Here is a 72,089-nt window from a genome sequence, read left to right on the forward strand (position 1 = left end):
TACAAGGATGACACAGGACAGTGGAATTAAGGTTGTCACATTGTGAAAACTTCAGATTCCGACTTCTATAATATAAATCAAACCTACCAGTGACTCTTACATGATGAAAGTTGATCAGATAGGTCCACAAATTGATGAACTCATGAAGTCTTTAATTCAATCTTTTATAGATATGCACAAAATATACAGTTGTCTTTATGGAACTAATTACATTTTAACAAAGGAGTTTTGAAGATAATTGTGTATTCAGTCAAATTAATAAAAATACTTGCTTTGTTGAGAAAGTATAAACAATTGGAAATACATGCACAACATATTAGTCAAAGAACTTGACATGTACAAGAAAAATTGAGGTTAAGAATGGATTTCCTTTATTCCTGCTTGAAAATTGCCATGAGTGCATTTATAGCTGACTGGTTGTTGCACCCACCACATAAGACCGGTACTCCAGTAGCAGTGAGACAAGCTACAAAGAATTCTGAAACCCAGCTCAAGAGCATCAATGTTTTGGGAGCATTGTCAGTCTTTAAGAATGTATTACTTGATTTGCCCAGGAAATAAATCATTGATTGTGTTTTTGTATGTCTGTACAAAGGACCATCCTGCCCCTTGCCAATCTCTGACACATCTTTTAGAAGGCATAATAAGTTTGAATTCTCATGCCATATCCTTTAAATATTTCAACAAAACTCAATATAGATAACAAAACAAAACAAAACAAAACAAAAAAAAACCAACCATGATTTTTTTAATGGTATTTTCAATGTAGCAGAAATAATGTTTAAGATTATCAGCCCAAGCTACAATAGCTTTCCATCAGAGGGGACAAAGATTTTTGATAGTTAGGAAGGAATTATGGAGAGAGGGAAAGTCAGAACAAAGCATTAATATTTTAGAGAATAAAAAATATTACAGGTTAGGAGCCAGGTCCTTAAGTATGACAAGACTGCAGTGGAGCCAGAATTACATTGAATAGTGCTCTCTATTAATGTTTCAAACTGCACTAGCACAAAGCCTGATGATCTTTGCATTTGCCATGGAAGCTGTGCATGTGTGAGCAGGAAATGCATCCACAAAGAAAAGGTCAATGCCTATATCCTGGAAATAACACTCCTAGCCTTGCCTTAAGGCACAAGCATGCTGAAAAAAGCCTTAAAGCACACTGCAACGAAGCCATTGCTGAGTGTACCGAGCAAAAAATCAAATGCTATTGAGAATTCAGTGGTATGGGGTGAAGTCAAGACTACTTAGCAATGTCATTTAGGTTTAGGAGTATAGAGCATGATTTTACTACAACACAGAAAGATCTGTGGAACAGGAGGCACAATCCATCACCATGAACAGCTCTACAGCTTTGACAGAAGGCTCCAGGAAATACAGAAATGCACTGACCAGTTTTATGAGTGCAACTAGAAGGGAAAGTCCTTGCTCTAGTTTTGCCAGGTCTCCAAACATGACAGTCAAAAAAGGTTTCCCCACATGCTAAACTAAAGATAAGCTGTGTATGACAGTTAGCTAGATTGTTTATATGGGATCAGACAGAAATCTCAGAAGCCTGGAGTGCTGCATTTGTCACATCTGCCTATAGAAGCAGGTCCATGGAGGGCACATGAGGATGAGTCAAGCTTGAACATAAAGTAATTCAGTACCTGCTCTGAGGCAGACAGTGGGGAGATTACACAAGAGCAAGAATTTAATATTTGACTCATGGCCTAGACCAAAAGAGAAAAATTTGCTGCTCCTTACAGTAGATTATGCTCTTACCCACAATTGATTACTTCTTCAGCTTCTGAAAGGTACACCATGGGAGAGAAGTTTAAAGCAGTTGAAGTAACGTGGGCAAGAATTTCTCTCTGTAAAATCAAAAGAGCAAAGTGGTAACAGAGCTGATGTCTAAACTAATTAAACTAATTAAATCAAACAGGAAGTTATTCTGGCCATGTTGGATCCCTTCAAAACATTTTTCCAGAAACACATCTGCCAAAGGGCAAAGAGACCTATATTTCTCTTTCCCATAAATCCCTGGCAGCCTAGTGGAGAAATGCCATTCTGAACAAGCAGGTTGTCACTGCTAACGTAGAGCTGCAACTAAATCTCCAAGTAGTTACACATGACTAAAAAAATGGTCACAGGTCACAAAAGATAACTGCAGGTGATTCTAAGTTGCAAAATGGAGTCAAAATTCTAGGAAGACATACTCCTTCATGCATTTTAAACTAATCTTGCTCAAAAATATGTGAATAAGAGAGGTAGAATGTGGCCGAGTTTCTCAGGTATCGTGGGCATGATATGCTCACAGATACCATTTGAGCTATTCCAGACTAGGCCAGACTAGGCCTCAGGCCTGGGCCTAGTAGGCCGCGGAACGTTCCGAGTACGTAGTAGCAGATAACCTTATCTCCTGCTACGTATGTGTTAAGGTATGGCCACTCGCAGCATGGAGGTAATGGCACTAGATCTCCGTAGCCACCTTAATCCTAGATTGCTTACATACTTCTGTATGCTCACTGCCTATCACAATGCACCTGCTACTGTAAACTATCTGCTCTGTACTTAACCGGCCATCTCGCGGAATAAAGCGGAGTTCGTGCTGGAAACCATACTGGTTTGGTCTCACGTTACTCTAGTCCCCAGTCTTTCCAGGGGTCAACAACAGTGGCGCCCGAAACTTAGAGACAGAGCCCTGGATTTTAATGAAATATAGAGCTTCGATGCTGTGTATTAATTAGCTTCAATGCTGTGGATTATTTAGCTTCAATGCTGTTAATTAATTAGCTTAAATGCTGGAAGCCCTCGCTTGATTTTGGACGTGTGTGTGTCGCTTGCGATCTACTGTCCGGAATTCCGAGGCAGGCTGGGGAGCGTCGGCTGATTGGATTGAATAGAAGGCGACAGTGACACCTGCTGTCAGTGGAAAGAAGGTAAGAGCAGCGGCGCGGATGGATTCACTCACGGAACGCGACTATATCGCTGCCACGCAGCTATTAGCGTCCATTGTCTCGAAACGGGGCGAAAAGATCAGAGATTCTGATATAAGTCAGCTGGCCCAATGGGCTAAAAAGAAAGGCAAGTTACAGCAGCCCTCGCTTTTGTTTAGCGAGACAGAATGGAAGGAGATCGGAGATTTACTGTGGGACTCGGTAGTTTCACAGGGAAAAGACGCAAAACTCTGTTCGGAGTTAGGCGTCACGTGGAAGAAAATTATAAATACGCTACAAACCTTTGCCGCGGAGCGCAGAGCAGCCCAAGCCGCCATTTCCGCATTGGAGAGAACGGCCCCTTGCTCTCCTGACCCGGAGACCGTTCCTTCCCAAGCGGAAGAGCGGAAAAAAGTATCCAGAGTTGCGAGATTTTTCGGAATTAATTCCACGCATCCGGTGAAAGGGAATGCGGCCCCCCTCTGTTCCTCCCTCCGTGATGTGGTAGACGTAGCCAGCCATGCGGTTGAGAGACCGAGCGAGAGGCCGGAAGTGTCCTTGCCGCGGTTCGGCGAGAAAGGCGTGGGGGAGGAGACGAGCCAGCCGCCAGACCCGAGGGGCGTGGCGAAAGAGGAGGCAGGCGGGACCGGCAGCGGCGCAGGGCGGGCACAAGTGACGCAGCAAGGAGGCGGACTCGGAGGCGGTGCCACCGGCGGAGCGGAGCCAAACCCCTCCCCACCGGAACAGGAGCTGACGTCAGCTGCCCACATGACAAAAACAAAAACAGAGAACATGGCGGCGCCCATGACCGGATCGGACAACGCGAGTTCGATTCAACCTGAGATCCCTGCGCCCCCACAGCCTGCATCAGTGGGACCCGCCACCCATCCACGAGCGTCTCACTGTCCTCTGCCAGAATCTGACTCGGAGGAGGAAGCTTTGGAATTGGATAACAGCTGTGCGACGCAAACGCCGGAAAAGCCGCAGAGGTCAACGGAGCTGCAGCAAATTATAGCAGAGCTTGCTAAGCTCTCTAACCGGCAAAGTCAGCTGGAACAAAGGACATTTGAATTATCCAAAACATTCCCGCAGAAACCATGTACCATACAACCTCTGTCATCACTACAGAGCCAGCAGGCATTGCCATCCAATGCCCAGCAGATGGCGCTGCCTGCCAACCAAACTGATCCGCTGCTGAACCGCTGGGCTGAAGTTAAAAAACATGCCATCCTCGATAAGGACTTTGACGCAGCCAATGTTATAGCGTGCCCTGTGGTGATTGAGCAGAACGTTGCCAGATGGCAACCGCATGAATGGAAAGTACTGCAATCTGCAAAGCAGACAGTTAGTCAGTATGGAATTCGTGCGGAAGCTTCCAAAAGTATTATACAATACATCTTCACTGCTGATCTCTTGTGCCCTGCTGACAGTTCTAACATTGCAGCACTTCTGCTCACGCCATCTCAGTTTCTCATTTTTGAAAGAGAGTGGAGACGCCTGGCAACCGAGGAAGCCAACAGGCATCAAATAGTGGGAGATCCATTTTATGGGATTCAGCCGGACATGCTGACGGGCCAAGGAGCCTATGCCACGACGAATGTACAGCTGACCTTTCCCATCGAAATCCATCAACTCTCCCAGTCACTAGCCTACAGAGCTTTGCTGTTGGTGCCAGACAAAAAGAAGCCTCCATCCTATGCCAACGTCAAACAGGGAGCCACCGAATCGTTTGCTCAATTTATAGATCGTCTTTCTACGGCATTGAGGGATGCCCCAGATTTGCCTGACGAGGTGCGAGACCATCTGTTTCGTTCTCTGGCATTTGAGAACGCCAGCGCACGCATGAAAACCATCCTGGCCTCCCTCCCTCAAGGCTGTGGCGTGGACGAAATGTTGGTGAGAGCAGCGAGAGCAGAACAGTCCAACCAAACAGCAGCTTTCACAGCGGCAATGCAAAATGCAATGCAGCAACAGGGACATGTTATCGCAGCTGCATTGACGGGAAAGCCCTTCAACCGTTTTAATAACAAAAAATCAGTGGCAAAGTCCCAGTGCATCCGCTGTGGTGAAATGGGTCATTTCAGGCGGACCTGCCAAAAGCCTGTTTGGTGTCAACACTGCAATGTGGACACTCATGCCACAGAGGTCTGCAGGAAACAGGGAAACTTCACGGTCAGCGCGCCGAGGCAGCGCGCCAAGACACAAATCAATGCCTCAGCCCACCAGACCCCAAAAAAGACTCATTGAGACAGACCAGACCTGCTGCGTGGAGAAGTGTTGGTGTGGACATAACAGCAGCAGAAGAAGTCACCTTGCAAGATAAGGAAGTCACTCTGATCCCGACTGATGTCTCTGAACCCATCTATAATACAGTTTCCTCAGCTGGAGGTTTGATCTTGGGAGGAGCCTCCACGAGCAAACAGGGTATTATGGTGGTGCCAGGAGTCATCAATGCTAATTACACTGGACAGTTAAAAGTAATGGTTTATGCCCTGCAGCCTCCTGTGACAATCCCAAAGGGGAGCAAGATTGCTCAGATCATCCCCTTTGAGAACATCCTGTCACGTCGTCAGTCCCAAAAGCAGCCTGCGGAAGCCGAAGGCGGAGCTGAGAGCTTTGGCTCTATGGGACACAGTGTTTTCCTTACAGTGGATTTACACGAGCGGCCACGGATTGCAGTGAAACTGCAACGAGGCGATGAAATTATCGGCATCGAACCACTTCCAGACACCGGCGCAGACATATCTTTAATTAACAAATTACATTGGCCTTCTCATTGGCCTTTGACATCCCCCTATACCCGCGTTGTGGGTGTAGGAGGCCTGACTGTTCCCTCAATAAGTGCAGATCCTATTCGGATCATCTTTGAAGATGGACAGGTGGTTGTGGCTCATCTATATGTTGTGCCAATGCATCAAGAGATTCTAGGGCTCCTAGGTAGAGATGTGCTTTCCCAAATAGGGATGGTTTTGACCACTGACCGGCATTTTCCCTAGTGGCCACTGCAGAGCAGCCACCCATTTTAAAAATCACCTGGTTGACGGATGCCCCTGTGTGGGTTGAGCAGTGGCCAATGACAGAGAAGAGGCTGCGAATTACCAAGCAATTGGTGCAGGAACAATTAGAAGCAGGTCACATTCGACCCTCAGTGAGTCCATGGAACACACCGATTTTTGTCATCCCTAAAAAAATCAGGGAAATGGAGACTGCTACATGACCTTCGTAAGGTTAATGAGCAGATGCAAGCGATGGGTGCTCTGCAACCAGGCTTGCCAGCACCGACCATGATTCCGCAAGGGTGGGACATTGTGATCATCGATTTGAAGGATTGTTTTTTCACGATCCCACTCCACCCTCAAGATACTCAGCGCTTTGCCTTCACTGTGCCATCTGTTAACAGAGCAGCGCCAGCACAACGGTATGAATGGGTAACTCTTCCTCAGGGAAGTCGTACCTCGCCTACCATGTGCCAGATATTCGTCAATTGGGCTTTGCAGCCGATTCGTCAGCGTTTTTCCAATGCAATGATTTATCACTACGTCGATGACATCCTTGTTGCTACTAAGGAGCCTCTGCCCACAGAGGACTTGGACTGGTTGATCACGCAATTAAAACATCGTGGTCTGACTGTGGCCCCGGAAAAAATACAACGATCAGCCCCGTGGAAGTACTTAGGGTGGCTGATCACGAGTGCACAAGTCCGGCCACAGAAAATTACTTTACATACCAACATTTCAACGTTATATGATGCTCAGAGACTTTTTGGAGACCTGCAATGGGTTCGTCCCATTGTAGGAATCACCAATGAGGACTTGCAACCGTTTCTATCATGGCTACACGGTAATGATGCCAGTAGCCTTCGACAATGTACCCCTGAACAGCAACGAGCCTTAGTTAAGGTGTCAGAGAAGCTGCAACGGGGTTGGAGCATTCGCCGCATAGAACACCTGCCACTGTCACTGTTCCTCTCCAACGCAGATGCCTGTCCGTTTGCCATCATTTTTCAATGGCAAAAGAAAAAGGGGGAACACCAGTCTGGGTTAAAATCGACAGCTGGGGTGATTGAATGGGTGTTCTTGCCGGTGCAGCCAAAGAGTCGTGTTATGACAAGAACAGAAGCCCTTGCCGCGCTCATCAGGAAAGGGAGAGATAGGATCTTAGAGATCGATGGGGAAGAGCCGGCAGATATCAGTGTTCCGATCAGAAATGAAGATCTGGACTGGAAACTGAGACATTCTGTGGAGCTGCAAGAAGCATTGTTGGGTTTTACAGGTGTGGTTCACAATCGACAGCCAAAGGGTCCGATGTGGACTCTGATTGCACGCCATCAGTGGCTGGAGAAGCCTTTGTGTTCCATGACACCTGTGGACGGCAGAACAGTTTATACGGATGCCGGCCGAAAGACACAAAGAGCTGTGTGTGTGTGGAAACAGCAAGGAGAATGGAAGCAGCATTTAATCCACAGTGAAGCCGGAGACAGCTTGCAGACCATGGAGCTGGGAGCAGTGTGTTGGGCTTTGCAAACCTGGAACAAGGAACCTCTTAATGTGGTGTCAGATTCTTTGTATGTGGTTGGAGTGGTACAAAGAATTGAAGATGCACTCATTAAGACCACTCAGAATCAGCGCCTCGGAGAACTATTTCTGCGACTGAGGAGCATACTCAGACAGCGTCAGCATGCCTTTTGCGTGATGCACATTCGTAGTCATCAGTGCAACAATGGTTTGGGAGAAGGCAATGCACGGGCAGATGCTGCAGTCAGTTGCGTTGCCCATGTCCCTCCTGAAAGCAAATTTGTCAGAGCTCGCAACAGCCACGAGAACTTCCATCAGAATGCTAGAGCTTTGCGTCGTCAATTTCAAATATCTATGAACGATGCACAGGGGATTGTGCGTGCCTGCCCTCAATGCAGTCATCACGGGCCAGGTCTTGGCCTAGGCACGAATCCTCGAGGAATGAAAGCCCTGGAACTGTGGCAAATGGATGTAACACACATCCCAGAGTTTGGAAGGTTGAAATATGTTCATGTCACTATTGACACCTACTCCAAATTCATTTGGGCCACAGCACAAACTGGGGAAAGAGCTCTGCACGTTGAGAGACATTTGACTGTTTGCTTTTCGGTGATGGGAGTGCCTGCAGAAATCAAAACTGACAATGGTCCAGCTTATGCGGGACAACGAGTTGCTAGATTTCTGCAAAAGTGGGGAGTCAAACATACTACCGGGATTCCTCACTCTCCTACTGGCCAAGCCATTGTGGAACGGGCTCATCGGACGCTGAAAGAGTATCTCGCAAAGCAGAAGCAAGGCAATGACCTAGATGTGACCAATCGTTTATCTAAAGTGCTGTTCACTTTAAATTACTTATGCCTAGCAGAAGGGCGAGAAGAGCCTGCGGTTGTCATCCACCACCAGGCTGTGAAAGAAGGGAGACCACAAGCAATTCCAGGACTTTACGTATATCATAAGGACATGCGAACGGGTGAATGGCAGGGACCCAGTCCAGTCTTGTTTAATGGTCGCGGTTATATGTGTGTTTCTGCAGGAGAAGCAGGACCTGTCTGGGTGCCGAGTCGCTTTACCCGTGCGTGTCCACAGGAAAAGATACCAACCGGCGGTGACACTCACAGAGACAGCGACGACTTACCTGAAGCACCTCAAGAAGACGCGGAGAGTGCTGAAAATTGACTGTTTTAATACTATATCATTGCACTGTTGCTGTGTGACACTTAGAGGCACGATAAGTTATTGGTTAGGGTTTTAGGTTGATAGCCTGTGTGCTACACTGTGTGCTTGTCACAATGGGTGAAATGTTAAGCATGAGGGTGTTGGTTTTAATCAGTGTGGTAGTAAAAATAAGAGCAGGGATGTTTGACATTGACACAAGGGAGAACATGTGGGTTACTTGGGCCAAACAAACTAAACAGGATTCCTTTTGTTTATCTCTAGCGACGCCATCCAATCCTTTTAGAACCTGCTTGATTGGAGTTCCACTGACCTCCATGGCAGAGTTCAAGTCTTTAACTCCTGTCAGGATTGACCCAAAAGGTGATTTAGGGCCACAAGCTGCTGCCATAGCGCGAAACCTTCGAGCGGCTGGTCCAGAACCTCAGGAGCTTGATCTTTTAGGTTCTGTGCCAGGAAACTATTGTCTTGTTTTTGGGCGCTTTGCAGTGAATTCTAGTCTATTAATCATAGATGAGCAGCAATTGAAAGGCCACGCTACGTGGCTGTCCCCTCATTCACTTTTGTATTACAATTACTCTGAGTATTGTAATAGTTGGGTCAGATCTGTCACGCAATTGACAACAGCTGCTAAGAGATTGCCACCAGGAATCTTTTTAGTTTGCGGAGATAGAGCGTGGTCCACAGTACCTCAAAACAGTGTCGGAGGACCGTGTTATTTTGGCAAACTAACTCTGTTCGCACCTAGCATTCACCAGGTTCTAGGCTTGCCAAGGAAGGCTCAACGAGTCAAGCGCAGTATGTCTCAGCTAGGTCCCAACTGCAAAGATCACGTTACCCTATGGCAGCCTCCAGCCGTGATCTCAGCATCCATTTTTGCCCCAGGAGTTGCTTCAGCACAAGCCCTCACACAACTGAAACATTTAGCCTGCTGGACAGGAAAACAGATTAACATAACGACGAAGTTGTTGAGTGAGCTTGCTGAAGATGTTAGTGGCATTCGCCATTCAGTGCTCCAGAACCGAGCCGCGATTGACTTCCTTCTTTTGGCTCAGGGGCATGGATGCGAAGAGTTTGAAGGCATGTGCTGCATGAATTTATCAGACCACTCACGGTCGATACATCAACAGTTAGCGCAGTTGAGGGACAACATGAAACACCTTGTAGTTGAGAACACTCCGTTTGACACTTGGCTGAAGTCTTGGAATCTCACTGGGTGGATTGTGGATTTAATTCGTTTTGGTATAATGATCTTTATTGCTGTCATAGTAGTTTTGACAATAGTGCCTTGCTTGATACAATGCATGCGCAAATTAGCTGACCGTGCCTTAACGTCAGTTTGGATAGCCCAAAAAGAAAAAGGGGGAACTGTGGCCGAGTTTCTCAGGTATCGTGGGCATGATATGCTCACAGATACCATTTGAGCTATTCCAGACTAGGCCAGACTAGGCCTCAGGCCTGGGCCTAGTAGGCCGCGGAACGTTCCGAGTACGTAGTAGCAGATAACCTTATCTCCTGCTACGTATGTGTTAAGGTATGGCCACTCGCAGCATGGAGGTAATGGCACTAGATCTCCGTAGCCACCTTAATCCTAGATTGCTTACATACTTCTGTATGCTCACTGCCTATCACAATGCACCTGCTACTGTAAACTATCTGCTCTGTACTTAACCGGCCATCTCGCGGAATAAAGCGGAGTTCGTGCTGGAAACCATACTGGTTTGGTCTCACGTTACTCTAGTCCCCAGTCTTTCCAGGGGTCAACAACAGTAGAAGGCAGATGGAAAACCAGGTGATTCTCTAAATTGAAAAATTGGAAGACATTAAATATAAGGAAAAGAAATTAAAGTCAAATGAAATGTGCAGCTACATCTGGATTTATTACTTATCATTGCAGTTAGAGATAAATCAAAATTATTTCAGTTCACTGTCCGGGATTGATAGAGCCACAATTAAAAGCCATAGCAATAATAAACAATTTGCTCTAACTTCTGTGTTTTATTGTTGTGCATAAGCAAGAATATGTTTCTTTTGACTCATATTTTGTAGGTAAGCACTGTTTCTGGGATCAAAGGACGTCATTTTTTAACAAAATTAATGTTAGCCAAATGACTGTATGAATTTCAATATTTAATTTTTCTGTTATTCTTTTAAATAACATTTTAAAATTCATATGCTCCAATTTTTACATTCTCTTCCCTGAGTTATAAATAGAGGAACAGGGCATTAAAACTACATTTCTTTTGGGAAAAACCAAAAGAAATTATAGAATTTTAGAGTTTTCTCTTTGCTGTTGTGATTGAAAGAAAAATAATAACTGTCATGACCCCAGACAACAAGAAAAAGTATAGTCTCTTTATTAAGCCAAATATGTGGAATTCTATGAGTTGAAATCAATAAATTCATTCAGTAGATCTTTGGTAGTTCCTTGCCACGAATCAGAAACCAAGCTGCCAGGGATTATATGTTTTTGTAATGCTTCAACTTTATGTCTTAATAAAGTCCTATTTCAGTCTTTTAGGCAGTCAGTATTTGTGGTGGGATCGTGCTGAAAGGATTTCTGAATATTAGTCATTCAAAGAGAGCTTTAGGCCTCTTTCCTATGTAGCAGTAGCTACAAGTAGGAGCTGAGGCATGTAGCCATGTCTCAGCAAGATTACCAAGTCCTGCAACTTATGCTGAGTGCCTGTAAGCCTGTGACAAAAGAAATAGGCTCTTTTATCAAAATATCCTTCTTTCTATGGTAGTTTCATGGCAACCACAGACATTGCTATGCCTTATGATAGGAGAACTTCCTGTAACAAGGATCCAGCAAAAAATAATTTTCAATGAAAAAGATGGATTTCTCAGCATCCACATATTAAATTTCTATATTTGAAATACTTAAAATTTCAGGTTATTCATAGTTAGTATTTTTACTTTCTGCTTTAGAGATGATTATATTTTGCTTTGCATATTCTTATTATTTTATAATTAATTTTAGAAACCTGATCTTCAAAACTGTTTTATGTTTTCAGTATTTTTATAATACTTTACTTACTTTTATCAGTTTTACAATTTCCTTGGAACCTTCAATTATTTTGTTTTCATCCTTAACCATCATGAACAACTTTATTTTTAAAGGTAAGAGCTTACAGTGAGCAGAGTCAATCTTTTTTGTCCATCAGTAATTTGTTCTGTCATTTCCCTGTTAGCCACTGCAGTTTTTCAAAGAGAAATTTAACAGGATTGCCTGAGAAAGTGTCCATACTTAAAATATTGGTACGTGTCCTGATGCCTGTCATTATCCTTATTTGCCTTTGATCTTTAGCAGTTAGTTTTCTAAAGAGAAATTTTCCACCATGGTAATGGACAAGCAATTAAATGGAGTTTTAGACTTGCCTCTGTTTTAAGGTTGTGTTTTATGTATGTACAAAACAACATTACATTACCTAAAGTACTAAAAAATTATTCTGGATACTTTACAGAGCAGTTCCCTTGGAGATATTGTTTCATTCAAACATTTAGACCTCTACAGCTCATATTTCAAGATAATCAGAATTGATATTCATTCTATGCTAACTTTGCAGCAATATTTTTTTCTTAAAATTTTCATGGGATACAACAAAATTCTCTATCCCAAGACAGCCAGAAGTTTTAAAATATTCATGTAGTGGACACAAGAGCAAATCCCTGCCATGTCCATTTCAGAAGAAAAAATTGCACACTTTGTCATAATATCTGGCATTTTCTAAATCCATAACTGTTTGACTGTTTTGTACAATAGACTAGATCTAATGAGAACAGTTGCTAATAAAAACTATGCATCTGTACACAGAAAACCAAGATTCAAGACTCCTACACAGCCTAAGGGAAGAATTCAGCCAGCATTTTACTCGTAGACAGATAAAGACCCTTTTCTCACACTGCTGGCATCTATTTTTGATTTTGTTCTATAACTCCATCCTACAGTGAGGAATTCTTTTGCTACAGATTTTTTTTTGGTATTATGCATTTTCTTTGCTATTACATTCCTTCTGAAACAAAACATGAAAAGGAGAATAATAAGTAGAACAGTAAAAACCAAAAGAAACAGTAGTGTTTAGTGCACCTAAAGCCAAATTACTCAACATATGGAGGTCATCTAGTTTACGCTGCAGTTAATCAGGCTTTCATTATTTAGCAACAGAAATTCATAGCAAAATGCTTCATTTATGATTGCCAGGCTATAAAATATTCACTGCTTTAATTTTATTTTATGAAAATAAAATCTATTTTGAATAATTGATTTAGTTATGTAAAATGGATATTGTTTGTATACAATATGCCATATTAAGTCAACAAAATTAGAAAAAAATTTACTCATACAACAACAAGGAAATTATGATCCTCAACATTTCATATGCCTTTAAGCGGGAGCGGAAATATCACAAACATTTATGACTGAATTTTTGTGACTGCATAAACCAGAAGGAACAAAAGAAGTGGAATACAGATTTGAATAAAGATGTAATTATTTGAAATTTCCTTGTAATGAAAATTGATTGTTCTTCACTGACATAAGCAGCACCACTTGAAACACAGTAAAACTACTTTTGTCTTCAGAACATTTTAGAATTTCCATGGGACTGAAAAGAACTCAGACAAGGAGGTTTCTGGGTCACTGACTTCAATTCTAGTTGTTGTAAGTACCTTTAGATTATAATAATCTTTCTAAAGATGAAGGCTTCATCTAAAAATGTGTTACTTCTTTTATTACATCAGATCCTCCTTAATTGAACCATGCCCTCTATAGTTTAATGACTTTCTTTTAATTTCCAATCTATATCTATTAAGGGAATTTATATCTATTTCTCTGTTTTATTACAATTTTTATCTAAAAAGATATTCTCTCTGTATGGTGCTTATCTTTCTGGTGTATCTAGTAAACACTGGGAAGAGAGAGTCAGTGCATTTAGAATATTCAGTTCTTCACCTATGAGATTGAATGCCATATACAGTAAACCAATATATGGAGATCTTGAGTGTTTCTAAATCACTTGGTTGTAGAAAGTTCTAAGTAATCTTAACTCCTATTAAAAAGAATCAGAATGAGAAAATGCCTGTCCTCCTGCATAATCAAACCCTCTGAGTGTACTAAACATGGAGCTGAACTGCAATATTACATCCAGGAGAGAATTACACTGAAAAGCTTCCAAGTTAATAAAATATTTGCATACGATATTCCAACAGTACTCTATTCTCATTTGTATTTAAAAAGCATTTACAATTCTGAAGGAAACATAATTTGTCTTGAAAACTGTTTTTAGAATTAAATCACAGATGTTTATGTGGTTTTCATGGATATTTTCAGCTCACCACAGAACCTTCTTCTGTGGTTTCACAGTTACACACTGAAGGGCACATCAGCCCTCGTACAGGAACTGCATTGCACAGGTTGTAATTGCCAGTGCAGAAGAGTTGCTGCCTGATGTTCCTTCCCTCCCTACATCCTCCCAGTTCTGGCTACACTCAGTTCTTCTCTGGGGTGAATGATGACTTTGGCCTACTGCAGTTGTTTGGAGGGACCTACGGTGTTCTTCCAGGAGTCCAGTCATAAAACCTAGCACAAGGCACTCAGACTTGCAGCAGTTCAAGGAGGATGTGGAGAAGGGCAGATTGTTTTCTCATCAATATAGTAGAGAGATGCCCTGCTCTCCAAATGTAATACTTCCTGCCAACCTTTGCAAGTACTGCACTTTTGTAAAAACAGCAACACGTTGCAATGTGTCAATGCAGGGCATGGGTTTAGAATATACGAGAAGGAAAATTGCTTTTCCAGTAGGTAGGAAACACTCAGGAAACCGGAAATACATCAACAAATAATGTTTTTAACCCCAAAGAGAGCATTACCATCTTCAAAAAAATAATGCTGTTACTGTGAAAACAGATCTTTATACAAAGCAGGCTGTCCATCTCAATGCTTTTTGTCACTGTAAATTCAGATCCAAATTAACATCTCTTTGCAATACTGTCTTTTTTTGCAAAGCTCTGACATACCAGTCCCAGTGCCTTCAGGATGTTTCCTAGTTCCAGCTCCTTTTCTGGCAGTCTCCAAAGGAATCATTCAAACACTCTGCTTGCAGAGACATCCTTTCCACACAAGTCAATTCTATGTACTGAAACAGCAGTTTATCCCTATGCTTTTGCATATTTTGTGCAACATAAGTAGGTAAGAAATTATGGGCAAAGTGCAGAGCAGTATCTTCATAAAAAACTCTCCAGTTAAATATTATGATATGAAATTTCCACTGACAATTACCATTCTCCTGAGAATCCAAATGTGTCTCTGTGTTTTCATTTGCAAGGTTATAAACTGAAGAGGTACTGTCTCTTCTGTTTAATTTCTAATTTTTTTCTAGAGATGTTTTCTAGGTAATTATTTTGTCTTTCCTCGTAAGTGGATTACAGCTCCAAAAAAAAGTTTTGTTCTGCAGTGTTGTTTGCTTTTGGCTTTTTACAAATTAAGAAGGTAAAAAAATCCTTCAAAGTGTAGAGGATGCACTAAGCCTGAATTCATCTTATGACATTGCATGGAGCATGCAAAGCAGAAAAATTACCTAGGAGTGTCCATCAGTTTTGGAAATGCCCTGTGCTTTTTTTTGTGTATTCAAAATCTATCAGAAACTTAATAAATTTTCAAAAGCAAATGAAAACCCAAAAAAATTCTGGCAAAAAACACCCATTAAATTAGAAACAAGCCAGTCAGAATTCAAGGGGGTTCAAAGGACATAAACAACAGAGGTGTCTTGATTCTGGAGAGGATCAGAAAACAGACAAAAATATGTCTGTGATAAGAAGAGGATCTGCTTAAATCATATACTCTCCTCTGAGCTCAATACTAGTTAATGGAAAGGCTACAAATTAAAAATAGCTTGTCCACCATAATGTGTTCTGGGGAGAGTTTCAGGCAAGTCTGAGGGAGTGTCTCACATGCACAGGATGTACAGTCTAAAACATGTACATACACACCAGGAGACTTAACTGGGAAACAAATCCCCTTAGAAAGAGTAAGGCAGAACGGAGTGACTATGCCACCTCGACTGATACTTTGAAGGTATTTGCCTAAAAGTGCCCCTTTTAGGAGTGGCAGGCAAGGCTATACCCATGGTTTGCATCAGGCATCTCACTAACTATTCAGGAAAGAATTGAAGTTCTGTGGTATGCCCCAGTCTTTGACAACCACTGCAATAAAAACAATATCATGTAGCAAAGCTACATAATTTCAGAAATAAAGTCAGAAAACATTATGTAACCTGAAGCATAGAAAGGTTGGTACTGCTGGTACAGAACACCTAATAGGAAGTGGAGGGAAAATGTTTAAGAAATATTTGTAAGTATTACAGATAGGACATTTGGTATGTGTAGTCAATCCTAGGATATAATGTAACTGTCTCTCTTTAATCTCAAATAAATATGGCTATTAAGAAATTCATTGTAGATTTATATACAATAAAAAGTATACCACATATATTACACATATGCAATATATTCTGCAAATATCAAGTTTTTTGTTCTGTTTCGTCAGAAAATCTACACCTATGCAGATTTCAAGGCCATAATGGGCCTGTGTTTCCCGTTACACCAGTTATGCAGGTGGCCTTGAAGATTTTCTCATAGATGTTCTAACCTTGAATTACCCCAGAGTATTTACTTCCAATGGCAAATCTAACTTTTGTATTTGTTCACTGAATCTGCCTAACTGCTGTATTTATTCATTAAATCTTTTTGTTGGTTTCCTTCAAGGCTGAAAAGTACCTCTCAGCTCTATCTTCTAACTGTGAGTATATATAATTATCAATCAAGTCATATCTCAGTTTCCTCTTTAATACTTTGTAAATAGAGTGCTAATAAATTGAGTTTTGTCTTTAAGACATTGAACTGTCTAACTTGGAAGTCTTGTCCTTTAGCCTTTGTTTTATTTTTGTGGCCCGACAAGAGTGTTGATGCAGATTTTAAACTGAAGCAAACCAAGGAAGATCTGCTAGAAATATTCTCCCACTAGAGAATGTTTAGCCACTTACTTTGTGAGGTCTCTCAGAGTAATTTTTCTGTTTGATATGTAGTTCATTCCTTATAATGCAAGGTCTCAAGTCAAAATACCATGTGATAAAGAACTGAAGTATGCACTGTGATCCTAGCAGCCTTTATTAAGTGGAGTTAACATTTTGTTTTAAAAAAAGGTAACACATTTATTTGAAAAGGCCTCTTTTCCATGAAACCATGGTGATTGGCATTAGCCGTATTTTTAGCAACAAAGTCTTTGGGAAGCTAAGGTGCATGGAAATAGAAGCTTAATAGAGCTGAACAGATGATTATTTCGACATCCTCCTCCTTTATACAAAAATAACCTTTCTATAATGCTTCAAACACTGTATAATTCACAGTGTTTCACAGGTCAATTTTCCCAATATTGAAAGTGTTCAACTTCATTAGAGATGAAAAACTTGTGATAGAAATGCATAGGGCCTGCACTGACTAAGGTCAAAGGTTATCTTGCCAGGAAAGTTCCTAAAGACATGTTGTTTGAAACTGTAGTGATATGTTCGTTCAGTAATTCCAGGGGGCCACAACTCAAATAACTCAGAAAGAAAGAACTCCTTCAAAAATTTCTGTGAAATTACTGAACCCACACACTGTATCAAAACTTTAGCCAATGTGAAAAACAATTGATTTTGCTCCCTGGAAGAAGCTATTTTTCTTACAAGTCTTTAGGCTGTTTTCCTTACAATTCCTCTAGGAATTTCAATAGAATAGATGCTCTCATCCAGTCTTTTAGATTAACTTGAGAGCATAATAAAAGACTGGCTACTTGGAAGAAGTAAAAGTAATCCAATTTATTTGGCTTGGGTTTTAAGGCATCAGAAAGTTATCACTTTCCAATCAGTCAGGAGCAGCTTAGTGAGTGATGTTATATAGTAACACAATAATCAAAATAATTCTGTTCCTCTATACTGCTCTGGTGATGTGAGATGTGTACCTGAAATGAGCCTACAAGAAAGATGAGATGAGACTATTTGCAAAGGCATGTAGTGCAAGGACAAGAGGGAATGGCTTGAGAAGGGGGGGTTGAAATAGAATAGGTTTAGATTAGAGATTTGGAAGAAATTCTTACTGTGAGGTTGGTGAAGCACTGGAACCTGTTGCCCAGAGAAGTTGTGGATGTCCCATCCCTGTAAGGGTTCAAAGCCAGATCAGATGTGGCTCTGAGCAACCTGGTCTAGTGACAGGTATCCCTGCCCACAGCAGAGGGGTTGGAACAAGTGATCTTCAAAGTTCCTTACAACTCAGGGCATTCTATGATTGTATGATTTGCAGGAAGAAATTAGGAGTAGCACTTTGTTTAGGAATCTCAACAGTGCTCATACATCAGCAGATTAGTTCCTCTGAATTGCTCACCATTCTGTGATGTCAATAGCTAAAATACCAACTGAACAGGTCACCTCAGGTCATTACTCTGGATTAACCAACTCAAAGAAGCCTTTCTCAGTTTAAGTGAATCTTTTTTACATTTTAAAGTCTGTTGATTAAACTATTTCTTACTCAGCATTATCTCATCATTAAATACTACTAGCAATATGGCAAGCATAACAGTGTAGTGTATGACATCCATCCACCAAAGCAAATTTTAAAAATCTTTAAGGCAGAGAAGGACAAAGATTAGTAGGGGAAAAGGGTAGAGAGGGGAGATCCTAATCCATCATTTATTTCTGGTAAGCCATTCTGTTACTTAACTAAAAGAAACATGTTGGGAAGAAATGTAAACAAAAGATGTATTAATAACAGAAAAACATGCTTAGTCTCGAATGGAATAATATGCTAGGAATAGTAAAGGCAAGTTTGAATGCAGTATCATGAATAGAAAATGAAATCTAAGGCTATGTTCTTGAATATTCTTTATAATGATATTCTTCATATTCTTGATGTGACAACTTGCAGTGAATCATTACAACATATGCTGAATTAACATTTTAAGAATTTCTTTTTCTGATAATCACATAAAAAGGTCTGGTTTTTCTGTTACATTTAAGTCAGCTCACTTCTAGTAACTAAGGACATAAATAAATTACAAGCCATATAACAATAAGACTAATATCAGAACTATGGTCAGGAATCTAAGTCAACAAATTTTTATTTGTGCAAGTTTTGACTAATAAATACCTCAATGTTGCTATTCCACAACAACCATTTACACTAAAACAGAAAGAAGTCTCCTTCAAAGATCAATGTTGTTGAAGAACAATACCCACATAACTAGAATAGTATAAACTAAACTAATGTTTACCAAATCACAGCCCACAAGGCTTTTTAAAAATTATTCTTTGGCTTTCTGGACTGCCTTGAATAGCATAACATGACAAATTCTTCCTAAGACTTTCTCTGACTTTCAAGTCATTTGGTTTCTCTCAATATCCCTCCATTCTCTTGCAAAACTTCTTGTAGCTCATACTTTGGCTTCTATTCTAGACCTTTAGGTTATGCCAGGACCATAAAATAACCTATTATTTAAACAGAAAAGAACCACCAGAGATCATCTAATCCTTCTCCCTGCTCAAAAGGGATGTTATTAGATCAAGTTGCTCAGGGCCATTTCTAGTACAGACTAGTATAGACCAGAATGTCACCAAGGATGGAAATTTCATCACCTCTCTGCTCAACTTGTTTCAGTGTTTAACCACAATTAAAGCCCTGTAAGACTTTCAATTTGTTGTCCTGAAATTTTGTAAGAATGACAAAACTCTGGAAAGGCATTTAAGAAAATTATTTTCTATGGTATTTTTTCAGGTGCTGTAACCTGAAGAGATGTAAGTGTTTACTAATTGATTTTTTAAAAACTGGAATACCGTAATGTTAAATAGCAGTAAATCACCTTTTCAGAACTCAAAAAACTTTATTCATTCTCTATATCTTCTCCTCTCACTGCACTATTACTGGATGAGTGACACCAATATACTTAAACCAATAAAAAGATGTCACAGAATCAATCAAATGGAAATATGTAAATTAATTTTATAGTGTCTGAAACTTACTGAAGTCAATGGGAAGGTCAGGCCCTGTGTTAGCATACAGAAGAATAAATTGATTTAAATGGTATAAGGTTAAAAATCAACATTGGATGTCACAGGCTTTACAATGGTCAAGATTCTTGATGGCAATTGATCCCTTCATTATTTTTTTCACCTTAGCCAAAGTACTTTAACTTATGCAAATTATCTTCAGTTCATTCCAAACTACTTTTCAACATCCATTTGCATTTTGTTTTCATTTTTCTTCTTCAGCTAGAACGCTCTCCCATAGAAGAAATAGATTATTTTCAAATGGTTTTACTACCACCTTTATGGCAATACTATAACACATTGCCTGATTTATTGCAATGCCAAGTAAATCTTTAAATGGAGAAATTAGTGAATGTCTTTTCTGCATAGATAAAGCTTCACCACAGGGCATGAATTTGTTTCGCCCAACTCCAAGTAATATAGAAAGCTATTAATACAGTCCTTTTCAACTGCTAGAAGTCATTTTTAGCTTTGATCACATCAATCATTAGCATCAATAATATGATTATTATGATCTCTATATTAATGCAGATTGATACATACATATTCCTACTTTAATGTTCTCTATTCTATTTCTATTTGTCTAAATTGAAAGAATATTTAAATTTGCTCACACTCTTTGTAGTTTCAGTTTTAGGCAGCCCCATGTTTAAAGGCACTGAAGAAATAACCATTATTATTTTAGTCTCTTACCACATTGATTTTCCACTCAGATAATAAGTCATAATTTATAACCAGTATATAATACTTCTTCTATCACAAACTAAAATAGGTTTTGACATTTTAAAAGGATTTAACTTTGCAGTCATGTTATGTATTCTTAAATCCAAGTCGTTGTGAGCTCAAAAATCCCAATGATTTACTTCAGGTTGCTGTGTAATCCATGGTAATTTCACTCAGGCATGGACAACCAATCAGAAGGAGTTTACCACTTATTTCAGGGCACTGCTGGTGGCTCAGGAGCTCTGATTTATTCTGTACTCTCATGTTGCTCTGGTGTGACATTTTGTTCCTCTTTTATCTAGTTTGCTTCTTGTTCTAAAAAATATCTCAGTTTTACAAGGACAATGCCCGTAGCAAGAAGTGAATCAGGGACCAGATTCACTGGAGAGCATACCTGCACATTCAGACTTGGATTGATGGTACAGTTAAATTTAAGCCACAGTTCCAGGCTTGGAGTTGTTTTATGTCAGGTATTGTTCCAGATAATGTCTTCATGTGGCTTGAAGGTTATTGTGGGCCAGGACACTAGGAGATCTGTACGCTGTATATATGGCATTTTCACTTAGTTTGCTTGTTTTGGAAGAGGGAAAAAATTGAATACTGCCAGCTTTCCTTAATGCTGGAGGAAATGTTAGTAATTACATTGAAGTGTTTGAAAGTGGTGTTGAATTGTTTGTAGCTGGAAAGGCTTAAATCATTTCACTGTGGTGCAATTTAAATATCTATATTGTGTGAAAAAAAAATCACCATAGTAGTTAGATGCTGAAGAACTCTAAATGCCTACAGCCCAAGCTTAGATAACTGCCTGATATGACAGGAAATACTTGCTTTTTTACAGTAGCTTCATACTGACATGAAATCCTAACAAGAAAAGGGAAGACATGGACATGTCTTTCTCATTACAGAAATTCACTGCTTTTTCCATCTCAGAAAATTGCTGTAACTGATAGTTCAATACTCAGAAGGAGAACCCCACCATGGCCCCACATGCTATCCTGGAAGGTAAAGAAGTGTTGGTTTGAACTCCCTCCTTGTGAGAAAGGAATTGAACACACCTCGGGTTTGGAGTGAGTTCAAAGGGAACCAACATGGTCAGCTTCCTGCTCAGCCACCACAAGAATCCCCATCCAGGAAGGAAGCTGGGACTAAAATCTCAGATTCATGCACCAGTTTTTCACAGGTGTAAGAGGTAAAGAAGATCTGTCAGGCACTCTTTCCTGGCTTAGGTATTGCCACACACAGACTCTTCAGTCCTAGGAATTGAAAATTTATAGATGGTGAATTTTCCCCTGTTTTGCTTAGGTAAGGAAAACAACTAGTACAGGCTCATGAATTCCTTTCCTGGAGACAGTGCTACAATGCTCAAAACGATAAAGATATGACCTTTGTATATGTGAGCCTAAATTCCATATCTCTGAGATATGGAATTGCTTATGTTAACATATAAATTAGGCATGAAGAATGCCTGTAGTCTGTGAAGTAAAAATCATGGAAAACATAATAGCAACCATAGAAAGTCATTGTATCCTGTCGGGTGCTGCTAGTACAACCTGGCCATAAAGCAGTTCTCACTGTTAAAACATGTTACAAATGCATTTAGGTTTAAAATGTGAGTGTCAGGACAATTTGACCTAAGCAGTAGACTTAAATGTACTTTTAAATAAAATTGTTGTCCTTAAACAGTTGAAGTCTTCAGACAGCTACAAGGCTGAAAAGGAGGGGAACTGGGAATTACAAATATCAATGGCATTGAATACTGAGCCTCAGCAGCTAATGAGACTTTTAGGTGCTATCGGTTCTGCCTCTGCTTCCGAGGACAAATTTTTATTTCTGACAAATGATTCAACAATGAGGATCTGGTCATGTACACAAAGTACATAAAAAATTAACTTTTTCACTGTATTAGCAATTGCTGCAATGACACAAATGTCTATGCAATTCTGATAGATAGCTTTTAAATGCTTTTATCCCTCAGCTACAAAATTTTCGTACAACAGTTTTAGAAGATATTCTACCTATATGAAGTTTTTGGGAAAAACATTTATGTCAGTAGTATTCTTTTCCCAACTCAAACCAGTTATTCAGGAAATGTTGATAAATATCTGAATCATTTAATTAAACATTTGTTAATGGTAATAGTTATATGTGTCTGAAACATTTTCTTCCCTGTTTGTCTATACATAAGATGCTTAGTATCAAAGAATAAATATTACATAGGTGGTAGCAGAAAAAATGTTACAGACTTTAGTACAGAAACTCAGTTTTTCAGATTCTCCATTTCTAGCTTAGTTAAATCACGAGACTATAATATGAATGCATGCATGCAAAATTATCATCAACCATGGAGTTTTTATGTGGATTGAGAAAACAAAAGTTAGCATGAAGCCACTCTGACTGAATAGTTTTCTAAACCAAACCACAGTGTCTTTAACCACATTTTTCACTTACATTATCTTTTTGAAGTTTTCAATTGAATTGTTTATGTTCTGTTATGCTGACTCCAAACATCATGTGATGGAGGAACAAAATGACTCAAGACATATGCAATACATCAGTTAGAAAATCAAAGACAAGAAAAGCATCAATAGCAAAATAATTCATAGTGTCTTTTGTATAGCTTGTAGATTGGGGAAAATGAATGTTTATTCATTATAAATCTAAATTTTCAGGAGTATCTTACAAACTGATATCCAAAATGGAAAGATATTTTATATCATACTTTGTACAGGACACATCTCTTTATGTTTTCTTATGTAACAGAAAGCACATTTTAACTCTGGCTTAAGAAAGCCCATACATGCAAGCTGCATTCTGTGTGACATGAAGCAGTTTTGAGGTATGGTTTTCTATGCATTTAAATCTATTGGAAGATGTGTTCTGATGTAGAACTGAATATTATAGGTGTGGGCTTCTATATGCTCTTCAAACATTTAAAATTGATTTTCACTGGTTGGCAATAGAAACTTGAAAAAATAAAAAATATTTTTCCTTAGACATTTTATGAATTAAATTTATTGCATTTGAAAATAAAGAGAGAAACATCAAGAAAATTTTGGCCCCCAGGAAGAGCAGATAAGATGGCTGATTGTGAAGGTAATAAAGGAAAAACACAACTTTGACTAAAATCCTCTTCTGTGACTATGTAAAAGTTTCTGGTATAAATGAAAAAGCTCAGGTTTTGTTGTATTTTTGTAATTATAAAATTTTACTGAATGCTAGGTTCCTATTAATTACTTTATCATAATTATTAATGATATCTAATTTTTTACATATAACAAAGTAATTTCAAAAATACTTATCTTAATGGTTTTGTTTTTTTCTTTTTAGGTACTTTGTGTAGGATGTAAATACGCCATTTATCTCGTTCAAACTTAGATGCTTAGAAACATCTAAGCACTTAAAGACATTGAACAGTCCAGGACTTAGTCAAAAGCTCCTTCACATTGTAAAATGTCCAGTCTGTCCAGTGGTGCCTTTCCTATGGACCAGAGTTCCTTAGCACTCTTTCATTTTTGCATCCTCTCTTCTCAGTCAAATGTTGACAAAAGCACAGTGGTGCTGGGTGGTAATTACCTTATTTTTCCATAGTGGATTCCTGACTGTCTAAGAAGAATAACTATTTATTGTAGCTAAGATCAAGGCATAGAAACAGCTTACAGGTAGATTATGGTTGTTCCAGGTGAATTCACCTCCTATACCACTGCATCTTCTCCATATCAGGTATAATGGGCAAGAAATGTCATGCAGAAAATCTGGCACAAGCACCTGTAATGGCAGTGGAATTCCAGAAGCCTTTTATGTCTGTACATAGTACATTATACTATGTAAATTGTTTAAAGTTATCTTTTGTTCCAATTTTTGTTATGGAACAAAAGCAGCATGTAATCTCTTCTGCGCCATAGCCAATATGCAAAATTCATAGTCCCTCTTGTTGCTTCCCTAAAGCATTTAGTCTTGCATTCCAAGGCAACAATTAGGCTGATGGAGTACAAAGGTACCTAGGCTACTTCAGGTTGTTTCCTGGAAAAAGGAATTCTGGATTCAATCTCTTTCTCCCTTCATACTGAGGAGTATTTGTAATCTACTTCCCTGTCTTTTTGTGTGAGTTCTCCAACAACTGACCTCCTAGACAGAATGTGGGTATTTCCAGGGAGAACTAGGTGAACTAGAACTTAGTGTTATAGGGGCATACATTATTTCCTGTTAATACTATGTACATTCCGTGGTAGATAGATTTATCATCTTTATCTTCTATAGTTAATGAAGCAAGAGAGAAATGCCTCCAGACTGTGATTCATCTCATTTTATGACCCTGTCTCACCCTCCAGAAATACTTATTACACATGTGATATATTGTGTAATAGTAGGTAGAAACATAGAGATATGAACATTATATACCAAGACTTGGGCAACTAAAGTTAGTGGAAAAGAAGTCACATTTTAAATAAAGCAAGTGGAGGCACTCTGGAGATACCTCAGACACCAACCACCTTAGTGGAGGAAGAAGCAGCCAGTTAAAGAAATTAGTTTCTCCTCCTACAAAACCCAAAAGAGAGCTTCAGCTGTTATCCTAGATCACCTGGGTTACTCCTGTTCTTTGTCTCCTTTGCTCTTCCACCCCCCAGGCTGAGGCCAAGAGCTAAGCAAAACTGGAGCGGCCCTAAATTTGCGTAACTCAAGAACAGAAGATTGATTCTTGGTAAAAAAGACCTGTTTCTGTTCTGCTTTTGCTGTTCACTCGTGGGGACCAAAAATGCTGGTCAAGAGTTCCGTCATGGTAGAATTACTGAAGAAACTGATAGTTTCATCTAAAACGGGTTTTTGAACAACCTAGAAAGCTTACAGTCTTCATACCACTGAAAGATTTTATCATGGGCATACAGGTCTGTATGCTCAGGCCTGGGAAGCCTGGCCATCCTCTTCCTTGATGGGACTGGTCAAGGGCAATTCTACTGAAGGCAGCGAGGGGAAATATGTATAGCTGTCACTACTGAGGAATGGTGCCTTACGTGTTTATTCTGAAATGTCTTGCTGGGACTTTCCCATTTAATCAGGACTGCTGGTAAATGGCTAGAAGTGGACTGGCAAGCTCTTTCATCAGCTCCCTCATTCCTTCCATGTGCCTCCCAACTGGGGCTTTGTGGGCATCTAATCGGCATAAAGGTCACCAACCATTTCCTCCTGGATTATGGGGGCTTTGCTTAGCTCACCATCCCAACTCTGTCCCTGGGAACTGGGGTATCCTGAGGACAACTGGTTTTGGCATTAAAGACTGAGGCAAAGAAGGCACCTCAGCCTTGTTTTTATTCCCCGACACTGAGCCACATTCTGCATCCAGCAAAGGATGGAGACTCCCCTTAGCCCTGCTTTTGCTGTTAATGTATTTAAAGAAACTTTGTTTTCTTTGAAAGCAGTAGCCAAATTAAGTTCCAGTTTGGCTTTAGTCCTTTTAATTTTCTCCTTTCATAACCTCACAAAATACCTGCAGTCTTCCTGAACTGCCTGCACTCTTTCCAAGCTGATACACTTTTTTTGTTCTCTGTTAAACCAGGCTGGCCTCTTTTCCCACCAGCTTGAGTTACAGCACAGGGGGACAGGCTCCCTCTGTATGGATAAGATTTCCTTCTTAAAGTACATCCAGCCTTCCTGGACTCATTTTTCTCTCAGGACCGACTTCCAAAGGACTCTGCCAATCAATATCCTAAACAGGTGAAATTCTGCCCACTGTAAGACCAAAGTAAAGCTGGGAAAAGACGGGGGAATGGTATTGATTTTTTTGTTTTTTGGGTTATGTTTGTTTGTTTGTTTGTTTTTGTCTTGGTTTCTTACTAGCTAACTCTATTTCAACTGGCAATATTTAAATTAAAATAGTTTTAACCTTCTTTCCTTTTCTCTTTCCTTTTCTTTTGGGCTTTTCATTTTGGTTTCTACCCCACCCTGAATGACTGAGTATCTGGATAAGAGCTTGTCCCCTTAGCCAAGGTCAACCCACCACAGTAATAAAGGCATTTTTTGTATTGCCTACATTTCAAGTAGCTTTGGAAGTCACTGAAAATGCTACAGCTTTCTTCCTAGACTTTGTCAAAGGAACTCTTCTGAAACTTTTTTCACATTAGTTTAACCATTTTCACTATGAATTTCCAAGAGGATGTGTCATGGGTTAGCACTGGCCAGATGTTAGTGCACTCATGAATATATGTTTTTTTTTTCTAACAACTCCTGTGGGATGTGATCAGGAACAGAGCAGAGCAGGCTTAAATCTTGAAAACAAAAAACTTACCAAAACTTTATTAATTACATAAGAACAGGGACAGAAATACTTTTAAACACACACAGAGACAGAAATAAAAACTTCTTAGAACATTTCTTCTCTCAGTTTCTACCTCCCCACCCATCACTCTTCACAGACCAACCCCTGGGTTTTAGATTAAACAATCACTACTCAAAAATAAACTAATCTTCAATTCAGCAAGGGAGAGAGGAGTCTCTCTCGCACTACAGACTGTTCTTCAGAAAACACGGGTCTACCCCTTATGTGTTTCCATGTCACCCATAGCACTGCTCGGAGAAGTTTGCTAAGGTGACACTTTTTTTTTCTTATGTCTAGCGCTCTCACTGCTGTCTCATAGGCTACAACTACATACAGGGCTTTTTAAGGATGCTGCATGCTGAGCTCTCTCTTTTTCACCCAGGGGCCAGGGTTCTAGGAGCAGGTCTGCCCTGAGGGTAGAGGGCACTACTTTACCTTCCCTTTCTTTTCTCTGCTCGCTCTAACTCTTCAAGTGCCAGTCACTGTAGCAAAAGCAAGGGGCAGCTGTATCTACTTAAAAATGCAGTTTATGTTCAAAAGAGACTCAAGTTCAGTCCATGGCTGACATTATGCAAGAAAAGTCTAGCTCTAAGGCTACTTCTTTCATTTTTCTATCGAGTTCCTTCTAATTATGCTTTATCATCTCGGTTCCAGGCTGCTTCTCTCTCTCTGCAAACTACCAGTCATGAGAATCAATGTCTAAGAAAAGTTTTTTTTTGCCAAGCAAGGGTTAACAGTTTCTTCTCGGCAGGGTGCAGGCTCAGGCACTCTTAGGCTCCGCAAACCTCTACGTGGCTGAGCACCTTCTCCCGGAGTTTGGGGGGGGAGGAGGGGGGTGAGCACACACAGAAGGCACTTCTACAGTTTTCTACCCCTCCATCCTGGACGGGGCAGCTTAGTTCCAGTCTTGTCCTCTCTCTTCTTCCCCCCCCCCGGGGGCTCCGGCTTACCTGAGCTGACTACGTGTTTCCCCTCCCCCACCCAGCCTCGTGGCCGGGGGGGAAAGGAGGCTGGAGACGTCTCTCTGCTGAAACCCAGATCTGAAAAAGAGGCCGAGCCCCTCAGACTCCTGCTTTTAACTCTTTGTGTCCTCAGAGGCGTGTCTAAACCTCCGAGTGACCAACCCAGGTGCCAGCAGAAAAGCTGATCACTGATTGGACTGCCCACATCCCCCTGGAAGAATTCACCTCCCCCCCCAACCACGACAGGATGCAATAAGTATGAGGGTGAGTGGAAAAAAGAAAATCTATAAAAAGTCTGCTAAAAAAAGCCTAAGACAAACCAAGTTATCTGCACTGTCGTGTTCTTGAAATAAAATTCCATCAGTCTAAGTTAATGGTTCCTAATAAATGTGGTTAATAGCTAAAAATGGAGTTGAGTGTTCATTTCTTCAACATTATAAGCAGTCATTGCACACAGTAACAAAAATAGAAAGAATGACTTCAGGTTTTTTCCCCTTTGAATTGAGCTGTCACCTAATAAGGTTTAAAGCATAGTTCATTAATACGCTGTCATTGATGTGTGACTCCATTATCAAAGTTCTTCAAAGATGTAAATTTTCCATTGTAAGCTGCCCATCTTTCTAAAACCTAAGAAAGAAACTCTGAATCCACCAAATATTCAGCTTTATAATGCTGTCACATTAGTTTATTTTTTTTATTTATGCCTCTACCATTTAATTTTCAGGTCCCCAAAGGTGTATATAGCTGCCCCTAGACTGTAATACTAGAATTAAAAAAAGAGCAACAGCCACAGGTCAAATTATGTAAAGCTGGTGTTTTCTTATCTAAGGTGCCTCTTGTAATTCACATCACATTTCAATTGTTGAAGTGGAAAGAGTAGATCAAGAAAGAGGGCAATATAACACAGAAAATATACAGGGATAACACTGAATACATCTGACAGTCATTAAAACAACTAGCAATTCCCAAGCACTGCCATCCTCTATAAACAGCCAACTCAAATGGCAAGAGCTGTAAGGCGTAAGATATTTTCCCTCTTGCTGAACAGGAATAATCATGCCATTAGCTGTGGCTGCATCACGAACAGAAGTACATCAGATGGAGCAGCACATCAACATTAAATAACGTAACTCTGGTAGCTGCAGTAGACCACAGCTGCATGTAAGCCAATTTTCTCTCTTGAGAAGTCAAAGAACTAACTTGTATTACCATAAGCTAACTATTTCTTCTTTTGGTATGATCTTGAGCCTTTGGATGATGCCACATAGAGTAGTGAGAAGAACAAATGCTCGGCTGCAAGTTTTGAAAAGTGAGATGTTCCTTTAAAACACATGGCACTTCAGCAAACAACTATTTGGTAACTTGTTCAATACTAGTAGTGGTATTTCCAGCTCTATTTGGTCCATATAAGTGCAATAAAGATGGAAGATGAATTATCTGCTAACTTTCAAAAATTTAAAGAGTGCTTTGCTTGTGAATGTAAGTTGTGATTGTTTATAATTAGTTGAAATTTTCTTTGGATGAACCCTTTAATTAAATTAATTGTGCATTAGATTATTAGTCATACTCTTCTCCTTGCGCAGGTTTGTGCTACTTTAAATTTTGAGCTGTGCTCTTGTGTCAAAAAGTCACCATTGTTAATTAAAGAACTGCATCATATTATATTATTCATAGCCCCTCGTACAAGGAGCAAGATTTACAGGACTTTTGTTTTTATTAGCTAATCATCACTGTCTGCTACACATAAGAGCTTCTGCAGTTACATAGAATAGAAATCTCATGTTGGGGCATGAAAAGAATTGAAGAAAAGTCATCCCCGTCACCTAGTTCTGGAGAGGGAAAAAGAATGATCTCAGAGTTATTTTTGCATTTTACTTTAAGTCAGGGGACACATCAAACCTCCCAATTTCCTAATAATGAAGACTCCATTGCTCCCATAGGTCTGACATTAAGAGAAGCAGGTACTGGCCAGGAATAAAATATATTCCATTCCAGTATGTTCCATTTTATCAGTATTTAGATATTATACATTATATTGTACTATATTCATAAGTTATTAGCTATTATATTATAGGTAACAAATCCATGAAAAACTGGAAAATAATCTTCAAAAGGCCCTAAACTGTTGCAGAACACTTTCTCTAAGAGAGATTTTCAGTTTTTTACTCACATAACATTTTTCACTCTTGAAAATCAGCAACATCATATGGAAATTATAAAATGTGAAGACTCAATTTACTTTCTAGTGCCGTTCACATGTTTAAGGACTTTAAACTGTAACTAGGATGAGACACAGAGTTAGGGAGTGTTTTGTGCAAAGATATTTTATCCAACCCACCATTTAATTAAAATAAAAGTTTGGGGATAGAAATTTTTAGGTTTCAAGAAAAGTGAGATGAGGAAGTTCTTCTGAGTTCAAATAGAAATCCTGTACAAGGTGACAAAACATTTTTTTAAAAAAGAAAAATATAACTTATTCAAAAATAATGAGAAGAATTAGATCATCAGCTAGGCTATGGGGGAATGGATGGGGTGGTGGACTGGGTCTCTCATAAGAGATTTTCCCATGTATGTATTAAGGGGCTATAATGACATGAAAATTATATCATAGAATATTAAAACTATTATTAAAATAATAAATCTACATTTTCATAATTTTTGCACAAAATATAAAACTACCTATCAAGTAAATGCAGTCTTTCCTTCAGATAAAAAGAATCAGCTCCCCTGTATTTTATTGCAAAAGCTATAGGAAAAGGAATTTTAATTGCTGCCAATAGGAAATCTCTGTGGCTATCAAGAGGATGCAACAGCAAGAACAGGCATCTTCTTCCAATACCCAAAGGCAAAAAGGAAAAAGATAAACATATATTATATATGTTTACTAATTGTATGCACTAAAATATCATCCACCTGTTCTCCTTACTGACATCTTCATATTTGTCTTTTCAGTTTAAGCTGATACTCATAGTGGCAATCCCTGCTTCAATGTACAAGCTGGCATTTGCTCCTTTTTTCACATGGATATACAGATTAATCAGATTGGTCTAAAATGGTCCTCAGAAGCACAGTGTAAAACACGATTCTAAGTTTGGGAGCATGCAATATAGAAATCAGATGATTCTGCGTTCTGTCCTTTCAATTAGCAGACCCATCAAAAATATTTCTATTTCAAAGCATAGAGAAAGACCAAAGAATTCTAACATCCTATACAAGCCTATATCCGTGGAATATTTTTAATTTTTAAATATGTTTCTGAATATGAATCAACTTAAGAGTCAAAGTGAAGACAATTGCTTATACCTTAATAGACTCCAAAGTCAGTCAAATAGGTGCTAACCCAGTTCTCTTCTCTTTATGTAAGCAAATTTCAGAGGTGAGGCACGCATGTTCAGCTAAGCAAAAAGAATTTGTAGGAACTACAGCTAAGACTGTGAGATGTCAGATACCCTGGAGGATTAGGATTGAGCTAGGAGACAGAGTCAAGAAAAGCTTTACTGTGCTGTCTGCTTCACTTTGGGGCAGTGAGCTGCAAGTGAAATTCATCTTGGCTAGACAGTAGTCCTCTGCCTTGCCTGGCTGCTAGGTTGTCGCTTTTTACAATGCGACCACAGAGATAAATACATGGTATGTTCATTAGACGTGCCAAACCATTATACAACAACTGAATTGCAAGCCCTTGCAGAGGACTGCAGTACCTTCAGCAGGGGAATATACCACAGATTGCTGAATTCTGTACTGGTTTTTTTCTGGTATATGTTTTGGAATTGTGAGCAAACTGACGTTGAACCCTGGAAAGACTGGGGACTAGAATAACGTGCGTCCACACCAATATGGTTCTAAGCACGTAATCCCATTTATTCTGTAAGATGGTGGGTTAAATACAGACGGAATAGTTTACAAGAACAGGTGCATTCTGATAGGCAGTGAGAATACAGAAATATGTAAGCTATTGCAGTTTAAGGTAGCCACCGTGTCTTCCCAGTAACTGTTCTAAGCTAGTAACACTGCTACCTTAAGACATCCTTAGTAGCAGATAAGTTTATCTGCTACTACGTATGCTGAACGTACTGAGGCCTGCTAGACCAGGCCTGAGGCCTGGTCTGAGGCCTGGTTTGAGGCCCAGGTGTGGATAGCTCTACCTTATGATACAAGCTATCCTCCTACACATCCCCCCTTTTTTCTTTAGAGCTATCCAAACTGGGTCTGTGACACGGTTGGCTGCTTCTACATATACTGTTATGAGCAAAGCACTACTTGAGTTACCCAAGAAAAACCTAAAGATCTTAGCTGCTAAAAGCAAAAAGATGAGAGCACACTATATTCAGTCCTTGCTCTTCATTCATACGCAGGTTCTAGATTAAAGTTTCAAATCATCTGCTGTCTCTTCTTCTTCTGCGTTGCCTGATGATGTTTCACAGCTGAAGACTTCTCTGCTGTCACTGAGCAGCCAGGGTTACTTCTGTCAACGCAGCTGCAATGCTGCGTCTGTGTTGCTGTCTTCTCATTTGGTTCAGCTTTCGTTAGTATCTCATCGAGTCTACAGCTTGCAGAAAAGAAACTAAAACAGACCTGGTATGCGAATTGGCATTCTCAGAGACAAGGAAATAGAATAGGAATTTTGCTTACTAATGAAAGTGATAAGCGATTATCAAACTATTTCTGCTATCACCCCAGAGACTGCACACTGCTGAAACGCTTTTCTTTAGTGAACCTTGACATCTTTCCCCGGGTAAAGATGACAATCTTCACTCCAAGCTGATTCAGCTGTCATTCTGATCGGATCAAATTGTCAAGTTAAGATAGCTTGCATATTATTTTTTGGAGCAGAAACCTCTGGGCTTCGTTAACAAACACCATCCGTCCAAGTTAGAGTTAGAGTTTGGCCAGAACTCAAACTTTAAATTGGAGTGATGTTTTTAGCATATCTTTTAAAGACAATTTCTAACAACAATAAACATAAAATGCCTAAAATACAACAAACTGTCATAATATCATTACATAAAAGAGACATTTAAAAGCTAAGATAAAAGATTGTTCCGATCACTCGGGAACTCGTCTTTTCTGGAACTCTTCTTGAAGACAGTTGAGTACCAATTGGAGCAATCACAGGATCAACACCTGATGGAAAAATCATCAATGATGCTTCAGGTACCTCTCTCCAAGACCTTCTGAAAAACACTTAAAGATTTAACAAACTGAAATGCAATGTCTCGACTCACACAAGAGGTACCAAAACAAGCTTAAAATCTCATTTCAATCGAAATGCGTAACACAGTTAAAAGAATCAAATGAAGCTTCAAAAGGACATGCTAAAACATTGCATAAAACATACAAGATTGATTACAAAAGAGACAAACTATATACTTAACATGACACTTAAGAAAAAATTCTGACTTACACCTAATAATACAACCATATCTGTTAACAACATTCATGAAATATTTAGATGGCTAAAAAGATGAATAGAATCATTTAAAATGACAAGTACTTGTTAGAAAACCCTATCGACAAATAACACAACATAAAAACTTGAACATCAACTTACAAATGCTACTAATTTATATACTTAACATGTCATCGAATTATATTTTAAAACTCTTATCTTTTAAAACTCTCATACACTAAGACACCTCACAACTAACAATACAATCAAGGATCTAACAATTTGCATCGTTTTAAATCTTCTTTATCAATGTTCTGTTATCATTTCAGTTAAACCTGTTTCTTCCCTCTTTCTCGCCTTTTTTTTTTTTTTTCTTTTCGTTCTAACTAAACTTTACAAATTAAACAACTATACCTTTTACAAATTATAAAACACTCTTTAAATCAACGAACTCTTAAATCTAACATAAGTAAGTCTCAACAAAAATCTACAACCCTCATTAACTTTATAAACTCTATATGTGTGGTAACTCACTAAGAAATCATTACTAATTAAACTCCTTAACATTTAAGTATAGACTTAAACTTAACTTAAACTTATCAGGGCCCAAATCCTAAAAAACAAGCTTTAAAATTATATGTTTAACAATAATTAACTCAAATTCAAATAATTCACACAAAAATTAATTTTAACAACATTAAAATGTAGAAACAACTCATCCTTACACAGAGTTAATAACTCTAGCTAAGAACTCATTTCTATTTCATTTTTTGCTTTATCTTTTTCATGATAGGATGTATCTTTCTTTTTCACGTTGCATTTCTCACACAGTGATGGATTCTTTCACAACAGAGGGACAGATGACTATTTTCCCTTCTTTTTCTGGTGTTTTTCTTGCAATGTCCACTTGTTGCATGTTTTCACTGTCTCTGTTTAACAATCTTGAAAGCTTCCTGGGTAATAGCACGACATAGGGTCGAGTTACGATGCTTGCTTATCTTCAAAGACGACACTGACATGCCTCTGCACTCAGCGAAGGGGGGGGGTAAGAAGATTTCAGAGCCCAGTCCGTCGGCTAGTGCAGTTGATTGGCAGACTGCAGGGGCATAGGAGCCTCTAATTGAGCTGACGGTGTGCTGGCATTCTCATTAGTAGACATCTTGTTTATTATATTTTTGAGCGGGACAGAGAAAGAAAAAAAAAAAAAACCACAAGGCTCGGCCGGGAACACTGCCGGTCGCTCCGCTGCTGCTGCCGCCCTGAGATCCGCCTCCTTGATGCATCACTTGTGCCCTCCTTGTTCCGCCTTCGGCCCCTCCTGCCTTCTCATCTTTCGCACCGCCTCCCGGGTCTGGCAGCTGAGCCACCTGTTTGTTTTCATTCGGCCCGAGAGGTGCAGGGAGCATTTCCTGCCTTCTCCCTGCCAGAGACGAACAAAGGGAGGGGCAAAGCGAAGCTGCATTCTCACTCTCGGAATGCGTGGAATGCATGGAATCTCCACTGAAGCGTCTGGCTACCTTAGATTTTTCCTGTTGTTCCTTTATCTTGGAAAGGGAAGCAGAGGGACAGGGAATCTGTTTTTCTCCGGCTAAAATTACGGTTTTGCTCTTTTCTGCGAATGTTCGCAAGGTATTTATTGCTTTTTCCCAAATTATGCTTAACTCTGAACGTCTCTTTGCTCTTTTTCCGGGTAAAACTACAACGTCCCATAGCAATCTGCCTTTCTCTTTCCGTCCTGCTTCTCTGCAAAGAGATGCTGGCCACTTTCGCTTTCCTTCTTCCCGAACCCATAGGGTTACCCGATTTATATCAGAGTCTTTGATATTTTCGCCTCTTTTCGAGACAATGGACGCTACAAGCTGCATGGCAGCCAAAAGGTACTGGTCCATAATTGAATCCCTCCGCGTCTGCCGCTCTTACCTTCTCTCTGCTGACAGTAGGTGGTACTGTCGCCTTTCTGACCAATCCAATCGACAGACGCTCCCCAGCCTGCCTCGGAAATTCCGGACTGTAGGTCGCAAGCGACACACACACGTCCCAAATCAAGCGAGGTCTTCCAGCATTTAAGCTAAATAATTGACAGCATTTAAGCTAAATAACCACACAGCATCGAAGCTTTATATTTCAGTAAAATCCAGGGCTCTGTCTCTAATTTTGGGCGCCACTGACGTTGAACCCTGGAAAGACTGGGGACTAGAATAACGTGCGTCCACACCAATATGGTTCTAAGCACGTAATCCCATTTATTCTATGAGATGGTGGGTTAAATACAGACGGAATAGTTTACAAGAACAGGTGCATTCTGATAGGCAGTGAGAATACAGAAATATGTAAGCTATTGCAGTTTAAGGTAGCCACCGTGTCTTCCCAGTAACTGTTCTAAGCTAGTAACACTGCTACCTTAAGACATCCTTAGTAGCAGATAAGTTTATCTGCTACTACGTATGCTGAACGTACTGAGGCCTGCTAGACCAGGCCTGAGGCCTGGTCTGAGGCCTGGTTTGAGGCCCAGGTGTGGATAGCTCTACCTTATGATACAAGCTATCCTCCTACAGCAAACCAGTCTTGAAAACAAAGGGATGTTTTCTCTGTTGCTAAACAGTGCTTACACAGCATCAAAGCCTTTTTGTTTTTCTCATGTTTCCCTGACAGTAAGTGAACTGGGGGTGCACAAGAGGTTGACACAAACAGGAAAGCTGAACCCAAATGCCACAAAAGATGGCATTGAGCTCAGTAATAAAATATGGGGGGGAAAAGATGGGAGTTTTGGCCTTTGTCTTCCCAAACAACCATTACATGCGAAGAAGGTCTGCTTTCCTGGAAATGGTTAAACCTCTGCCTGTCAATAGGAATAAATAAATAAATTTCTTTGCTACTGTGTGTGGCTTTTGCTTTACCTCTCAAACTCCCTATATTTCCACTCAGAAGTTTTCTCACTTTACCCTTGCTAATCTCTCCCCCTCTCTGCCTTGAGGGGATTGAGAGAGCAGCTAGGTGGGGCTGATTTGCCTTACAGGTTTAAACATTGAAAATTCTAAACAGACCTCTCAAAATTAATATTTATTTGAACTCAGCAATCTTTTGCTTAGTGCTGAAACAGGATGCTAACTCCTCTATACATCAGTCTATGCAAAAAAATTATTGTTTGAGCATATCAGAATTCAATTAATTCTTACAAGGTACAATTTGGTATGAAGTGTGGAAAGACAACATATAATCTTTAAGCAGTGTAAACTGCAATAATTTCTAATTTTAAAGACAGTGCTAATTCTTAATTAGCTTTTTGCTCAACTGACAAAATATTAGATATTGTTTTTTTAATACTAGCTCCTAAGTTTAATGAGAAACTCTGATTAAATATTTGCTTCCTAGAATTTCTGAGTTGGTTTCAGCCTTATCTTATTCCATACATTATGGTTAGCAGTTAGCATTTCCTCAAAGTGTAAAACACCATGATGAGAATTTTATAAATGGAATTTTTTTACTGAATCCTACAGTACACATGCAGGGAAAATTCTCCCTGAAGTTACCCTTTGCTCTTTCCTCATAATGTTCTAATTCTGAAAGCTTCATTAATTTCAACATTTTTTAGAGTTATAATTCCAATAAGGATTCTTAAAAAAATGCCAATAGGACTTAATGTTAAATGTGTGTGTAAGTACATTCCAGAAAATAAAAGACAGATAATGTGGGTTTTTAGGGTTGAGTCTCATTTCCTTACCTTTAATGTTAGCAGCATGCCAAAAATCTTATGTAGATGGGTAAACTGTAACACATAAAGTCTGATTAATCTATGTACAAACTGATTCATTTGGCTGGCACTAAAGCTTCCTGTCTTCTAGAGGGGAACAATCCTGCTTCATATAGGAGATTTGAAATGACAGTGAACCATATTGGATTTCACTCTACTGATCACTAGATTACCAACTTGAAAGCAATTAATAGATTTCAGTATGAATTCAGATTAGTAACTTTGCATCACTATGCGTCACAGACTGATGATTTTCTACAACTGCTAGAGAAATAATGAAATGTAAAACTAAACCTCCCAGCTACACTTACACAGCAAATACACTTCTTTCTGCTTGCTTTATTTGCTTTTGGAGCACCAGGATAGCCAGCATAATATAATTTCCCATCAAACTGCACTTCATAGTCTCAGATGACATTTTATAAATAGATAGAAAAGGGTATATATCACAGAGGTAGTTCTTTAATTTGCTAAACCAACTAGATGAAATCAATTTCCAGGTGTCCTTAAAAACTGTGCAACTGATAGTGAGATAATTGCAATTTTCATTTTGTTTAAATGAAAGAAAACACTTTTGATTTCAGAAAATTAATTAATTTTGGCAGTACACTTGAATTTACAGACACTATACGAAGCCAAGAATTTCAAACATATCCATATCTATATTTTGACTGATTTGAAAATGAATACTGGTTATATGGTTGCCAAAAATACTGTGCCTATTCATACTGTGTTGTGCAAGTTCTTTGATGTCTTCTTTCTAAGTCTACACACAGGAACATTTATTAATATCACAGTGGCTGTCAGAAAGGAATGCATGAGAATGACTTTTTCTGAACATGATACTGTTAACAAGTTCAAAGTTGGATGTGTATGCCATCATAGGGTTGAGATCTAAAACAAATTTTCACTGTTTAAATAGGTTGAAAAGCAGCTATATGGAGACTCCAGCATGAAAATGTTTCCTTTTGCAACTTTGGGTCCTTGAAGCAAGGCAAAATGATAACTCTGGCATATTTCTTGACTTTCATACAAGAAAAAATCCAGAATCCTCACTGTACCTGATACTTTGAGGAGCCAAGAAAGTTAACACAGTCATGCTCAATCAGAACAGAGTGAGTTTCACTTCATGTTTCAATGTAATCTAAATTTCTGCTATTCCATTTTTTCCAAATTATGAAATGGAAAGTCCTATAATAAAATGAGGGTAGGGGCTAGGGAACAACACAAACAACTGAGAGACCTTGTTGTTAAGGGCACAAAAGGGTTTATACTCTCTGTTGTATATTTATTGCCTCCTATTTTGAAGAGCTCAACTTCTGACTTCTAGTCATAACTGCAATACTAAACTTTCAAAATTCCTGTGAATACCATGCCATTACTTGCAAAAATACTTTTGCAAGTATTTTATGCACACAAGTGTATGAGTCTCCAGATATATCAGGAGTGGTCTATTAAGAAAGACAAGAGCAAGAGATCACATAGGAGACTCAAAAAAAAATCATACATCAAAAAAATTCTCAAATGCAGTAGCTGGGTTCTCAGATTTGAAGAGAAGCTTTCTCAATGTGATTAGAGAAACAAAACCATTCAGAAGGTCCACCATGTAGAAAACTAAGGCTAAAATGATTGGTTTGCTGCCAGTAGGTGATACTTTGATCCTCAATAAATCACAGAGCTCAACTCAAATTCATATCTAAATCATGACTGACTTGAGGGGGATAGCAAGCCTAAGAAGTACAATACACAACGAGATTTTCATTATTTGTCCAGAATCTTATGTATTTTTTTTTAAATGACCTCAAAAATTATTACATTCTATGGACAAAAGCCAGTTCAGTAGTACTATGCATTATTATTCTTCATAGCTGCCAGGAGAAACCCTTTAACAACACAGATAATTAGATTGACTTGGCAAAATTCATGGAGATAACCATGAAATGGATGGATATGATACATCAGTTGGAAGAAGAGGCATGGGCTTGCTCTGCAACATGTGGTGTTCTTAGCTGTAAGGTCTTGTAAGAGGTACTAACCTTATAATAAAGCAAATAATGTTCCTATATTAAAATATTATTTCAAGAAAGAATTTCTTAAATTACATGTTATCTGTTCAGGTGGTAGCTCTATGCACTCTTGGCCAGTGTCAGAAAACCTCCTTCCTGGGAGAAGGAGACTCTTCCATGCTTGAAGAATCTAGCATGTACACTGGAGGCCTTAAACAGCAAGCCCCAGAATAAAAGCTGTGGCTTTTCTGTCTTCCATCTCCTACAGAATGGGATCAAATTGGCAAAATTATTGTCACTACTATTCCTCATCATGTCACTTTTGACTCTTCAGTTATCTTTTCCTCTGCAGCTATAGTAAACTCAGCAAGTGCCTGTATGTAAAGTTTTAATAAAAATATTCTCATTATGTACCAGAAATCTTTAGGCACTTCATAAGGAATGAGTGGGAAACAGCAAGCAGAGTGTTTTCCTTGGGTATGTTTTCCTGGGGTACGTTTTCCCTCAGTTTTTGACACGAGCTAGAGGCTTTATTCAAAGCATCATATTTCATAGCTGTTTAATGCCTGATGGATCCTGCCTATGGGTTTGTTTAATCCCTTTTCGAGTTCATAGTTTTGAGCTTCACAACATTCTCTGGCAAAAAATTTAAATGACACATCAGGTGAAAAATGCTTCATCTTATTACTGGTTTAAGCCTGATACATAATAATTTGATTTTGAACTCACTGGTTCTCAAGCTATCAGAGTTATTAATCACCTTACCTTCTCCTTACCATTTGGCTCCATGCATATTCTCCATGCACTCCCTTTTTTTTCCTTTACCTAAGTCTTTCAAGTGCCTAAGTCTATCTAATCTTTCTAACCATTCTATGTGTTTAAAACATTTTGTGCTTCCAACCAATTTTTCTGTTATTTTCAGTCTTTTGATTACTTGAGATTACCCAGTGTAATTTTGAATTAACATTCAGAAAGCTACACAGGGTGATCTGTGTATCTTTTTCTTGTACATGATGGCTGATGTAGAGCTCATCATCGCTCATGCATAGTTTCAGCTGGTTTACATCCATAGTTTGAGTACTTTCAGATCAAGGAAGAGCAATGAAGCTGGGGAAGGGTCTGGACCACAAGAATTACAAAGAGCATCTGGGGGAGCTGGGGTTGTTTAGCCTGGAGAAAAGGAGGTAGCAATAAGGAAGCTTCTTATGAAACAGTCTTAGAAAATTTTACTATTCAAGTATGCATGCATTCTTTATTCCAGAAGGTAAGGTGATCCTATAAAAAGGGATAAACTATGGCATTTATCTGTTTTCAAGGAAAAGTGATTTCTTCCAAGAGAACCCATTTGAAAAGGGATCCACAGTGAACACTCCACAGCATGAGGACATCTTTCTAATATTGTTCCATCGGCACATCTTAATTCAGCAGATAAGCCGCTATCTTTCTCTATAATTGTGTGAAAATCCAGGACTGTTGTTGCAGAGTAGGGAAAAAAAAAAAAGCAAATGGTGCTCCAGAACCTTCACCAAAAAACAAGTTTCACTCATTTGCACAGGGCCTTAAAAATAAAGGCATAGAGCAGAATTTCTAGAATTGTTTAGCTAACTCAGAATTCCATATAATATAATATTATTTCAAAATAATTTGAAATTGCTACAGTCACTATCTTTAAATAACCAAACCAAACCACAACCAAACCAAACCAAAAACAAAAACAAAAACAAAACAAAAAAAAAAAAAACCCTGCACTGATGAAAAAAATTGCCAGCAAGCTTTTTTTTTTAGCTTTTCCATGTCTGATTTAGGACAATGAGCTCAGCATCATGAAGTCATGTCGAGAGGCTTCAACCTTCAGAAAGAAATAATCACTGAAGAATACACTGTGGCATGACTTAAACATATATGTTGGTCTGCTAGGCACAGCAAAGCTCCCCTGAACACTAAAAGAAAGGACAACTACTTCAAATTTGTTCTTCCCTTCTTTTCTCTCAGTAGTGTTGGTGAGAACAGAGAAGTTCATTCCTTGAAAACAACGTGATTCTGTCTCTCGGTCATTCCCAGAAAAGCTGTGTTATAATCAGGTTAAACCTTCTGCTGATTATAAGCTACACAGCTTCACTTACAAGGCACAGAATAGAGGAGAATTATTAATTTCAGTGATGCCTTACATTTATTTATGTAAGGCATATCTATTTATGTTTATAAATATAACTGAAGCTTGCACTGCTGCTTCTAGATATGAAAGTTATGACACCAAAGTCAGCATCTTCATTATGGTAACAATACACTTCACAGTGATTGCAACAGGGTTAATATTACATGATTCTGAACTATAAAAAATTCTAACAGCATAGAATCAACACTGATAATACAAACCAAATACAATTCAAACACAATTATTAAACTTTTACAGTATAACACTGTTCAATTTACTAAATTTAGTCACACAAAATCTCAGATCATAAATTTAGATGTTTTCAAAATTAGCTTGTGACTAAATATGCAGAGTGGAGAAAACAAGAAAGCAAGCTCTTACTGAATCCCAAGAAAACAATGCAAAAGTTTGGATTTTTTATATCATTTGCTTCTTTTTACAAGAGCATGATCAAAGTTGAACTCTACAAATCTGACTCTACAGAAACATTATTCTGAATTTTGAATTTTACAGTGATTAAATGACTTATACATCAAATTCATAACATTTTTTATTGAGAGAGCCTAAATACCTCCGAGGATCCAGCCTTGCAGAGAAATGGCTTAATAAATAGTGAGACAGCTTCTCTGGACATGCTTTGTAAAATAAAAGCTTTTAACAACAACAAAAATAATAAACATTATAAAGCAAATAAATGCAAGCCAAACACAATGTAGAAACCACTCTTACATTGGCTAAGGCATTCCAAAAAAGCCTCGAGCACCTCTGTGCTGTCCCTTTAGTAACTGATTGTTTAGGTGGGCTATTTGGCACCTTGCCCAATGAACTTGCCAACAGGCTTTGAGATGCACTTTCAAAGCCCAGTCAGTGCCTCTGTGCTGGGACTGAGCCAGTTACAATGAGCAGGCTATAGAAAATTCTAGTTTAACTTCCTTATATGTTTCCAGGTAAGCTGAAACGCTTTCCCTTATATAGAAACACTTGTGTCGGTGTAAGAATGCACTACTACAATTTTTCATTAATTAATCCCCTCTTAGGTCATCTCCTCCATTCAGGAATTCAGTCAGGAATTCATTCACACAAATCCAAGTGAATATTTAGCACACTCTTTGTTTTAAGCTTTTAAAAGTCAGTCTCAGCATTTTCCTCTTACCTGCTTTCATAAGTGGTAGAAAGGTCTGCAGAGCCAAGCGTTTGCTTTCCCTCAGCACTACACTGTCCCTTGTACCAGCATAGCCTCAAAAGAGAAGGTGAACTATCTCTGAACTTGAATAGATGTAGGATGGATCCAAAATGAAAATTAATAGAGTGGTTTCAATAGAAGAGAATTGTTTAAAATATAGATATTTAACTGGAAGTGTGTTTAATAAACCATTTAGAAGATTTTTTTTTCTATGTCATTACATATTACGTTAAAAATACGCTTTTTCACTAAGAGCTGCAACTCAAAAACAATAATCTGCTTTCTGTATGCACTACAATAACCAGCAGAAGTATTTTTGTTCAAAGCTGCCACAGAGGCCTGGGGTTTGGTTCTCTTCACCCTGCTCCCTCTGCTTTCCCTTTTTATATTTTCCCTGTAGTGTGCAGAACCAAAATCAAGAAAGGTTAATTCCTACAAAAAAGTTAAGTGCTACCAATCTACTCCTGGCTAGAAAACCACTATAAGGGTTCAAACACTGCCTCAGCCTACTTGGCAGAAATAATGAGAATATCTGGCACTTACTAAATGTTAAGAATAGGTCAACTTCCTTCTTAAAACAAAAAGCGTTGACCCTAAGAACACTGCAAGAACCATGGAGTTGATGGAGAGTCTGGAAACCTTTAAATTCTTTTTATTTCATCTCTCTCTCTTAAGTACCAGCAGTATATTAAATACAATGTATTAAATTCATACTGCTAAACTCTTACATTTTATACAGGATGTAGACCACAAGACCTGCTGTTTGGACTCAGAAACTGCCTTTAGGGAGTATGATAAATCTCTTGGCTACTTACAATGACTGCCTCCTGCTCACCTATTAAGCATTCCAAATGCTCATCTTGTAAGAATGATAGCTAAAATCTTTAAAGCTACTAGTTTAAAAAGTACCTTAAAAGCTACTTATACCAGGTACACACATCAGTTTTCAAAGTTGTCAATAGCAGCTCATTTTAGTAACACAAAATTGTATTAAAAAGGGGAAAAAATGATTGTTGTTTAAAATAAAAATGTGTTCTAGATTTTTTTTTTCCAATCCCATTTTCAAAGAATAAAATAAAGCTTCAATATTCATAGCTACATTTCTATCCTTTTTGAAAGGGCAGATCTTTGTTGCACTTGAGTCAGCTTGTATTTTTACTTGAATTTCATCAGAATCAGAAGAACTCTAAATCCTGCCTCTCCCTCTCTCCCCCTTTCAGTTCCATTTATTCTGCAAGAGCCTTTTGCCTCATATAGTATTTTGCAGGTATGCAAAATGCCTCTTGATTCTTTTAACAGAACAAAAATCACATCTCTGAGATAAGAATAAAACAACTTTCATTTCTGTATTAGCAGGTCAAGTAAGAATAAGCACAAACTAGTAGTGAACATCAACCTAGATAATTATTAAATAATTAGAATAAATTAGATACTCTTGATTGTTGGTGGTCTAAAATGATGCCCTTATGAACAATTTTGGGCCACGTTTTCTTACAGAAATTCCCTATAATGTGTCTAACTTGGACATACCTCAAATATATGCCGATATTTCTTGACAAGAAGCTGAAGGCTTCCCTGCCTGGCTGAGAAACCTCTTTCTGTCAATGTTGGAAATACTCAAAACAATCTTTTTCTAACAGTCTTGACTAGAAGAAGATTACATGATTTTTCTTTACTAAACCTATAATGCTAACTTTTTGCATCATTTACGCCTCCATTTTTAAAAGCCTTCCAATTGGTCAATACACTATAATGTTCTTGTCAATGTTACTAGATATTCAGAAATATAGATGATTCATATTCCTTTAGACCCCACAGTCTTCTACTTTAAACAGCTGAGAGATCTTCTCTCGTTGTTTTCTGCCAACATCAATGCAGTGTTTGAGCTGAAGTGTGCAATGGGTCCAAACCCCAACTCACAGAACACTCTCCTTTTCCACCCCTTCACACTGCATTCTCCCCTTCTCCTTGACATCTTTAAATTTTACTTCCTTTCTATTCAGTGCTATCCCTCTTTGTCTTTTCATAAGGAAGATTATCATCTCTAGAAAATGGTCTTTTCAAGTATACATTAACAAAGGAGGAAGAAATGCATCAACCTTCCAGTGACACAGATCCCACCTGTCATTTGCCCTCGTGAGATTGCTCCTGAAGTACTGTATCCAGCTCTGCTGTCCTCGGCACAGGAAGCATGAGGACCTATTAGAGCAGGTGCAGAGGAACCCATGAAGATAATCAGAGGGATGGGACACCCCTACTATAAAGGCAGGCTGAGCGAGCTGGAGTTGTTCAGCCTGGAGAAGAGAAGGCTTCAGGGAGACCTCATTGAGGCCTTCCAATACCTTAGGGGGTCTTATAAAAAGAAGGGAAAGGGACATTTTATATAAGCAGGTAGTAACAGGATAAGGGGTAATGGTTTAAAACTGAAAGAGGACAGGATTCAATTAGATATTAGGAAGAGATTTTTTATTCAGAGGGTGATGAGGCAGAGGGACAGGTTGCCCAAACAAGTTATGGATGCTCAATCCCTAGAGATGCTCAAGACCAGGATGGATGGCATTTTGAGCAACTTGGTGTAGTGGTAGGTGTCCCTGTCTATGGCAGAGGGATTGGAACCTGATGATCTTTAGGTCCCTTCCAACCCAAACCATTCTATGGTTCCTTTATTTTAAAACTCTCCACTTATGTGTTTGAATCACCCTGCTGACTTCTTGCTTCACTATTTGCCCTCTCTGGGGCTAAAACTTTTTTCCCCTGTTCTTTGGTTAGTTGTTTCTGATTTAACTTATTACTTCAAGCACCTTCAAAGATTTTTACAGGCCCCAAATTTCAGATTTACAGTATTTCATAATTCTGTGAGTTGCTTGTCTGTCTGAGTTGTGAGTCTTGGTCTGAATGCAACAGTGCATTTGTAGGAGACCATGATCAAACAGAGCCTGGCTCTGTGAAGAGTGTGAAGCTCTGCACTGCTGCAGCAGTTCTTTCATTTGGTTGTACATGTAGGAGTAGGATGAGGAGCTCCTCATCACAAACCAAGGTTTACTGTTACTAATCATGGTGATATAATCAATATGTCAGCTCGTGTACCGACAGCTCCTGGTGATAACCTAGCAGCAATGCAGAATCACAAGTAGCTTAATGTTTTCATGAAGGAAGATATGGTTATAAATACACATTCTCACATTAAAACCCAAAAAGAGAACTTTTATGTAAAAATGCTTATTGATACAACTATACTAATTTAAAAAAAAAAAAAAAAGACTCACACTATTAGCTGGCATTTATCCTAATAAAATTGTTTTGGCAAAGATCAGGGTTTTGATTGCAATATATCAGTTCTGTGGATATTTGACCATTTTTATGTTTAAGATTACCTTTTTTTTGTTATTTAACAAAAATATTGAAAAGATTTCTTTCTCCTTTGTCTGAGGTTTTATCTTTCTTTTTTTTATCTCTTACCGCCAACTGAAACCAGCTGTCCTACACCCTTTTTATATAACAAAACTTCCAGAGGCCTGTTTTTCAAAATACACGAATCAAATATGACATGTAGATACATTTTTGTAAAAACATGGCATCCACATTTCTTGGAAATATTGCATTATCTTTCTCTTTCTTTTGTTCTCATTTCTTTCTTTCTTTGGTTTTGTTGTATGTGTGTATGCCTGGCTCCACCATTCTATTTCGTGGACTTCAGCAGCATCCCTGAAAGAAAACTTAGAATTTTGAATGGCACTTTAAGTTAGATTTTAGTGGAGTTGATCTTCGGTAGTGTCCGTGAAACTGACAGCTGAAAATGTATTATGAAACCCCCAATTACCTTTTCCCTCATCTACTAAAACTACTTGTGGCAGCATCAGGGTTGTGCAAAGACACCGAGATACTTGTGAAATCAATGTCAAAATAAGCAGTAGATTAAACGTCACAAAAAATCTTTAGAAAAAATTTTACAAAAAACTTTACCATATAGTGCAGATTTTCTTAAAGACAATTTGTCTTCAAATGTGTGTTCCCTCACATTTAATACATCTATAAAAATACACAGAACATTCACGTCAGTATCATAAATATTCTAAAGCTGAGAAAAACTCTAATTGAGAGATTTCAAATTGTCTGGTATAATTTTAGGTATGGGTTTGTCAACATAAGCAGTAATGTTATTTTGTACTAATATTCAGCATGCTCTTAAGATGTTGAGTCAGGATCTATGAGAGACTTATTGTACTATAAACAATTTACCAGGATTCAGAATATTAGTCCTAGCAAGGAAGACTACAATTTGATGAGTAGGACTCACAAACAATAATTGAGAGACAAATGCAAATATTAATCAAATCTTATAATTTCTCATTCCCCCTCACAATATTGACTCAATAAATGTCTCAGATATTCTTACCCACAAGAACTCCATTTTACTGACATGCATGTAAATTGCTTGTTGAATCCTCTCTAGATAGTTAGAGACCAAGGAAGAAACTCAAAATTAGTACCAGAGATGCAAAGCAGTCATGAGAGCAAACTACAGATGACTTAAAGTTCATCATGTAGCCATGTATTAAGCAAGTAGATTAAATAAGAAGAATACACAAATAAATCACATTATTATAATTATATAAATTATATAATTTATATAATTATAAATGTAAGTTTCAGATTTCTTCTGCGGGAGAAAAAAGAGCAGAAGTTGTGCCAACTCAGTCCACAGTTCTTTCTACCGACAGTTTTTACCAGTTTTACAGAAGTACGTGTCTGAGTCGGTTCTGGTTAAGCCTGTTGTAAAACTCAAAAAATGAAGTCTCAGTTCTACATACTTGTCTGTGGTGCCTCCTTGCTATACTGTCTAACTCAGAGCGACTGATGGCATGTCAGCTTGCATTGTCAGTATATCACTTGCTCATGTTGCTTTAAACTCCTGTATATTTCTAGTGTTTTATCAGTTACTATATTAAGATCCACTAAGATGAATACCGTACAGTAGGTTTTCATTTTGACTAGCAGTAAACTCACATTCATTTCACTTTCTCTACTGCCATTGGAATAAAAAAGACAGAATTAGTGAAATGGATTAACACAAGTTTCTTTGCTAGAGCCAGTAAAAGTTCTTCAAAAGAAGTTACTGTTCTACCAACCACTTGTCCTTCATTGAATGACATGTCCTTCACTGAAAGACAGCAAGCATGTGTGCAATCTGCTTTGCATAACCTACCAGGGGTCTTGAGGAAAACTAATCAACCATGGCATAAAAAAGGTCCTAGTATATATAAAAATACTAAGAGTGTGGAAGCAAATAGTCAGTTGTAGTGGGTGGAGCACTTCTTTAAAAAGGAAGCCAACAGTGGAGAAGCAGATGAGAGCCTGCTGAGTCCTGTGTTGTTCAAAGCATTCAAAAATGGTCTGGAAAAGTAAGGAGTAAGCCTAAAGTTTGATGGAGACACAAAATTAATTAATGTTAAAATATCTGTGTAGCTATATTAGTGTTGTAATAACAATATGACACTTGTAATTGAGGCAAGAACTAACTGCAGAATTGCAAAAGGTCCTCCTGAGACAAACTGTGGGATAAATATTATAGAATAATTCAGGTTGGAAAAGACCTTTAAGATCATCAAGTCCAACCATTAACCTGGCATAACAAAACCCATCACTAAACCACGTCTCTAAGGGTCATATCTTTACATCTTATATATAACTCCAGGGGAGGGGACTCCACCACTTCCCTGGTCAACCTGTTCCAATGCCTGACAGCCATTTTGTTGAAGAAATTAAGATGGTTTATGAAATCTGGAACAAGAAAAGTTTTACACATGAGTAAAAATAACACTAACCTCACACATCATCGGGGTTTCTGAGGTCACCCTTTACAGGTAATCTTGAAGCTGTGACAGTAGCATGGTCACACATGTAACTAAGTGCTTGGTGGCAGTCACTAAGGACGTAAGTTATTAGGAGTTAGGGAAAGGATGAAAAATCCCTTTGGAAACAGAAACACTGAGACCTACTAACTTCATAAAACACCTCTGGGTGTATCTGTGTTTTTATATAAAATGTTCTGGTAGTCAGTTTACAAAGGTGACCTCAAAAAAGTGGTAACTATCCCATGCCATTACCCAAATATGTCAAGGTAATTTGTCCTGTCTTCAGTGGATGCCTTTATTTTCCCCTCTGCAAGCAATAACTAAATCTCTGTATTTTTGTTGGAAAACTTCTTGCAGACAAAAATCTATGACAGGATTTTGCATTTGTATATTAAGAGCACTATTTTTTTTATTATTTTTTTTTCCTCAATGCAGTTTTCTTCAACTTATACACTCTAACCAACCCTGAAAACCAGGTCTAATAACACATCAGAAAAACCATTTCCTTTTTCATTAAGGTCAATAAAATGTTAGCACCTGAGTATTCCCAGCAGACTCTGGCACCAAAATTAATTTTAATCCAATAGAGTAGAAGCTTACCTACTACCTATATGGTTGGCTCCCTGCAGAGTCCAAAACTAACCATGACATATATAACCCTAATTTATGAATCTATGGTTGCATCATTAGAAAAAAGAACCTGAAACATTGTGTCCTCCCAGTTTCAGCATCAGCCATACAAACAGTAACAGTGTTGTGAAACTTTTTAATTCTATTGGTCATGCTCCAAAGAAATGGATAGGGCCAAGAAGCTGACACCATTTCTGAGGTATCAGAAAGCAAGAGTTAAGACAGCCTCGAACTTTCTACAAACTTTTGTGTTCTTTGTTGAGATATTTTTACCACAATCTGATTGTCCTTTAAAAAGTAGATTCCAGCTCTAAAATAAGTCTTAAAAATTCCTTTTTGCAATTCCATTTCATTGATTAAAGCTGTCAAAAAAAAGAAGGAAATGATGAAGTAGGCAAAACACTTGTATCCTAAGCTACATGATAAATTCTGCTATGAACAAACATACCATTCGTACCGCCGCCTACATTATTTAGCTAGTTTAACAAATGTAAATTAGGTACTTGAAGTCAGCAAAATTAACTGTAATAGATGAGGCTTACAAATGAGTAATTTTGTACAGCTGCCATTTGCTCAATATTATAAAAGCACTCCTATCACCGTGGAGGCCTAGCCAGAAAACAGTCTGAGGACACAGATCTGGGTGCAACAAGCATGCCGGGCAGAAGACCCAGTTTATTTACAAAAACCTACTTTTATACTTTTTCTATGAGGCCTGTGGATTGGAGGAAGGAATTCCCACCTCCACATCACATTGGTGAAGGGGACTGTCATACAGTCTTGTTTGTCCCGGCAGGGAATGTAAAAACAATGGCTATGTTTATAGAACATAGCTGATGTTTACATTAAAAGAGCGTGAGAAGGTACGAACTTCTTCTTTAATATGAACGCTCAGCAAAACCGGGAAAAACTCATGGCAACACGCTCCTAATTTGATTTACCACATCTGTAAAGTGACTTCATTCTATAGATTTGTCATCTGAATTTGCATTTTTTTTCTGCTTACAGGAGGGAAAAAAGAGCCAATTTCACTTCAAAATTCTCATTTATTAGGCTGTTATATAAATGTCTTCTATAGTGCTTTGTGATGCAAGTATCAGCAATAGCAGTGAACAGGGTTCTGTGGTAATTAGGGATAAATGAATAGATCTGAGTAATGAACCTCTAAGGTTTGGGTTTGTTTTGTCACTCCCTCTCCCTCCCCCAATATACCCCTTGTGACTCTTCTGCTGTTGATTTTGAAAACCTAGACAGGTACACATGCTTGTATGATTCATTAATCAGACTAGAAAGAAATGCTACTTAGTTTCAGTGACTTAGCACTCATCTATTAGTTTGAGTATAAACCCTACATCCATTTTAAAATAATGCAATCATCCACGTTAATCTCTTCTGCTGCAGTAGTTCTGTTTCTTACCTGGTAAATGTAGAAGTAAATCTACTGACTCCAATGAGGTTAATGCAGAGCATTCTTAGCTCCACCATATTGTTTTGGCCAGAGAGCATCTTTTCATTCTTAAAAAATAGCTTAATTCTAGCTAAAGTGTAGTCGTGCATTTCTGTACCCGAGCAGGTGTTTCCATATAAGGAAGTGAAGCTAGAATTTTCTATGGCCTGCTCGCTGTAATTGGCTCAGTCCCAACACAGACACAGTGATAGGACTTTAGAAGTGCACCTCAAAGTCTAGTGTCCATCTCATTGGGCCAAGAGCCAAAAAAGCCCACCTAGACCATCGAGTACTAAAGGGCCTGCATAAGGGTACACGAGGCTTTTTGGGAGTGCCTTAGCCTGTGTAACCGTGCTTGGTACACGGTGCTCGGCTTATCTCTTTTCATTTTGTAACGTTTATTATTTTTCCTGTTATTAAAACTTTATTTTACAAAGCATATCCTGGGAAGCCGTCTCGCTATTTTATTAAGCCATTTCTCCGCTGGCTGGACCCTCGGAGTTATCGGGAGAAATCTCGATAAATGGCACCTTCGAACAGGGACCCTACATTAGGGTAACTGAATCGAAGTTTGCTGACAGAGCCCTCACGTTCAGCTAGGCCATTTTGCTCTTGGTTTCGTTTTTTTAAAAGCGAGCTCGTGGTGGTTTTTTTGGTCGTGAAAATAAAACCACATTTTTGGGTCAAAAAGGCTGAGAGGGAGCCTTTTGACTGAACCCCTATACCGGTGAGAGGGGGTCTTTGCCGGACACCGATTCTGGTACAAGGTGGATTACTCTTTAGAAGAGAGAAGCTGCAGTCTAGCAGAGCTGGAGACAGAGAACAGCTAATCACCGAGTGACCTGAGAGAGTCGGAGACAACCAAGAGCTGCCGGGAGATCACAAGAGCCATTCTGGTGAGTGACAATGGGGACCCGGCAATCCGTAGAACAGCGAGACACCTTTTGTTATTTTAATTATAAACTGACTATTCAAGACTATAAGTTTGAGAGGAAAGAACTTAAAAAACTTGTGAAATGGGTCTATAAAAAGTATCCGGACACTAATACAGCTGAAACAGTAACAGTGGAATTTTGGGACAAAATAGGATTGAAGTTGTATAATTCAAAGAAAAAATCTGTGTTAAAATTAAGACCCATCTTTAAAACTGTGTTAGACTTTGTAACAGAAGAAGGCGAAAAGCTCAGCAGTGAAAAAACACTTGAAACTGCAGAAAGAGAAACCTTGGGAAAAGCCTCTAAAAGCAACCATAAAAAAGGAGCCCAGAAAGTAAAATGCAAAAAGGCTCCTGCTCACCTTAGACATGAAGATAAAAATCCAAGTTCTGATGCCCCAAGTCCCAGAAAAAACCGGTTTGATTTACTCCCGAGAAGCAGGCAGGGAAGGACTCAAAGCCCTTCCCCGAGCCGTCCTCAGACCCCCGGAGTGGGACCTGTGCCAGCCGTGGCCAAGCAGGCAAAGATTCCATTCCAACCGCCCTCCCCACCCCCTCAGTCACCCAGTACGAGATTCGGGCGATCCCGGTCCGTTAATTTTGAGCGCGCGAGTTTTGAACAAAGCCCTGAAAGCGCGGGCTCACAGAACAATGAAAAACGTGGAATTCTCCCCATCTCTGAGGCAGAGGCTGCAGCTCCACGTGGGCGGGCTCAGTACAGCCCGACGCTGCGGCACGCCCCATCTGATGTGTCGCTCAGCTCCTCCCACTCCAGCACGGGAGGCTCCCCCTCCATGGGCGGTCCCAAGCCTCGGGCACCGCCCCGGGTTGGCACCCACAGCCTGGACAGACACGTCCTGGCTGTGACGAGCGTGGGAACCGGATGTGACATCCCGGAACTTGCCCTCCCCAAGATGGCGGCGCCCATGCCGGAGAAATGTAAACAAACTCCGATGAAAAATCAGAAGATTTCCCACATGTCCTACAGTTTCTCTGATGATTCAGAGGATTCATCAGCCAGCATAGATCCCTGGCACAACATAAGGAAAGAAACCAGCACCCCAGAGCCAGCCCGGCTCTGGCGACAGGAGACCAAAACAAAACAAAAACAAGGACAGAGCAAGACTGAAGCAGTGAAAGTTTATCATCGTCTAAAACCCTCCAAGAAAACAGAACAGAGACAGCTAACAGTTCAATTCCAGCAGCCAAGATACAAAGTAGACTTCGTCCAAAAGAAAACTGTCATGAAAACCACCACAAGAATCCATCAAAGCAGCAGGCTCAAAATACCTTAAAACCCTGACCTATTCTTTTATTTTGCAGTTTTAACAAGAAACCCAGAACTTTGTAAGTTAATTTTTTCATTAAGATCTCACAAAGACTACCAAGTAATTCCAATACAAAAAGTTTTTCTTTTCTGTTTTGTCAATTAAGCAAGAAGATTGTAATAACTTGCCCAAAAAATTTATATTCCAAACTAATTATAAAAGCGAATTCCTAAATAATTTTTCTTTTACAGGAAAAGATTCTACAAAAATATTTTGCTTGCTCATATCTTTAATTGAAATAGTTAATTCAAAATTCAAAAGTTTTAAAAAATGGCCCATATAAATATTACAAAAAAAAAAAATATTAAATTCATCTCTATAATTAAATTGAAAACCTTTCAAAATTCATACTCCTCTAAAAACAATTCGTTTTATAAATAAGTCAAGAAAATCTAAAATCTCATAACCATGTAGTGAAATCCTAACACCAAAAAATAAAAATAAGATTTTAAGAAAGTCTAAAAACTATATCTCAAAACCAAAAAAGAACAACTGTCTACATGTTTTTCAAAGTTCATATTTTATGTTTACAAATTTTTATGTTGCAAGTTTGGTAGAGGGAGCGAAGACCTCTCAAGAAAAAGTTCTAATCAATTGTAAATTCACATTAAAATACTAATCTTTTTCCTTTTTTCTCAACAGCAACTGTATTAAAGCAAACACTAAACTCCTAAGTTTTATAGCAAATAGCAAGGTAACAGCAAACTTTTAACCATACATCAAAATACATCAGCTCTTGTAAAAAGTGTCGCATATATCTCAAAGTCAAATTAAGACAATTGTGCAACCATGCCCAAACTACCAAACACTAACTACACCATCAATCAAACAAATTCACTTGTCTAACCACACACTTTTTAAAGTATGTTCTACCTCAACACATAAAGGAGAAAAAGACCAAAAAAGACAATTAAAACATCTCTTGTAAACATTTCTCATTCCTAAATGTACAGTTCTTAAAATTACAGAAGTTTTTCAACATATCAAATTTACCACATATTATAACTAATTCATTCAAAAGCCAATCTATTGTTAAAAAGCACACAAACAGCTAAAAATGCTCTTTAAAAGATAAAAATGGGAAAGGGTGTAGTGCTTTCTATTATAGAAAGGTTGAACAAAGTTATATATATGTTTTTTAATCTCTCATATTCATAAAAATTCTGAAAACAAGACAAATTTTAGAGCCTGTCCTTTATGGCAGGGAGAGAGGTTTTGTTTGTCTCCACAGGTACAGACTCTAAGAAAGTTCCTGCAAAAGAAGTTGAGTCACAACTACAAAAGAAGAAAGGAGAGCAGAACACACCTCAAGAAGAGCATGCAAAAAGACCCAGAGTGACCACAGACTGTGTCTTCAAAAAGACTTCTGCATTCTAACACAGCCCATCACTATAGACACTGAAATACATTTGAAGCGGAGACTTAAATTTTATAAAAGTTGCACTGTTAAAATTTTTGAAGTTATTATTGTCATGTCAAAATTGTTCGTTGTTGTATGTTAAAAGTTATTGTCAAATCTTTATGCAAAAGAAAAAGAAAATATAGTTCACTTGAAAAAATCTCCCCAAACAAAAAGTAAAATAAAATTCATATGTAATTTGAGACTAAATATTAAATTTTAAAGATTGGCTAATAAAAAGAAAGTACCAAATTTAAAATTTTGTAATCCATAAAACTACAGCTTAACTATAAACCAAATTGTTAAATAACAATAAGTTATTGACACAATCACAATTATGAACAAAAGTGAGAATTTTTTCAAAGTAACTATTTCTCTTTTTTTTTCTTTTTTTAATATGATTTTACAGGGTGAGATGTAGTCGTGCATTTCTGTACCCGAGCAGGTGTTTCCATATAAGGAAGTGAAGCTAGAATTTTCTATGGCCTGCTCGCTGTAATTGGCTCAGTCCCAACACAGACACAGTGATAGGACTTTAGAAGTGCACCTCAAAGTCTAGTGTCCATCTCATTGGGCCAAGAGCCAAAAAAGCCCACCTAGACCATCGAGTACTAAAGGGCCTGCATAAGGGTACACGAGGCTTTTTGGGAGTGCCTTAGCCTGTGTAACCGTGCTTGGTACACGGTGCTCGGCTTATCTCTTTTCATTTTGTAACGTTTATTATTTTTCCTGTTATTAAAACTTTATTTTACAAAGCATATCCTGGGAAGCCGTCTCGCTATTTTATTAAGCCATTTCTCCGCTGGCTGGACCCTCGGAGTTATCGGGAGAAATCTCGATACTAAAGAGGTTATAAAGACAATACACAGAAAAAAAGTTGTCTTTTTATATCATCCATGAAATTTTGACCTTAATGCCTTGAAGGACAAAAGGTCTGTTAACATATTATTGAAGTTACTGACAGACTGTAATGGATCACAAGGCTTTTCAGAAATCTGTGCTGTGTACTGTATATCTGAGGAGAGAAGAGGTTCAAAGCATATTCATACACAAATTCTGTAATTCAGCACAGTTATATTTATTTGTTTTCAGTTCCTCAAAATTCATAATGTTCTTATTAATTATTTTAACGTGTAAGGACTGAATTAGAAGAAGATTTCAACTCCTGTGTGTCACCTAACTTCTGTCACTACAGCGAGGCAGCTGATGGGTGATGTCAGAGGTATTCAGAACTTGTCTACATGGACAGCAAATCAATTACCATGTTAAAGAATATTCTGATTAGGTATCACAATAACCTTGCCAATAAGACATTCATCATTCCATGGAATAATTCACTGATCATATGGTAAGACACAGGAGGAGGCATGGCAATAAAATCAGTGGTCATTTCACTCTTCATAGTAAAAGATGAATGAAAGATAGAACTGAGTCTTATCTCCAGTGTAAATATAAATATTCATATATAGGATCTATGTTTTATTATTTTTGTTGTTGTTGTTATTATTATAATATTATTTACTCTATCAATTTTTATATTAATAATTTTTAGACTGACATCTGGTCTTTTCCTGTTCCACATATTAGGTTCCCTTAGCTAATGGCCAGAAAATCTTCCCTTTCTCTCATTAACTAGAGTCTGTCCATGTAAAGGCATTTTCATTCTGCTTGCCTAGCTCATTCATATGAATCAGAGGAAAATTTTCTTTAAATCTATGAGAAACTTGATCACTTAGCATCATGTAGTAAAGTTCCTCCTGCTCCTGCTACTTTTGCTGTTGCAAGGAAGTAAAGTTGGAAGTTAATCTCAATAAACTTCGCTGGGTGCTAACAGAGTCAGACGTTCTGGCTGACTATTATATAGTGGCTACACAGCTTTTAATTTCAGAGATTAGTCCCCACAAATTAAGAGAATATCTCTTAAAGATTGAGTTTAACCTAAGTGAAAAAAGGCCACATTAAAGCTGAACTATGAAACCCAGCTAAACATTTAAAGGTCTTTCTGTTTTAGTGTTTCTGAAAATCTGCTGCCCATGACTGAATACTTGGAAATTTGTGTCACATTCGATCTGAGCTTGGCATGCAATTAAAACCAAAATATATTTAACAAAATACTCTCATAACCTCTATGAGTTTTTTCCATTTTTTGCTTGTACCATTTTACTATGAAAATATATACATAAGTCCTTTGTATTTTTCCTAAAAAGTCTATGATAGGGCCATAATGCTCACTGTAACTCTAGACCATGGTAAGTATCTGTTACTTATTTTCATCTGAGAAGTGGTCAGGTTGTAAGGCACATACATAGATATAGACAGTCATATTTTCGAATGAATTCACTTTTTTTATGGAAGAAAAGCCTGATTTAAACACCAATCCCTCCACTTAAACAGTAGACAAAATATTATACAATTTTTCCTAATGTTTTGCAGTCTCTATATGTTCAGAAGATATTTAGAGTCTGATCTAAAGTCTTCATTTACCACATAACTGCAAAATGAAAGACAAAGTTGTATTTGTTATCATCCTTTGTACATGGCTATAGACAGAAACAGAAGGAGGAAAATAGACAATAGTTGTGTGTAGCTACAAGGTTCTGTCACACCAAGCTTCATGTTCATTCACTGTCAAACAAATGGTTCAAAAAAGACCTATGGAAATGGGAAGATTAAGGTTTCCTGTGGCAGTGTGTTAATTTAATCGGTTAGGCTTTCTATACTTTTGTACTTGTTGGGTTCCCTGTACCCCACCCCTCGATTGTTCCTTTGTTTAACTCACATGAGTCCGGCACCTGCCATGCGACACACACAGTTAGCTGCCTGTCATTTCTCCCGCCTTTGTAAATCCCTCTTATTTTTCCCCTGATTAGTCCAAGCGATGTTCTATTACACCTGTATCCCCTGGCAACCTGCCCCGGTTGGCTGGCAGTGGCTGGCCACCCCCTTTGTCCCCCCTCCGAATCCTTCGGACAAAAACCCCCCGCACCCCTCTCCCCCCGAGCAGTTTCGGGCTGAGGAGGTGTTTGCAATAAACCCTCTGTTCGTCTGAAATTGTTTCCTCCTTTCTTTCCACTGCCCATCGAATCTCCATCGCTCGCATAAGCCTCTGCCAGGCAAAGAACCCACGGGAGTCAGTACTGCTTGTGAACTTGCAGACTGACCCCATACCACTCTGTCGCTGTGTCTGGGCCAGCGGCGACAGAGCCCGTTGGCTCTCTGTGAGCACACCGACGGAGGTGTGGCGCCCACCGTCTGGCACTGGAAAGGGGCTTTCAGCGCCTTTACGGAGCCCACGGGCAGGATTGGTGCGTCTCAGCAAGGAGCTGAGCTCACCTGAAATAATCCCTGGACGTCACATCGGCCCGGGTTTGAGCGCCCTCCGCGAGGGATCGCTCCCCGGGGAAGAGGAGGGCAGCCGTCTCTGCCGCATCCCGAAGATGGTCCTTCTCCGGCGGTGGATATTCTGGAGCAGCTTTGGAGCACCATGCCAGGGGTTCGTAAGTAAGCAGACCCCCCTAGTCCGCGGGGCGGGTCAGTGGGAATGGCGTTTCCCTTTCTGGCAGCCTGTGGGGGACAGCACCCCCCTGGCTGAGGTCGCGCGGCCCCCGGGATTTGGGTTTTTTGGCCCCTGTCCTGGGCTCATCCCCCCCTGGTGTTTTTCCGTTCCCTCGGTTTGATGTAAAGCTTTTATTTTTGTGCGCAAGCGCGAGCTTGCACGGCGCGGCTGCCGGCAGGCGCGGGTTTTCGTCGGCCAGCCAGTTTCGGTTTCGCTGCGTGCGCTGGCTTTTTGCAGAGCAGTCGGGCGCGTGAAACAGCGGTTTTAAAAAGCGCGGCGGCGGGTTTTTTTTTCGTTGCGTCTTTCGTTTGCTAGCTCCAGAAATCACACAGGCAGAATGGGTGCTTCTCTGTCTGCTTCCCAGAAAGGAGTGTTTTACAGTTGTGTTGCGTTATTAGAAGTTAATAAAGTTAAGTTCTCTAAGGATTGTTTAAAAAAGCTGGTCCGATGGCTTTTCATGCACTACCCGACGGCGTCCCCGCCGATGGTACACAGCTCCCGGTTTTGGGAGCTGGCGGAAAAGAAACTATTACAATTAGGTAACGCCGGGGAAAAGAACACACAGAAATTAGCCTTTTTAATTTTGCAATTAAAGACAGCAGCGACGAAAAAGGGAGTGCAGAAAAGCTCTCGGGAACCCCAGCTAGCCCCGGTTTCCCTTCAACCCAATCCCAGCCCCTCTGCCCCGAGAAAGGGAATTTTGAGGAAAGCAGCGACTCAGAGAGTTGTCCGCCCAGACTCTCCGAAAAATTCCCGGCCCCCGAGCCCCAGTAGCCTGGGACAGACTGCTGGGGACCCCTCGGAAGGCTCTGGCCAAGCTGACCGAGGACCTTTCCTTCCCCCTGCTTCCCCGAATTGCAAACCCAAGGTTCAGTTTAATTTAAACGCGTCACACTGGCCACAAAATGGCGGCAGTGACCCACCTAATGGCGTCCACTCCTCCACGTGGCCGCCACCTTTCCCCCATCCCCTGAACCCCTTTCTTCCCTCCAACCCCTTCCTTCCCTCAGCTCCTCCCTCCGCCCCTCCCATAGCCCCTTCCCAGACCCCTCCCACCTCCCCAAAGGTCCCGCCCACTCACCCTGCCCCTCGACACGCCCCTGAGGCGGGGCCGAGTCCCTCTCCCCGCCCCGGAAGGACGCCATCTTGCCGGCAATTTTCCCACGCCCTCTCTTCTGGTTCCCACGGTTGGGAACCAGAAGAAATGAGCGAGGGTGAGCCGGGGGTCACTCTCTCTGCTGCGCCTGTCACCTACCGCAGAACACGTGGTGGTGACACACCAAAACCCAATTGGCATGCTTTTTCCCAAAGCATCATTCGGGATTTATGCAAGGCGCACAAGGAATATGGCAGGGAGAGTCCCTACTTCCGTGGCCTCCTCACTGCTGATCTCGCAGGTGTCCATGTTGTTCCAGCAGACCTCCGGCAGCTTTTCTCTTGCCTGATGAATGGCACAGAGTTTAAGCTCTGGGATGCAGCATTTAAACAGGCCCTGCGAGAAGCAATGCCTAAGTTGCCCTTTCCAGCCATCGATGAAGAGGGCAATCCCCTCTCTCTTGAGTTGCTTGCTGGTGAAGGTTCCTATGTTTCCCCTGAGTCCCAGGCAGCCCTAATACCCTCAGCAGTCCTTTCAATTATAAAAAATATAGCCTGCAAGGCTTTCTTTTGTTTGCAGCCAGACGCACCATCACCACCCTATACCACCATTAGGCAGGGACCTTCTGAATCATTTGTTGCCTTTGTAGAGCGGCTCACCAGAGCAGTGGAAGTTAAAGTTAAAACAGAAAGTGCACGGGAAGGTATTATAGGCGAGCTTGTTTTCGTTAATGCTAACGACCTGTGTAAACAGGCAATTTTGAGTCTTCCCCTAGATCCGCCCCGCACTCTCCAGTCAATGCTCCAGGTGTGCCAGATGAAGGTGCCCTTCCTTGCCCGGAGGAACCCACCACCACCCTCCCAGGCAACCTTTCCGCCCAAGGCTGTGAGTGCTGCAGAATCATCCCAACAGCCTCGACATCGTCCGCCTCGGCGGCGACCCTCCTTCGGCAATTGCCCTGGTCGCTGCTTCTTCTGCAAGGAGGAAGGACACTGGACTGCCAACTGCCCTAAGAAACCTTCACTACAGCGGACTGAAAATACATCTCCAGGAACACTGGTGCCTTCCCAGGCACAGCAAAAAAACTGAAAGGGGAGCGCGGGTCCACCCAGCGCGACGACCCCAATCGGGTGGACCGGGCAGGGAACTCCAAAGGGGGTCAATTGGATGGACATTCTACACCAGACTCAAGAACACCTGAACATGATATAGCAAAACCTATTCTCACTACCTCTTCCTTTTTTGAACCCTACAGGTTGCATCTCACCAAACCATTGTACCTGACGGATAGGGACTTCCATTTTGTGACCATAGACCCAAAGAAGTTACATCAGTGGCCAATGACCGGCGAAGGTAAGTTCATCGTCGTCGGTGATTGCAAATACACTCCGCAGGAGATTGAGGTAGTCCCGGGGACACTTCACAACAACCCCAGGGCCCTCATTCTCTGGCTGCGCTGCACTCATCCGCCCACATTTTTACCCGAGGGCCAGGTCATCGCACAAGCAATTCCTTATGGTGACCCAGAACATCTTACCTTTACTGTAAATGCTGTACATCACATTTCCACCTGTAAGCCCTTGGTGCGATGTACACTCACTGTGGGAGATGAATCGGTAGATAAAGATCTTGTTTTTGACACGGGGGCAGATATTACGCTCATTCCGACCGTGGAATGGCCGTTGCACTGGCCCCTAGAGGACGTGGACGGACAGATCCAAGGTGTAGGAGGGTTCCAATCCGCAAAACAGTCGAAAAACGTGGTAAAAATTACAGGGCCAAAAGGACAATTGGCTGCCATCCGTCCTTTTGTTTTAGATTACAAGGAACCCCTGCTTGGAAGAGACCTCATGGCTCAGTGGGGGGTCACAATTGAAATTCCCGACCCCTCGCAAAATTTTCAGGCAGCGGCTGCTGAGAAGCGCCCGACCCTCAAACTGAATTGGACGACAGATAAACCAGTCTGGGTTGAGCAGTGGCCGCTAACAAAAGAGAAATTACAGGCGCTTGAGGAGCTCGTGGAGGAGCAATTAGCTAAAGGTCACATCGTGGAGACCAATTCTCCATGGAACTCGCCCGTTTTTGTCATTCGAAAGAGTGACAAAAAACGATGGCGCCTCCTCCACGACCTCCGCCAAATTAACGAAGTAATTGAAGATATGGGGTCTCTCCAGCCTGGGATGCCTTCCCCAACCATGCTGCCACGAAATTGGAATCTGGCTGTAATTGACATAAAAGATTGCTTTTTCCAAATTCCTCTACACCCGGATGATGCCCCGCGTTTCGCCTTCTCGGTTCCTTCCATCAACCGAGCGGCCCCAAGGAAGAGGTACCACTGGAGGGTGCTCCCGCAAGGGTTGAAAGCCTCCCCGGTGATGTGTCAGCAGTATGTCTCTTCCTTGCTGTCCCCTGTGCGCGCAACCACGGAGGGGGTTGTCATCCACCACTATATGGATGACATCCTCGTTTGCGCGCCGACCGAAGATGAACTTACGCGAGCGCTTGACCTTGTAACCAATTCGTTAGTTGCTGCAGGGTTCGAGCTGCAAAAAGATAAGATCCAAATGATTCCACCCTGGAAGTACCTGGGCCTGGAGATTGGTAAGAGGACCATTGTGCCTCAAAAATTGGAAATTCGGACAAATGTCCGTACCCTTGTGGACGCCCATCAGTTTTGCGGTGCCTTGAATTGGGTAAGGCCCTGGCTAGGTCTGACCACCGAGGATCTAGCCCCTCTTTTCAATTTATTGAAAGGGGGAGGGGAGCTCAGTTCTCATAGGGTGCTTACCGCAGAGGCAAAAGCAGCACTGGAGAAGGTCCAGCAGGCAATGACATCGCGACAGGCTCACAGATGCGATCCCGAGCTTCCCTTTCGGTTCATCATTCTGGGTAAGCTGCCACATCTACATGGGATCATTTTTCAATGGGACACGGGTGCAAAAACATCAGCACACAACACCAAGGGCCAAGGCAGAAAGGACCCTCTTCTTATTATAGAGTGGGTCTTTCTCAGCCACCATCGGCCCAAAAGAATGACACAGCCACAAGAGCTTATGGCTGAGCTCGTCCGCAAAGCAAGAACGCGGATGAAAGATTTGGCAGGGTGCGACTTCGAATGTATTCACATGCCAATTGGATTGTCAACAGGCCAAATGACCAAACCCATGTTGGAACACCTGCTTCAGGAAAATGAAGCACTTCAATTCGCTCTAGATTCCTTTACAGGCCAAATTTCAATTCATCGGCCGGCCCACAAACTATTTAATTCGGACGTAACATTTAAATTGGCTTTAAAGAGTGTCCGGAGCAGGAGACCTCTCGATGCGATGACAGTTTTTACTGACGCGTCCGGAAGTTCTCATAAGTCAGTAATGACTTGGGAGGACCCTGAAACTCGGCAGTGGGAGGCAGATATTAAAGTAGTTGAGGGTTCACCTCAAATAGCCGAGTTGGCTGCTGTCGTCAGAGCACTTGAGAGATTCTCTGGACCCCTCAATATTGTAACCGACTCCGCATACGTAGCGGGGGTGGTATCTAGAGCAGATCAGGCCATTTTACAAGAGGTGTCCAACACAGCTCTGTATGAGCAGCTCTCGAAATTGGTCAAACTTGTCTCCCACCGAGAGCAACGGTTTTATGTGATGCATACCAGGTCGCACACGGAATTGCCTGGGTTTATTGCTGAGGGTAACAGGAGGCTGACGCTCTTGCTGCCCCTGTAGCGATAGCCCCATTGCCTGACGTTTTTGAGCAGGCCAAGCTCAGCCATCAGCTGTTCCATCAGAACGCGCCTAGCTTGGCTAGACGTTTTAACCTCACACGTCAACAAGCTAAGGCGATTGTTGGCTCGTGTCCTTCCTGCCAGTCCCACGCTGTGCCTACCCTGCATGCCGGAGTCAACCCTCGTGGGTTGGAGAGCTGTGAACTCTGGCAGACAGATGTCACCCACATTCCATCATTTGGGAGACTGAAGTACATTCACGTCTCCGTCGATACCTTCTCTGGTGGTGTCTATGCCTCTGCGCACGCAGGTGAGAGGGCCCAACATGTTATCCAACATTTTGTTCAGGCCTTCTCATTCATGGGCATCCCCAAGGGGATCAAAACAGACAACGGCCCTGCATACAAATCCAAGGAATTTGCTGGCTTCCTGCAGCAATGGGGAGTGGAGCACAAGACAGGCATCCCCCACTCCCCCACAGGGCAAGCAATCGTAGAGAGGACACACCAAGAGATCAAGAGGGTCCTTAAACAACAGCAACGGGTATTAAAGGTGGAACCGCCGGCAATCAGATTGGCCCGAGCCCTTTATGTCATCAATTTTCTAAATTGTTCCTTTGAAAATCCCAATCCGCCCATTACCATACACTTTGGGTGCAACAAGGAGTGGCAGTTCGATCCCAAGCCCCCGGTGCTGGTTAGATCGCCTGTGTCAGGGAAGGTGGAGGGTCCGTTTGACCTGGTGACGTGGGGGCGTGGATACGCCTGTGTCCTCACGCCTACCGGAATCAAATGGATACCTGCCAAATGGGTAAAACCATTCATTAAAAGGAAGAGGGAGCGTGACGACAGCGTCCCGCAGGTGGCTTCGGCGGCATTCCGCCGTCGAAGGCGAGTCTCCTCCAGACCCTCTCTTCCCATCCTGTGGGAATGGGACCATGACCTGTCCTTTACCTATTTCTGTGACCCAAATTAATAATTTTTGGCCCCCCAGTTTTGTTTTTCAGACCCGGACCCAAGATGCTAAGCCTCCCGACCGTGCTCTTTACATTCTTAAAGGTTGGGGTTTATCTGGATGGGCCGGGTCCATTTTAAAAACATGTCTGTTGATTTTGTTTTTTTTTTTAATTGTTTGTCTTGCTTTCAGACTAATCAGGAGATCGTTAATTAAGTTAGTTTTAAGTTCCACATCTACCCCCTCTCCGGCTGCTGCTTGGCTCGCCAAGGTCACGGCTCCTGAAGACGAGTTGAAGGAGCTTGAAAAGGAGCTTGAAGAAGAAAGTGACGGCGAAAGCCTCGCAGACGATTAGTGGCCAGCTCAACCACCTCGATTCGCCAAATGTTACCTGGACTCTGAGCATCTGCTGGACCCCCCTCACTTCTGTTCTTTTAGTAAAAAGAAAACGGGGAGATGTGGCAGTGTGTTAATTTAATCGGTTAGGCTTTCTATACTTTTGTACTTGTTGGGTTCCCTGTACCCCACCCCTCGATTGTTCCTTTGTTTAACTCACATGAGTCCGGCACCTGCCATGCGACACACACGGTTAGCTGCCTGTCATTTCTCCCGCCTTTGTAAATCCCTCTTATTTTTCCCCTGATTAGTCCAAGCGATGTTCTATTACACCTGTATCCCCTGGCAACCTGCCCCGGTTGGCTGGCAGTGGCTGGCCACCCCCTTTGTCCCCCCTCCGAATCCTTCGGACAAAAACCCCCCGCACCCCTCTCCCCCCGAGCAGTTTCGGGCTGAGGAGGTGTTTGCAATAAACCCTCTGTTCGTCTGAAATTGTTTCCTCCTTTCTTTCCACTGCCCGTCGAATCTCCATCACTCGCACAAGCCTCTGCCAGGCAAAGAACCCACGGGAGTCAGTACTGCTTGTGAACTTGCAGACTGACCCCATACCACTCTGTCGCTGTGTCTGGGCCAGCGGCGACAGAGCCCGTTGGCTCTCTGTGAGCACACCGACGGAGTTTCCTTCATCAATTATGCATTTTTCTATGCAGTCAGTGTAATAAATAGGAACAAATTTTCATAATGTTCCTTGAATATTTTTGCACATGATGAATAAGACCCTTTTAAGTCTGGAAACAGTGATAATTATATTTTGCACACTCTACACTGAATCTATAATTCTCATTAGACATACAAGCTCGTCCACAGTATTTCAGGTAATGAAGAATAACCAGAGCCATGCTGCATTAAGAGGCTCATTTTTCCATGAAGCAATAAGCCATACAACATTTATATTAGTGGCTCTCTGAAACTGCACACAGTAGACATAATAGCAGTTAGAACCATCCATCTTGTGAACAACAGTGACGGGTGTTGCCCAGAGCTCTAAGTAACACAAACATCAAAAAGCACTCAGTCTCTTAAAACATGGCTAGAAATCATACAATGGGGCATATATTTGATCCCCAAATAATCAATTGTTCACATATATTTCTTCTACATGCTGAAGAAAGTTTTAGAGAGCATAAAGTATATTTGTTTTGAAGCAGAAATTAGGTATAGCTGAACAGATAATAAAAAGCAGATGAAAAAGTCTAGCAACACCAGAATGTTTGCACAAGCTAAAATCTCTTTAGGAATGGGAATACTGACACCTATAGCAGTGAAATTAATAGATCTGTGAAGATCTAGGACAAAATCATAGGGTGGTTTTGGTTTCATTTTTTTTCCTTTTAAGAGCATTTTCATTTTGTTACTGAGACAAGCATCCAAAAGTTTGTTTAAATATTTATTGAATGATGTAACATTCTTCCTTTTTTATCTCCTACCTTTCATGTTTTAATGAATTAACTTATGAAAATTAGATCCCTTACATCCAAATTTGTTTACTAATGGGCAACTTTTAAGCTGTGAAAGTTCATTGTGCTACAGTTTTTTCCAAACAAGCCTTCTTTTCATGATTTGAAACGTGGATCCTGTTCCAACTTGGGGAATATAAAATATGTCTTACATCTATCTAATTGTCTTCAGGAATACAGACACTCTTCTCTGTTTATGTCATTAGAGCTATATATGTTTATATGGTTTATTCCCTAGCCTGAGCCCTACTGTTCTGTGCAATATATTGAAATTCACTTTTTGAAGAAGATAATATCCCCAGGGAAATTTTCTTCTAATAGCAAGTATTTAATAAAATATTGATAAAAGACCAAACTAATATAGCCCTAACTTTCTAGATAAAATATGCAGGGTTACAAGGCCTGCCCTACCTGCATAGTTCAGTGTACACCAGTTTTGTTTCAGTATTCTTTTAGGAATTTCACAGAGAACAAAGCTTCAAATGCAAAACAAAGACCTCAAGACTATATTGTACAACACTCACCCAAACTTTCTATCACAATATATGTACTTCCTCCCTCATGTAACATGGTTCACAAGGAAATCCACTTGGACTTGCAATACTTTTTTTTCCTCGAAATTCAGCCCAATATTAAAGGGTGGTATCTGCACTGTGACTGATTCCCATTTAGTATTTTTTATGCCTGGCAGGACTTTTGAGTGTGGATCAAAATTAAGGGAAATTTTCAACAACTTGGCAGTGATAAGAAGCCTGAAAATGAATACAAATGTGATATGCCCACTTCATGCTGTCAGAGAGATATAAAGTGGTCTCAGCATAAATAAGAAACCCTACAGAGTTTGAGCATGTCAGAGGATAGCTCAGATGTCAGTAGTTAAGTCTTTCTCTGCATATCAAAGCATTTATAAAGAGTATCATTATAATACAAAAACTGCAGTGTTTGAGTGAATGTCTGTGGTGAACAGAGGTTTAACTACCTACAGTGAGTCTGAAGGACTAATTTTTTATTTCTTTTAGTACCTGCTAGATAAAGAGAGAGAAATTGAATAGATTTTGTAAGAGGTTTTGTCACACCAAACAATAAAAAAATTAATAAAATAGTAGACAAAATACTGTATCCTTCAAGATCGAAAGAACAAGATATATGTTAAATAGTTTTTAGTACAAAAATCTATTCATTTCTTACGAACTGGAACTTGAATATTTATGATGCACACAACAAATCTGTCTTGGCAACATCAAAATTCCTCAGAGACCTCATTTACAGAAAAACTACTTTAACTTCCCAGTATGCTATTTATAATCATCTCAATCACTAGTTCATTATAATCTATTTGAATGATCCCATTTTATTTTCAGATATTCTATTCTTATAAAACTCACACACTGTCATAAAAATAGTGATGACACAGTATTGTCACAGAATCGCAGACTGGCTGAAGTTAGGAGATCTGAGGAGCTCTGCTCAAAACCCCTTACTCAAGCAGGACCACCTAGGTATGATTGTCCATGTTCAGGTGGCTTCTGATGCTCTCCAAGGGCAGAGACTTGGGCAGCTGGGCAAGCGCTCAGTCACGCTCAGAGTAAAAAAAAGTGCTTCTTAGTGTTCAGTGGGAACATCCTGTGTCTTTGTAATTGGTGTCAATTGCCAGTTGTCCTGTCACTGGGCAGCACTGAAAAGAGAATAGCTTTGTCCTCTTTGCATCCTCCTATCAGGTTATCTGTGTATAATAATAAGTTCCTCTTTGAGGCTTCTCTTCTCCAGTCTAAACCCTTCCAGCTCTCTCTGTCTTTCTTCAAAAGAAGGATGATTCAGGGTTTTCATTTGTTGTGGCCTTTTTTTGGATTCTTTCCAGTATGTCCCTCCTGTACTGGGGAGTGAAGAGTGGAACACAGAACTCCAGGTGTGGCCTCACCAGTGCCCAGTAGAGAAGAAGGAAGCATTACCACTCTACACCTGCTGACAACTCTTCTTTTTTAATACAGACCAAGATATCTTCCACCTTTTTTGTGATAAAGTGTCTTGGTTTGGAAAGACAGGTATCTCAGGGAAAACTGGAGTTTCCCTTGGAATGGAGAATATAAAAACCCCCTCCCTCGAAATTATTACAATTTTGCAATTAGGAGTTTTCAGGCAAAAAAATATGGGAATAGGAATAACAGTTATTAGGAATATTAAAAAATATAAATGCAGTAGTACAAAAAAAAAAACAACAAACAAGCGAACAAAAGTCCTAGAAAACCCTGACAGAGTCAGAGATACGACCCAACACCCTGTGTTCAGGGTGTTGAAAGCAGTCCAAGTAAGTATTCCTGGAGTAAGGGATGTTGTTCTGGGAAGTAGAGATGATCCTGTAGGGAAAAAGGGTCCAGTGCTGGTGAGATGGGTCCAGTCTTGCTCCAAGAATTCAGTGGGAAAACACCTGCTCTAGTGTTTGGAATTGCAGGTTTTATGCAGGTGGAAAGGCTTTGGCTCCTCCCACTGGGTGGAGCATCTCACAATAGAATGAGGTGATGTTATCAGTCATGTGAGAGGCCTTAAATGGTCCATTCACAGGTGATGTCCCTGGCAGGAGGATGGGTGGAGGAAGAGATAAGGAGGCACTGCCTTATCTGGTGTTATCAGGTGTCCCATTAACAGAGGACATCTGCCCTCTTTTCCCCCTAGAGTTACGAGAGATAAAGAACAATATCTCCCAATAGCTTCAACAGATGAAAATAGAATACACATTTTTGGTTACATTTTTCAACCCAAGACATAAGGGTACATTGCTGGATGATGCAAAGCCTGCTGTCCACCAGGACTCCTACTATATTTTCTGTGAAGCTGATTCCCAGCTGCATGGCTTCCAGAATTTATTGATGCCTGACATTTTTTCCTACCAGCTGCAGGACTTCACATTTCTATTGGTTGAAGCACATGAGGTTCCTTTCAGCCCATTTCTCCCAGCTAGTCAGGGTCCCACTGGACAGCAGCATGACTTTCTGGCTTATCATGCTTTAATTCCAGCTCTGTGTCATCAGCAGGCCCATGATAAAGATGTTAAACAGGATTGAACCCAACACTGGCCCCTGGACACACCACCACCACTGGCCTCCAGCTAGTCTTTGTGCCACCTCTTTCTGGACTTGGATATTCAGGTCATTTTCAATCACCTCACTCTCTCCTTGTCCAGCCCATACTTTAACAGCTTGTCTGTGAGCAACAGTGTCAAAGACCTTACTGAAGTCTAGGTAGACAATATCCATTGCTCTCCCCTCACTTACCAGTTGAGCTATTTCATTGTAGGAGTTTATTGAATTGCAACACTCTGGTCATGGGAGTCATCCTGCAATACCTTTGTGATCCCAAAAAATCCATAGCCCTGTAACTTCACACAGGTCTTTACTTCAGTCTATTTATTCCCCACACTGCCTGTATTAGGGTACAGGCACTTTAGAAAAGCACCTCGGCATCTTGAGTTCCTGTAGAGGGTCTTGGGGATTTCTGTACAATTGTTCTTTATAGGCACTTCCTTGCTTACATGTAAGCATTGGGGGTGACTTGATTTGAGAAATACAAAATTTTTACATTTCACAAGTTACATGATCTCCATGCAGCTTCATCTCGCATTGTTTCATTCAAAGTATCAAAACATGCTAAATATTTTATCTACTTATATGTAATATTAACAAATATTCTGCAAAATTATTTTTATGATATTAACACAAACTATATATCCTTTCTTAAGTTAAATATAAAATATTGTCATTTTACTAAATTTAAAATCTACTTCCTATTTTAAATGCTCTTAAATCAGTCATAGATACTTTGAAAGTTACCCAAGCTTCTCCAGAAATTCTCATGCATTTCTAAACTTCCTTTTGTTTATAATACCAGTGTGAAGAAATACTGCCACAAGATAATTAAAAGGCTTGTGTGTAAGGTTTAGATACCACCAACATAGGAAGCATTGAGCTAGATCATTGCTAAATCAAAGCAGATTCCCAAAGCTGCTTCCGAACCATAGATGAAGGTTAAACATTTTCCTACCATCATTTTTCTTTGGGAAACTTGAAGGTATCTCCATGCTTAGTGAGAAATTAACAGCATTAATATCTTTGAAGCCTCTCTGCCATATATGATGTGGCAGTTGGCAGATTTTTCTGACTTAGACAAAAGGAGATCTCTTTAGCAAACGTCATATTTTCACTGTTTTCACCCTTTGGATGTTCCAGCACAGTTTTGCCAATCATTTCTGCTGTTTCTGTAGCTTTCCTTGCTTCAATAGAGCATCAAGTTATTCTCACACAAACTGCTGGATAGCAGCCCGAGGTGATGACATCCTTGGGAGAGCATGAATGTGTACGAAGGTTGGTAAGAGCTTCCAGAGGTCACTTGCAGCCCCATTGCATAAATAAACTGTTTAGTATAATCTAGATATTATTCACTAGAGAAATTTCTTCATTAGAGATAGTTTCCCCCACATTGCAATTCAGTATATGGGAACAAAATATTTACAGTTGAACACTCAGTATTACATGATTGATATCCACTTTAAACACTCTTGGCTGCCATCACCCATGTCTTTACCTCATTATGTAGTTAGTTTTTCTTTAAGTTAATAATTCTCAATAAAAGTAGGCCCACCTTATCATGCACATAAATTTTTAAACTTAACCCCATTATCATATTTGATTTCTACTCAGTGTGATTCTTCCCCCTCATGCAGTTACCTCAGGCTGACAACAGCTGATCTAAAGGCAATGTTAGAAATATTTCGTTACTGGAAGCCACTATATCAGAAGGAGCTAGTTCTGTATTCAGAAAGAGAATTTGGACACTACTGCTAAGCTATATCTTGTGAAATCTCCCATGAAGAATAATATAAATTGTGGTATTTTTTTTCTTCAAGTCTGAAGATGCTCACCAGAACTTATGAGGGAATTTGTGGTTTGCATGCCATTTGAATCCTACCCACTCCTTCAAGAGTAACTGTATTCTTGTAAGATTGAAAGCTCCAGTGAAGCTTAATCAAAATCCTGTTCACCAGTAATATCTATTTCCATTCCTCAAATCAGGAGCACTTAAACCAAAGTTAAAAGCATCAGACCAACACAGACATATTCTGCTTGAATTTCAGTTGAAAGTTGAGTTGTTTCTCATTTGTAAAATAAATGTACTGATGAAAAATAGACATCTTTTACACTCTGTTGGAAATTCCTGAGATATAATGCTACATAATAGAAACTTGTAGACACTAGACTAAATCACTGTCTTTATCATGTTCTTAATTTCTCACCAGTTTCTGTCTCCGGGATGGGAGCTGCTCTTCAGTACTCATGTCTCCATTGTTTACTCCAAACTATTCTTCACTGCATATAGGAATCACATAGAACATTTTTTAAATAATTACTTCACATAAAACCACCAATGCTTCCAGTGCAGTATTGCACTGGAAACCATTCAAACTAGACCAAGAATCTGGACAATTCTCAGATGGGAAGGTTCAAATACGTCATGTTGTTTTGAAAAAAAAAATCAAAGATTTTTGTCACTAACCTTTCTTCCTTTCTTCTTCTTCTTTTTTTTTTTTTTTTTTTTTTTTTTTTTTTTTTTTTTTGTGAAACATTGTTCAGAACGGGGCAATAGCAATAAAATTAGGTAATATACCTCAAGCATAACCTTAACATGGAGAAGTATAGCTGTTCAATTTGCAACAAACAATAGATTTTAAAGCAATTGTTAATATGCACCCTAAGAATTTAATCTAAGAAGGATTGGATAAAAATTTCCTGCTTGAGAGGACTGAAAATGTGCTACTGTTTGTTGAAAACTGGTGGAGGATTTAAATATAAATCTATCTTTTAAATAGAAAGAATTAATGAAAATTAGATTAAGAAGTATAGATCAATAATTAGGCTTTCATTTGGAGACTATGTTGAAATATATCTAAACTATCTTTGTCTTTCTAACATTGTATGTAGTTGAAATTTCTCAGTTTTCACCTGTAAAGAGGACAATGTGCTACAGGCATGGAGTGTTAATAGTCCTTGCTCCGTCAGAAAAAACAAACACTCCATGAATTCCAGCTACAGTTCCTGCTAGAGACCCCGGTGTTTCCAAAAGCCCAGAAAGAGCAATATCCTGATTGCTTCCCATAGTCTCCCTCTTCCTGTTCCAACCTCACTTGTCTCTCTGGTTGCCTCCTATCAGCTCCTCAGCAGGCTGTGGGGAACATAAACTCCTGCAGAGATTACAGGCTCAGTTCAAGGTTTCTGAAGCAGGTCATACAGCCTGCATAATTTCCACAGTTAGGCTGAACAGCCAGCATCCTTCTTTCTACCTTCAGAGTATTATCTACACATGCAACCCTATGCATAACAGAAAGGTGACATTTCCAGATGTCTTTACTAGTGTTACCATTTATACTGGTAGTGGATGTTTGGAAAACAAAAATCTAACACATTTAGGTAAGAAAACCATCTTATATCAAGAAAATTCCTTTATCAATTGAAATACAACTTAAGACATACCATATGAGAGTAAAAAAAAAGAGTATGAAATATTTTAAGCTATCAGATATTTTAGTACAGATACGCTGTGTTGTCTATTTTTCACAGAAAAAGAATGCAGATTTTTCTGAAACAGATACAGATTTTTCTGACAACAATCAAGAATTTTTTATAGTTTTATTTAAAATAATGCTTACAGTTTTTTCTCTTTGTGTGTGCAGTTGTATTGTACAGCTGATCATGACGCCTTGAGAAATTATTGACATTACCTCTGAACTGAAAAACCTGTCATAAGTGAATTTGATTCCCTTATCAAGAATGCACCACTTGAAATGATTCATCATTTATGGAGAAACAAATTTCTAATGATACTATGTGACTGCCATAACTCGAAAAATAAATATTCTCAGATTTTGTTGAACATATTCATATCTCTGTGGTGGATTTTACAAGATCAAAGAAGCACAGCAAACATCAAACACAGTTGTTTACAAAATGTTACAGGCACAAGACAGATATGGCACACGTGTTAGTGCTTCAGAAGCTTGTTATGAGCTAGCTAGTTCCATACTGTGTTGCATGTAAGAGGTTTTTCAGATTGTTAAAAAATAAAAAAGGAACCAATAGATCTTCAGAGCCTATGGTTCTGTGCATGTGATTTTG

At 39.9% G+C, this 72,089-nt stretch overlaps 1 protein-coding gene across 1 annotated transcript; it reads left to right on the forward strand.

Annotated features, from left to right (window-relative positions):
* The first annotated feature begins 8,721 nt into the window (after positions 1-8,721).
* Positions 8,722-35,128, forward strand: LOC134552496 (uncharacterized). Its single transcript, XM_063401179.1, has 2 exons — positions 8,722-9,785; positions 34,855-35,128. Exons 1-2 carry the CDS (start codon positions 8,722-8,724, stop codon positions 35,126-35,128), a joined length of 1,338 nt encoding a protein of 445 aa, XP_063257249.1.
* The last annotated feature ends 36,961 nt before the right edge of the window (positions 35,129-72,089 follow it).

This window comes from Prinia subflava, chromosome 7 (genome assembly GCF_021018805.1).
Source record: "Prinia subflava isolate CZ2003 ecotype Zambia chromosome 7, Cam_Psub_1.2, whole genome shotgun sequence".
Taxonomy (NCBI): domain Eukaryota; kingdom Metazoa; phylum Chordata; class Aves; order Passeriformes; family Cisticolidae; genus Prinia; species Prinia subflava.

Excerpts from the sequence above, each read along its gene's own strand:
- LOC134552496 (XM_063401179.1), top strand. The coding sequence starts at position 8,722 with ATGGGTGAAATGTTAAGCATGAGGGTGTTGGTTTTAATCAGTGTGGTA. Across the intron at positions 9,786-34,854 it reads CTTGTAGTTGAGAACACTCC|GGTTACCCGATTTATATCAG; the intron begins GTTTGACACTTG and ends CCGAACCCATAG.